This window comes from Panicum hallii, chromosome 7, assembly GCF_002211085.1.
Source record: "Panicum hallii strain FIL2 chromosome 7, PHallii_v3.1, whole genome shotgun sequence".
In the NCBI taxonomy this organism is placed as follows: Eukaryota; Viridiplantae; Streptophyta; class Magnoliopsida; order Poales; family Poaceae; genus Panicum; species Panicum hallii.
This window is the reverse complement of record NC_038048.1, coordinates 22,585,912-22,656,974: the sequence shown is the minus strand read 5'-3', so window position 1 is coordinate 22,656,974 and position 71,063 is coordinate 22,585,912. Positions and strand designations below refer to the sequence as shown.

Sequence of the window (71,063 nt, the reverse complement as noted above, 5' to 3'; positions counted from 1 at the left end):
CGATCATCGCACCTCTAACGCGGCTGCTGCGCAACGACGCCTTCGATTGGACTCCTGAGGCAGTGGAGGCATTCATGGTGCTCAAGCGCGCCCTCTCCACCGGGCCGTTCCTTCAGTTACCGAATTTTGACCGGAAGTTTGTCGTCGACTACGACGCTTCCGGCACCAATTTCGGCGTTGTTCTCCACTAGGGGGCCGAGCCCCTAGCCTTCTTTAGCTTACCCTTCGCCGCTCGCCATCACAAGCTGGCGGTGTATGAGTGGGAGCTCATCGGTCTGGTGGAGGCTGTACGGCACTGGCGGCCATACCTCTAGGGTCGCCGCTTCCCCATCCGCACCGACCACTATGGCCTGAAGTTCCTCCTAGATCAGCAGCTGTCCACTATCCCTCAGCATCAGTGGCTCAGCAAGCTGTTTGGGTTCAACTTTGCTGTCGAATATCGCCTAGGCCGCCACAACCCATGGCAGACGCCCTCTCGCGTCGTGACTCTGACTCCGGTGCTGAAGACGCCGTGCTGCACACCCTTTCAGCCCCCTCGTTCAGCCTCCTTGACGAGATCCACACCACCACCGGGACTGATGACGCCTCCTACAGTAGCTGCGTGATGCCTCCCTTGTGGCGTCGTGGCGCACCGAGAATGGCTTCCTGCTCCACGGCAAGTGTATCTTTGTGCTAGCGAAGCGCGATCTGCACCAACAAGTGCTCACCCTCACTCACACCGCCGGCCATGAGGGGATCCAAAAGACCCTTCAGCGACTACGCGCGAACTTCTACATCACCGGCGACAGGGCACTCGTCCAGGACTACGTCCGTGCGTGTGCACGTGCTAGCGCAACAAGATGCCGACCCTGCAGCCAGCCAGACTTCTTCAACCCCTCGACGTACCCTCCTAGGTGTGGCTGACATCTCTATGGACTTCATCGAGGCGCCGCCGAAGGTTCACAGGAAGTCCACGATCCTCACTGTCATCGACCGCTTCTCCAAGTATGCGCACTTCATCACACTCAGTCACCCGTACTCGGCTGCCTCGGTCGCTCGCGCCTTCTTCGACAACATTGTTTGCCTGCACGGTTTTCCCATATCCATTATTAGTGACCATGACCCAGTCTTCTCCAGTCACATGTGGTGCGACCTCTTCAAGATGGCCGGCGTCAAGATTCGCTTGAGCACAGCATTCCATCCACAGACAGCCAGCCAGTCGTAGGTCATCAACAAGGTGATCGCCATGTACCTTCGCTGCCTCACAGGGGATCGGCCACGCGCATGGGTCGACTGGCTTCCGTGGGTGGAGTATTGTTACAATACTTCCTTCTACATGGACCTCCACGGCACACCATTCGAGGTGGTGTACAGCCGGGTACCACCGCCTCTCCTTCCTCACGCCACAGGGACAGCTCAGACAGAGGTGGTGGACATGCTGCTGCGCGATGCAACGCCTTCCTCGTGGAGTTCGTGAGCGGCTTCTCCGGTTCCAGCAGCATGCGAAGCGCTACTACGACGACCACCACCGAGAGTTGGAGTTCGCGGTGGGGGACTGGGTGTGGCTCCACCTCCTCCACCGCCCGACACGCTCGTTGGCGTCCCGGCCTACGGGGAAGCTGGGACCTCGCTACGCGGGGCCCTTCCAGGTGCTGGAGCGCATGGGGTAGGTGGCCTATCATCTTCAGCTTCTAGCCGACGCCTGTCTACATGATGTGTTCCACGTGGGCCTGCTCAAGCCATTCCGTGGGGACCCTCCGACGTCTCCACCCCGTACCACCCATCCAGGACGGCCGTCTTCTTCCAGCGCCCAAGCGTGTCCTGCGCGCCCAGCTTCGTCGGGGCGCCTGGCACGTCCTCAGTCAGTGGCATGGCCTACCCAGCGACGACGCCACATGGGAGCCGCTCCAGTCGGTCAAGGACCACTACCCTGACTTTCAGCTCGAGGACGAGCTGTTTGAAGAGGCGGGGAGAGATGTTATGACCGGCATCACATATCAACGCCGGGGTCAAGATAGTGGCTAGGCCATGCCGTCGGTCATGAGGCTGCTGCCCATATTTCTTTCCCTATATACTTTAGTTTGTTTCCATAAGAATAGGATCAGGTTTGTTAGGAGAGAGATAAATACCTCTAAATAGTTTCATAATTAATTAAGGAAGGCAAATACTTGCCTGGGGCCTTCCCTCACGCACGCATCCCTCTCTCACGCGATTCCTCTCTCGCCGCCGCCTTTCCCTGCTCGCTGCACCACGGCACCACCTCGCCGCCGGGGGTTCAAGCCCCGGCCACAAGTCTCCTACTCCTACCACCTATGCAACTGCGGTAGAACCTCTGGTTCTATCATCAAGTGTCCAGCTTACTTTTGAGAACTAGAATTTTTCATTTTCCCTCATTGACCATATTACTTCTGTGATATTATATTGAATGTTTTTGTATTAGACATACCGCAGATGCTTTCACGATCAAAGGTGACTGTGCCAGCTGCAGTGCGTACACCAGGTCTCCATTTCATGCCCCACTCAACAAAGGGATATGCCTCAGTGATGTCGTAACCACTTGTCCATGTGACAGTCATCTAAGGAGACGCAAAAAACAAAGTTTGTGTGTGGGTTGCGTTGGAGCTTTCAAGCTAGGTTTTCCAGTGTAAGGCTGTAAGCCATAGAGATAACAACAAACCTCATTCCAGGATTTTCCCTGTGCTAGGCGTGGATAAACCGGAGCTTTTGGGTTCGCAAAAGCGATGGCAATTGATACTGCGATAAGTTTTGGCTGTAAAAAAACAGGTAAAGTCAAGAGTCAGTGCTTTCCATCCAATGGTCGTATATGGATCGGATAGGATAACACTACAATGTCTTATTCCGGAACAGACATTTGAAAGTCCACCAGTGAACAATGCAAATGAAAAGTCCTGCCGCTGGTTTATCAGCTGAAACTTCAGGGTTCCTTTCCCAGACTTGCCATAATCTGATGAGTAATTTGCAAACTGATACTGAAACGAGAAAAAAAAAGAAAAAGATTTAGGCCTGTGTTCGTCATAAGAATGCGAAGGTTACTCATTGTTTCATCTGACCTTTATTGGTGCTGAGCATATGACAGGACCTGGTCCTGATCCATGAGAACCAGGGCATGTGGATGAGCTGCAGGAAAGTGGAGCAACATTTCCGGTCAGGTTATCAAATACAATCTCACGACATAAGAACGAGTATCCTGTAATCCCAAATTTAGAGTTTGGATGATGGTAAACAAGGAAGTGTACTTGAAGTTTGAAGGAGAGAATATGCCGATCCAATCATCACCACTAGGATGGGGAGCAACAAAATCTACAGACACCCAAGCAGTATCTTCACCCTGTATTGACGACGTTGTCAGACTTCTTTTCATCATACAGCAAAAGACTGAATAGTAGTATTTCATTCAGAGCTACAGCTACTAAGCAATTCTCATAAGTTCCTCAAGTTCATTTTTGAATGTTGATGTGGTAAATTCCTACTTTTATATTGTAAAATACATTTATTTTTCTTGTTCCCCCAGAAGGAAAAGAATGTTATATGCACCCTCATTTATTTTTTCTTTCTGTGATGACATTGTGAGGCACGTGCACAGACATCACTCGCATACCAACCACACTTAGACAACCACGTTTATGTAAATCGTGGACACTAAGATTTGGAACCTGGTAAGTAAGTCATATGCTCATGCCTCCACTACCATAGTAAGATGCGGTTCCCATCATTTATGTGTAACTCGTGTAAAATCTAAGATTAAAGCCTTAAATCAACGAAAAAATGCCGCTCATCATGATCATGAATAAGAGAACTCAAGTAAACAATTGTACAGGAACTGTAAAAAAGTTAATATTTAAAATATAATTATACTTACCAAGTTACCATTCATTAACCACTAGGTAATGTACAGTGTGTGAAACCAGAATGATAGTATTGACACACTACGTAGGTGAGTCCAGACATATGTTACTCCATTATCATCAGAATGGGTGGGAACACACGTCCATGTGACCATTGAACGAAGGAGTATGGACAAATAAGAATGAGCTAGGGAGGGGTGCAATAATTATGCAGCCCAATTTGGTCCACGCTATCGTCTGATTGGGATACCCATGGTCCACCCAATTTCGGCATCACGCATGGAACCTATTTTCTGAATTCTGATTCTACAGCAATCATATATTCATGTTACTCCAATTCCACCTCCCAGAAAAGACATGCCTCTGACCAAAAACACCTTGTCCTAGTGACAACTGGCTAAGCATGAGAACTAAGCAGAGCGGCTCAAATCAGAGGGTCAGCCACGTCGGAGTCGAGACTTATTGGACACCTTTCGAAGCTCGGTTCAACGGTCAGCAAGAGCTGCTGCTGAGCTGCGCACCGGGCATGGGTTCAGAATGTTGAAGATATTATCCACAATGCTATGGATCAGCCATTCCTAATCGGAGGTTTCGGTTTTATGTTTCGAAGTTACAGGATATCTAGTGTACAGTATTGAGTATGGACGCCCTTATGAACAACAGCAACAGTAGCGCACTTGGGAACATCTCCGCTTTTTTTTGTTGCAGTTGCCCAATTAATTAAGAACAAGGTAGAGGCAAAACTATAAATTTCTGGGTTTTTTTACACTTATGAACTCTTCTCGCTCCAGCATTTAAATGAAAAGTATGAACACACGGAGCATTACTTTATGCATGAGCGGCACGAATATTCGCTGAGACTTTCTGATGACGCACTGGTGGGGGTGACATGGGACAAGGAATAATTTATCCCCGGCAGCCTGCGTTTGACTCCAAATAATTTACTTGAGATGACGCGGAGAAAAAGCTTGCCTCTCACTCTCAGCTCCTCGGCGGGTCATTTGAAACTAACCGCCGCTCTAGCTTGTACTCCGTCCGAGTGCACGCCAAGGAAGGTCGCATTGCTTATTTGCTTTGTGCTCACGAAATCGAGTAACCATCTAGTAATAACCATCAAGTTTATGATCGTTCAGGGATGAGTTTTTTCTTGGATTGATTGGGTCAGGAACTAGGTATTTATTACTAGCAATAGATGGTTTCCAAGTTCCATACGATAGATTCTCCCTCTAATCGTTTAAGGGAACATTTGATTTGATCTTTCTGTTCTCTTTTGATGCAATGCAAGCAAAGCAATTGCCTTCAGAGTATAAGAATGTTAACAATGGAGCAACAGCGTATAAGAATCCAAGGATTGCAGGCGACGGGCGAGACTTCCAAGAACACATAAAGTCCAAGCACGCGGAGACGACAGGAGGAATAAAAGCATCCGGATCAAGGACGGAGGGCGTACCTTGGTGCCGAGCAGCGCCGGCGAGGCCCGCACCGCGGCGGACGCGTCCAGCGCCACGCGCGCGCGGTGGATGGCGATGCGCGACAGCGGCTGCACGCCGCCGTGCCCCGCGGCGGCGGCGGCCAGCAGGAGCACGACGGCCAGCCGCGCCGCGACTTCCGGCCCCATCATGGTGGTGTCTGCCCTTTTATTTGCTCGCTAGCTCAAAGACTGGAGCCGTGGAACGGGCAGCACCGCGCGGCCTCCCGGCTGCTGGCCTTTTTATCAGCGGCCACGCCGGCGTGGCGGCGCCGTGGCGCGCGAGACGAGACCAAACAAGGAGTTGACTCGGGCTGCACGCGGCGCCGGTGGAGATAGAGGCGTGCTTGGGTTTGTTTGGAAGGGCCTCACAATCAGAAAGATTCCCGGCCGGCTGTCTCGCGTGAAGTAAACGATGCAAGTCGAGGGAGGGGAGGGATCCATAGGAACTTTGGGTGTTGACACGCGATTTTGTGGATAGTTCACATAGGGCGATGGACTCCATACCAAGCTTTTTAAGTTTAGCCGTCTGTTCTTGTTTTCAAATAGTACGTTCACACCAACCATATTTCCATTCTCGCCGCCTTTCTTTTTTGGAAATATAAGCATGGAGGGACAGGACGTTTTCCTACTCTATTGAAAGAGGAAGAGGAATCTTGTGAGCCAAGTGCCCCCAGCACAACACTAGTGGGAGTATATACTCGTGTCCATCCAAGTCATGATGGGAGATTTGAATCTCAATTTGTCTCAAAGATATAGAGGTGAAAACTAATCCCGCCGTACCTTTTCTTTCGAAAACTCGTCTCAAGCTGAAATTTTACAGGATGTACCCGATCTCATATGCCATAAAGTAAAAGATAGAAAATAGAGAATTGTGAAACAGAAAAGACGGCCTCTGCGACTGAACTCAACAAAAGACTAGCCATTTGAGATGATGAAGAACGAAAGATCGATAATGCCCGCCGTGATCCATCAACGCTCACTGATTTCCTTGATAATGCTTGAGACCACCGCTGTCTTACCTTTGGACACACTTTCATTCTGCAGCAGCCAAATCTTCTAGACTATGAGCTTGACCAACGAACAAAAACCTTTGTGAACTGTTTTAACAACCAACCGTGATCAATATCGGTTCCTAACTCCTGTTAGCCTCGGTTTCACAACGGATACTATGAAACCGAGACTAAAAGAGTGTGAGTACTAGTACCGGATAATATCCGGTACTAATAGATCATTCGGTACCATTTGGTAATATCAACCGGTGCTAAAGGTAGTATGTTCAAAGAATGATAAAAAAAATATTGTAGATTTGCGGCAGCCTATATATTTGTACCGGTTAGTAAACCAACCGGTAATAATGTATAGCAATTAAGATCTAACTTTAGCCGGTATATATATGGTAGATGAAAGGTCATTTTTCCAGCAATTCTGCCCCAGTGCTGCCATGAGCCCATGAGTGCCTAATGTCCAGAAGACCGTAGCAGCTTAAGCCAGCATACTCTGCTCAAAGTGCAGCCTAATGTAGGTGGTCTACTATCACGGATTATTATGATCGTAGCGCAGAGTTCCCATGGTTCGTTAGCTCATTACATATCAACAGCTTTAAAGTCCAACATCTCTTATAGACCGCCAACAAAAGAAAAATTTGGACATCAAAGGGGTGCAGGACATCCAAACTGTTTCCCCCACTTGCCAGTGTTGGAGTGAAAAGTGAGAGATGCATGGAAAGGATTCGTGAAAGTGATGTATTCCATTGAGGGGGATCACTTTTTATTTATATACATGCCTAAGGGGCCAAGGGCTGAAGGGACATACCCCTTCGGGTTGGCCCTTTCGTGATTAGTAATCAACTAATGATGTCAATAATCACTAATTAACTAATTACAATAAATTGATCACTAATTCTAATTTCTTCCTAGCACTCCCCCTTGATCAATTTGTTCTTGTGGTCTTGGAAACAATGGAATAACTTCTTGAAAACCCTGTGGAAGAAATAAGGAGAAGTGTGGATATATCATAGGAAAAACTCCTTTAAAACCCTTTTGGGAAAAATAGGAGAAAATATTGATATGACATATGTGATTGCTTGACAGCATATTGCCTCAATAAAAATCTATGTATGAGAAAACCTTGATAAAAAAAACTTATTAGGAAAAGAGTGCAATTTGATAATCAGAAGATTATAAACATGTTATATCAAGAGTTTACTCCTCCTGATACATGCAAATCTTTAAGTCATCTCATACCAATTCCAAAAATATATTTCTGGTATAATGATGTACGAAGGATTTTGTGAATAAATCTGCAAGATTATCACATGACTTAATTTGCAAGATTTCTATCTCTTTATTTTTCTGTAGCTCATGAGGATAGAATAATTTAGGAGCAATGTATTTTGTGATATTGCTCTTTGTATAACCTGCATTCATTTGTGCAATGCAAGTAGAATTATCTTTATAGATAATTGTTCGTTTCGTGATTGAACCAATATCACGTGACTGTTGTATGTGATTGATCACTCTGCGAAGCCGTAAACATTCACGTGAAGCTTCGTATAATGCGATTATTTCAGAACAATTAGTGGATATGGCTACTAGAGTTTGTTTGGATTATTTCCACGATATAGCCATTCCACCAGGTAAAAATACAAAACCTGTCTGAAATCTGGCATTATGGAGATCTGGCATTGTGGGGATCAGACGGATAGCCAACATATCTATATCCGATTATAGCTTTATCTTGGTCAAACTGATAGAATAAACTAAGATCTTGTGTACCTTGGAGATATCTGAAGATATTCAAGATATTCTTAACTCCTGTCTAATGATGTTTGGTTGGAGCTGCGCTATATCTAGCTAGTACGTTTACAGCAAATGCAATATCAGACCTGGTGCAATTTGTGGCATACATTAGTGCTCCAATTGCACTTAGATATGGAACTTCAGATCCCAATAATTCTTTATTTTCATCCTTAGGTCTGAATTCATCCTTATTCATATCAAGAGATCGAACGACCATAAATTTTGGAAGAATTTTCTGGATATATGCAGACTGATGTACGAATATCCCTGATGGGAGATGTTCAAGCTGAAAGCCTAAACAAAATTTAGTTTTACCCAAATCTTTCATTTCAAATTCTGCCTTTAGATGGTTGTGTGCTTCATCTATATCTCGTGTATTTTCAATGATATTGAGATCATCCACATACACGGATATGATACGTAATCCACTTAAGGATTTCTTAATGAATACACATGGGCAATCATCATTATTGGAAAAGCCCTTCTGAAGAAGGAATTTCTTTAGTCGGTTGTACCATATTCTACCCGACTGCTTCAAGCTGTATAATGACTTTTAAAGTTTTACACAATACATGTTGCGAGAATGATTCTTGATCGGAATAACAAGCCCTTCAGAAATTATCATATAAATATCCGAATCTAGTGACCCATAAAGATATGCTATCACAACATCCATGAGATGCATGGATAGATCTTTCTGAGCTGCCAATGATATAAAGTATCGGAATATTATACCACTCATAACTGGAGAATATGTTTCATCGAAATCGATGCTGGATCTCTGCGTGAACCCTTGTGCTACAAGCCTCGCTTTATATCTCACCACCTTATTGTTTTCATTCCTTTTACGGATACGGGAAAAATATTACGAGGAGTAGGTATAACCGATGAGAATACCTCTCATTTTTTGAGTGAGTGCAATTCAGTCTCGATTGCTTTCTTCTATTTGATCCAGTCCGAGCGTATGATGCACTCTGCCATGGTCTTAGGTTTTGGATCAGGTTGAAGGTGAAGGTCACTTGCAATCTTAGAGGAGAAATTAATATCGACGATTGTAGTTTTTCTATTGAATGATTCTTCAGAACCAATATAATTGGTGGAAATTTCATTTACCCCTTGTGACTCTTCTATATTTCCCAAAGTATTAGAGTTAAGGTTTTCCCATGTCCTAGCACTTCTATTGATGTGCATATTTGTGCTAGGTATATGGTGTATCTATTGAACATCCATATTGTTTGGATTTTTAATATCCAATTGGTGTCTATCAACATGATGTTGATTTGCATTTACCATTTTGGAAGTACACTTCCTTTATTTCTGCGGATGCTGTTTTGGAGTTTTATCCTTTGTTACCATACTTCCCCCCTCTAATTTTGATTTGGGAGATTTTGAGTAGGAATCTCTACTCTTTCTGATACATTAACAACAGGATTGTGTAACTTTGTGACACTTTTGTAGTTAGTAAATACTTCTGGCAGGTTATTTGCAATGTTTTGCAAATTGATAATCTTTTGAACTTCACGTTCAGATTCTATAGTACGTGGATCATAGGACTGAATACCTGAGGCATTCCAGTTTATTTCTTGGCATTCGTTACGATACATATTGTATCCCCCTAATGCCGGGAAATTGTCCTCATCAAAGATGCAATCAGTGTGACGGGCAGTGAATAAGTCCCTTGTAAGAGGTTCAAGGTATTTTATGATTGCATTTAATAATTTTCGTTGATTTATACCCTACATATATCCCTAATTTTCTATGGGGACCCATTGATGTACGTGGCAGTGGTGAAATCGGTACGTATACAGCGCAACCGAATTTTCACAGATGGGAAATACTTGGTATGCCGTGTAAGATGGTCCCACATACTAGCTGCAACGGGGAAGCCTATGATATGCATTAGGTCTTATTTGAATCAAGTCTGCGGCGTGTAAGACTGCATAACCCCAACAAGATGTTGGTAATTTGCAATTCTGTAGTAATGGTCTTGCAATTAATTTTACTCTCTTGATAAGAGATTCGGGTAATCCATTTTGTGTATGTACATAAGGTATAGAATGTTTCACATTAATGCCTAGAGCCATACAATAGTCATAGAAGGCTTTTGAGGAAAATTCGGCGGCATCATCCATTCTGATGTATTTTATTGGATTGTCCAGATAATGTACTCTTAATTTGATAATTTGAGCAATAAACCTTGCGAAAGTATGACTTCTGGTGGATAATAAACATACATGGGACCATCTTGTTGATGCATCCATAAATACCATAAAGTACCTAAATGGCCTAATTAATGGATGATTAGGACCACAAATATCACCTTGAATGCGTTCAAAGAAATGTCAGTGGTTCAACCTTTATCTTAAGACTAGTGGAGATGTACATGCCACAGGCACGTATTTTAAAAAAATTATTTGAAAATAATTTGATTACATCAACCACTACTAAAAAATTATTAATACCGAGCAATCTACTCCACTTCAGAACTGGTACACAAATCTTTAAATATAAGAAATTTTATATACATGATGTCTTTCATTCAATCTGCTAACTTTAGAAGAAACATAACACAAACAACAATTTTATTTGGATGTCATCTACTTAAATTCTGCGCAAAAATAAGTAAGATCAATATATTAGATATAATGTGATGAGCAGAGAAAATACTTATAGTTATGGACAATAAAAATAAAAACAAACACACCTTATGGAGCAGCTCCTGAGCCCGAGTGGCTCGTTTAGCGTGTTTCCCTTACTCTGCTTCGACTCAACCTTGCTGTCATTTTTGGCATGAGGGAGCAGCGACAGGATGTCCTGCATCAGATGCCGGTACCTGCGCGAAGCATGCACGCGTCAATCGAATCATTCACCACGGGATACGAGTAAACATGGAGCACCTACCTGTACGTGATGCGGCGGGAGCAGGTGATGAGCACACCTTCTCCTTGTTCCGGAACGGCGGCGCCGCGGCCACGGAGGCGAGCTCGGCGTCGGGGGCGGGTCCTTGAAGCCGAAGAGTGTGCGCAGCGGGCGCTCCGGCGCAGAGAAGGGCTAGCACTAACGAGCATGCATGTGTGGTCCGTACGTGTAGCTAATAGGAAGAAAATAAGCTAGCCTGATTTGTTGCCAACAGATGTTGATTGGAGCCAGCCAATCACATACATGCATATATATAGGGGTGTTTAATTCCGTTAACACATACATGCATGTGTGGTTCGTACGTATAGCTGATAGAAAGGAAATAAGCTAGCCTAATTTGTTGCCAACGGATGATGTTGATTGGAGTCAATCACATACATGTAGGGATATTTCCGTTAACGTGCAGTGTGCACATATCGCAGAGGTACTACTGAGGTAGGAAAGGAATCAAAGAGAGAGGAGGAGGCTGATTTGTCGGGCAGGTGATTGGAAACACAAAGCAGGGGTTGTGGTGGGTCTGGGGTAAGTTTAGGTGAAAAAAGTTCATGACTTTTTGAGCAGATTCATTCTCTAAAGTATGGTTTTGAGATCTTCACCAAACTTTGGTATCCGCTTAGCCCTGACAAGTAGGTCGTCCGTGAGGAGTACAGTGAGCCTAATCTTGGTGAGAAAGATTTTCAATTCTTTTATCCTTTATACTATTGATAAGAGGGTCTTAAGATAAATTTCCTTGTGGCACATGCGGTGCACACAAAATCTGAAGGTTTGAAAAATTTTGAACTATTCATGTGATGACCAAGTGAATTGCTAATAATTTTTCGCATCATCCCAATTTCAGGATGACCTAGGCGATCATGCCAAGTCTTGAAGACATCAAGATTTTAAAAAAAATATCTTATATGCAACATGTTGTACGGGTTTTATGTATGTGAAATACAATTCAGTTGATAGTGAAGGAATTTTCTCAAGCAGTTGCTTTGGCATATCTGTCATTTTTAGTGATGAATATATATTCATATTTGTTGTCACTATGTGTTTTGATATCAAAACCATTACGATTGATATCTTTATAACTCAATAGGGTATGAGTTGAATCAGGATACAAGAGTGCATCCTCGATTACTAGTTGAATACCCATAGGGAGAATTATTATAGCTCTTCCTAAACCAAAAATCATGGCATTGCGCCCCGCGATAGTCATGACATTTTCTTTACTCTTTGTGAGAGTTTGAAAATATTTAATTCCCCTGAGTATAGTGTTAGTGGTAGCACTATCCACTAAACAAAATTCTTCCTCTATTTGGATTGTCCCCGTAGGATAAGATATAATGGTTGAGTCAAAATATATTAATTTTAACTCAAAAAATTATATAATACATACTTTATTGATCAAGTATCATATGTCTTTACAATATATTATTGTATGTCTAGATAATCAAGTTTTAGGGTGATAGAGACTAGTTGGTGTCTCCAAATATGTTGTTGGATTGGAATTCCACGAGCATATCATCAGTGCTGAATAAGTCGTCCATCCGCGGAGCGATCTTCTCATCATTATTTTCCATAGGAGTATCCTTGAAACAACTGGCGTCAATAGGTTGAGTAGTGAAGTGTGCGTCATACTTGTCCCCTTGAACTTGTTTGCCAACAGATTTCTAATAGAGTTCAACCAAATCCTTGCCAGTGTGGCACTTCTTAGTGATGTGGTTGCGACAACCACACCTTTAACAAACTTGAGAGTTGTCATGGTGAAAATTTCTCTTCGAAGTGCCTTTGCCTTTGTGAGAATCCTTGTATTTCTAATAATGGTGCTTATTTTTGTTGTTCCGTTTTTCCTTGAAATTCTTTTTGAATTTCTTGCCACCAAACTTCTTCGGAGTGGTCTGACTATTGTAATGAACTTCAGGCAGAGGTGAGGCCCCCACGGGGCACATTTGATGATTCTTTGTTAAGAGTTCATCATATTTTTTTTGTCTGGAGTAGGTCGTATATCAAGTCAGAATATTTGGCATAGTTTAAGCAGCGATATTGCTGTTGCAATAACCTATTTGTACGAAAAAATGTAGACATCTTTTCAATCTTTTCTGCATCATTAACCGGTTAATCATAAAAACAAAGCTTGGAACAAATCTTGTGAACGACAGAGTTATATTCTGCAACAGATTTGAAATCCATAAGATGAAGTAGAGACCACTCTCGTCTTGCTTCTATTGCCTTTTGTTGATCATAGCATTCGAGTGCAACCCAAAGTGCTCTAGGATTCTGATGAAGATGGTGTCTCAAGAAGTATAATGTGGTATATTTGGCTTCATATGAAACAGGTGCTTATGGATTTGGCTCATCAATTGTATTATTGAAGTCTTTTGCTATTAGCATGATTTTTACATCCATAGCCCAAGTCAGATAATTGCTACCATCTGCGGCAAGTTCAGCGAAATCTTTGTTGACTAAATGAGCCATTTCCCTACATGAGAGATCATGTATAAGGTTAATTTACTATGGTAAATTAAATAATATTTTGTGTGTAAATTTATGCAAAATAATGAAGTCAAGCTGATTCTTGCAACATAATTTAAGGTATATTGAATTAAATAGTGACTATTTTGTTTGTATTCCTACAGGAATTAATGACTTGATAGTCATATTTTATACAACCTTCATTGTATAGAATATTTTGGATATACACGTTGTAGGTAATCGATGTAGACCTCTTGGTAATGGGCAAGTAACTTGCTGACTAAAAGCATTATCTCAGGGCAAATAAATTCATGATGTAGAATATAAGTCTCCATCATGAATTTATTCAGATTTATATTCAGATATATATATACCTTAGTTATAATTTGCATATTACTACATGATGTAGAAAATAAGTCAAGTGCCATATTTGTAAAGATACAAATAAAAATGAATAGCAAATGAAAAGATTGTTCTAAACTAGTATTTGCATAACCAATGTGAGATCTACAAATCACATAATGTACAATTACTGCGGTAATCATAGCATCCATATTACATTGGTGCTAACATCCGAACCTGATGGTCCAGATAGCTATTTACAATATTTATGTAAATCCAGAATAGTTGGAGGACTAAAACAGAACAATCTAGGACCTCAAATATAAACATGCAGAACTTGATAGTTTAAATATGTAAACAGGTAGAATTTTTGGGGCCTAAATGCAAGATTGCATGGGAGAGAGGGGTGGGAGGGCTCGTCTCGGCTCTAGCTAAGAGCCTAGCTCGGCCGGCCTGCTAGCGGCTCGGCTTGCGCTTGTGGGCTGACTTGGCCTGTTGGCGGGCGCCGCCTCCTACCGGCCCAACTTGGGCCAGCCGGCACGGTCTGTATAAAAGGGGCAAGAGGGGAGCGATTAGGGTTGAAACTCTAACCGTCTGACCCCTTTCCAGCCGCTGCCGCCACCGCCTGGTTTGTGCGCTCCTGCTGCCACCCCCGGTGAGCGCCGCCGTATCCTCTTCCTGCGCCGCTGCCTCCCTTTCCCCTTCCCCTTCTTGTTCTAGATCTGCCAACCATGCGCCGGCCTTGTGCCGTCTGCTGACCCCCGCTGGCCATCAGTTGTCGGAGGAGAGACCCAGCATGGCTAGGCACCACGTGCCGCGCCGGATCCCCAGCCTGCGGTCCGTGCTCGCCATGCGGCCAAAGATGCGAGCAAGCGTGGGCGTCATGGACGCCGTGGCATCGGTGGCCGTGGACGGGGATGCGGGTGCCATTTTGGGCGCCTCTAACGCTGTTGATGTGGCCGCCGCTGAGGTGCTGCCGGAGTTGAAGAATGGGGGCGCACCCCCACGAGCCGCCATTTTACCAATGGTGAAGCTTGGGTGCGTCCTTGCAGTGGTGAGTCTGGTGAAGCTAGTGGCGGTGGCGGGGGGCTGCCGGTGTTCGAGGGGCCGGCCTGAGGGACGAAACCGACGTTGCCGGCTGTCGCCTCTGCGGGGGGTTGGGGATGACCCCGATGCCAAAGTTTGTGCCCCCCGGATGGTGATGTCGGAAGACCAGAGGGCGAGGAGGTTCCTCGTGCGGCATTGGCGTCGGAAGGTGAGGTGCCACTAGTGGTGATGCCATTATGGTGCGCTCGGAGGAGTCACTTGTGGTATTGTTTGAGGCCGCTGCAGCGGGTGTCGAGGGACCAGGCCACTGGCCTTGGTTCAGTGGTGGTGCCGGGGTTCCCCGTCGATAGCGAGGACTCCAATGGCGAGGCATCCAGTGACCCCGCCCACACCGGTGAAGCATCGGCCACGACCACCACGGATGCTGTGGCCACAACGACCATATCGCCATGCAGAGTTCCAGTGGCGGCGACCATGAAGCGGGAGGACGAGGAAGCCATCATCCATGGCAAAGAAACGAAGGTCAGAAGGGTCCATGCTTACCAGGGAGCGAGAGGCCTTCCAGCCTCTGTTTCTGCCTTGTCGATCAGTAGAGAACAACATGTGTGATAGGCCTTCTAGCCTCTGTTTCTGCCTTGTCGATCAGTACAAAACAACATGTATGATAACGTGTTGGAGTGAAAAATGAGAGATGGAAAGGATTGGTGAGAAGTTAACAACATGTGTGATAGCTTGTTGGAGTGAAAAGTGAGAGATGGAAAGGATTGGTGAGAAGTGATGTATTCCATTGAGGGGGACCCCTATTTATATACATGCTAAGGGGCCAAGGGCTGAGGGAACATACCCCTTCGGGTTGGCCCTTTCATCATTAGTAAGCAACTAATGATGTCATTAATCACTAATTAACTAACTAGTGATTAATTGATTACTAATTCTAGTTTCTTCGTAACAGCCAGATCGCCTATGGAATGGAACAATGGTCCTGTTTGGCATAGCTGAAACTTGTTCAGAAGCTAGCTGGTGGCTAGCTGGCCAGAGAAACAGCTTGTTAAAGAAGCAGCTGGTCACAGAAGTTAAATGTTGGGCAGACTACTTATTGAATGGGCTGAAATCCTGTCAAAAGTGAGAAATGACTGAAATATCCTTACTGTTTACTGAATACATGTATTTCTTATGTACAGATATATATTTATTTATTTTTATAATAGAATAACAATAGAATTATTAACAACACAAATATATCAAACAATTAATCATAAATTACTCTTAAATAAGATAATGATAACTTAACTATAAATTAGATAACATAATTATAAATTAGATAATAGAGTGCCATATACATCATTTTTTTGCGCAAATTACATTATCAATATCTTCCAGCCAATGCTTGCGCAATAGCATCTCGTACATCTCCCATATCTTCCTCATCACCAACATAACTAGTAGTAGTTCCCGCATCCCCATCAACATATGTCTCATCAGATGCAAGTGTATCAAAGTCATTATCACTCAAATTGCTATCTCTAATAAAGTTGTGCAACACCATGCAAGCAATTATAATCTTTGATTGCTTCTCCACTGAGTAGCTCGGCATTTTTAAAAGAATGCGCCATTTCATTTTCAGCACCCCAAATGAACGCTCAATAACATTTCTAAGCGATGAGTGAGCATGGTTGAACAACTCCTTCAACCCAATTGGTTGGCCAGCATTTGTAAATTCTGTGATGTGGTACCTTTGACCTTTATAAGGTGCTAGATAGCCCTTTCTATTTGGGTAATCTGAGTCAACAAGATAGTACTTCCCGTCGGGAGGATGCGGAAAATTATTTTTGTATTTATTGAACACAGTGTCCCTCCATATGTGAGTATCATGAGCGGACCCAGGCCATCCCACTACCACAAATGTGAACCTCATATCAAAATCACAAACAGCCATAACATTCTGACTGCAATATCCATATTGATTCATATCCACTGCCTGCTTAGATGGTGGAACGATGACTTCAATATATGTTCCATCTATTGCACCTATGCAATTTCTGAAATGAGGTCAGGATCTATGCTCTCGGATTTTTGGATGCACCATAGCAAAGGTCTCATCTATGGGTTTGATATTTTTGGCAGCCAAAAGATTCACAGCTTCTAAGACATCATTGAACCTCCTACTCACAGTTTCTAAAGAATGTGAAAAAATATGCTTTGCTTGCCGAACTGATTGAGGTGCACCACACATCCATAAGAACATACCAAGTGCTTCTATCAAGCACATCTCATCTGAGGATGTCAAACCATAATTTTTAACTAATTCCTCATGCAAGCTATAGAACACTAACCTTCCCATTCTGAACATGTTATAGCAGCTCTCTTCATTATTGAGTTGCCTCTGAACAAATTGATAACCTGATTCTTTTGGCACTTTTCTTGGCTTCTTTTCAGATGAAGATATCCCACAATCAAACATTGCATAAGCTGCTATTGCTGCTGCTTCGTACATCCAACCACTTGATTCACTTGAATTACTTGCCATTTCAGAATCATTAGACTCACTTGAAGTGAAAGCCATCTGTACAGATAACTGAAAGCCATATGTCAAAGTTCAAAATTCAAAACTGGTTCAGCATACAACACACTAAATTAAAGGTACAATACAAATGATAATTTAAAAATACAATACACTAGTAATCTCTAGCGTTTCTTCCTCTCCTCCCAAGTCCTCTTAAGCCATCCAAGCTTCCCTTCAGGGGTTTTAAGAGTGACAAACACATCTCTAGATTCCTTTTTGATGAGGAGTTGCGTGGTATAAAAATATTCATCACTTCCTTCACATGCCCCAGCTTCAATGACTAATTGCAACATTTCTGCTATCTCTTGCCTAACATGATCAGTGGGTGAAGAAGTTGCAAAGCTTGAACTAGCTTTCTCCACAAATGATTCCACAAAACGCTTGAACTACATATCTCTAAAATTTTTCTTTCCCTTCTTTGGAGATTTATAAGCAGCACCTCTTTTCACAGGTTGTTTTTCAGCAGGACTTGGATATACCTCTTGGACATCATCACTACCATTATCCTTATCATTACAATTTCCATTTCCATTACCATTACCATTACCAGCTGACCCCTCTCTTGCACCTGGAGCCACAGCATTTGTATTGGTGTAGGACGCACCACTAAACATAATTTCAACATCTTCATCGTTATCCAAAGGGGCAAATCTAAATTTTTTGCACAACGGCATGACCTGAAACACAAAAACTCTATGAGTTTATATTATCATACAACAATATAATGAGATATACAACAAAATCAAATACAAGGTTGCTTACATTAATTTTTTCTTCCCACCAATCATCACTAGCCGCAATTGTACCGGTCTTTGGGTCTATTCCCAATCCAGATGCACTAAGAAGTAGTGTCTTCCATGTGGTAAAATCAGCTTTCAATGCATCCCATCGGTTTTTCATTTGAACACGGGTGTAATTCCTACCCGTCCGTTCATTGAATTGGCTAATAAGGTTGGCGTAACCTTTGTTGTTCAAACAACCTTGTGGTTTGTTATTTGCCAAGACTTGTTCCACACATATCTCATTAAAAATTTTTGTGGCATTTGCATCCCATTGTGCATTGGGTTTCCTAGTCTTTGGCATTGGCATGTTCTCCATCTATGCATTCAACAATTGATTGAGATTAGGATTACATGGTGCGTATCCATGGTTATATAGCTTGGTTGAGTGGTTTAAGTGTTTAGAAGTTGGCCCTAGTCGTGCAAATTCAGAAGCTCCACCACTGCTAATGACCAAGAGATAAACATATTTTCTATGTCAATGACACCCAAAAAACAATTATATGGTTTGTATTTATCATTTTTATTTTTCATCTCTAAACTTTGTGATGCTTTTATACACTATTCTCCTGAAATCTGTATGCGTACTTCATGCACAAAACAGTTACAAATTGAGGAAAGTAAGCGTTGAACCTTATTCCTGCAGAGGTTGCCCTTCTATTGAAACCAATTAGAAGTATATAAACTACAATATGACAGCCAGCCAAAAGTCCGAAACAAAGAAATGCAAAGAAAACCTTGCCACTCAATAGATTTACTCGACAATGCAAATGCAAACAGTCACTCCACATTGCATGATAACCAGATATGGAGTTACCACCATTCAAGCTCACTATATACAAATTATATACAGCTCTTTGAGGTTAGAATAGCAGGAATTGAGCCCTCAAATTCCATGAATGTTCTAAAAGATTCCCATACTCCTAAACCAAACAACACAGTCTAAAGTTCACATATCTAAACTCCTATTCCTATATTTTAGTACCTCCAACCAAATACGTTGCAAGAGAATTGATTATTGGTTAGAACAGGCAGAGCAAGGTGTAGGCCTAGCTATTTGAGACACGGATTGTCTTCTAATAATTTTCCACCTCAAATAAAAATACTCAGTATTTCCAAAAAAAAAGATCGGAGATAGCATGTATGCATTCAACAGGGCCAATACCTTCACACAGATCGGTTGAGGGAGGAGCACAGGAGGCTGCAGCGTCGAAGATCGTCGCAGGGGGCGACGCGTGGCTCGGTGAAGACCGTCGCAGGGGCGGCGCGTGGCTCGGTGCAGAGCGTCACAGGCCGGCGCGGGGGGCGGCGCAGGCCGGCGCGGGGTCAGGCCGCCTGGGTTCTTCCAACTCTAGCTCGTCGCCATCTTCGGTCACGGGCACGGGAGAAATTGGATTGGGGGAAGAGAGACGGGTGGAGAGGGAGGCAGCGCTATTTGTATGATGGCAAATGCGGGTAATTTTGATAAACTTTGAGGAGAGTTAGACCGCATAAGCTGCAGAAGCTAGTCCGCTCCCACTGCTCATTCCACGCGCGTTTCCTGAAGGAGGTCCGCAAGCGACGGTGGGGAAGCGGTCAAGAAGCGGAGCGTTTGGCCAGCCCGCGGCTTAAAATTGCTTAGAAGCTGGTTCAGAAGCTGTTCCAAACAGGTACAATGTGTAGTATGTGTTACTCACCGAGTATCCATTACTTGAAGTTAGGCTCCCCCGTAAGGTGCATTTGTTCGAGACGATCCCACAGCCGTAGATTGATGTCTTCGATATATGACTATATCCACTGGTCCGACCAAAATAAACTAGAAGCTCCATCTCTAATGACCAGCGGCAACGATGCTTCGCACATCGCAACCAGCTTTGTATCATGAGCTTCCTGACTCTTTCCACGACCTATTAAGGTTCGTCCGCTTGAGCCATGCCCAACGTAGTCACGGAGCCCAGGCCATATACTTGAGATCGAGCAAACTGAGTTCCTCAAGTTCAGTTGGGCAATAAACTACATAAACTTCCGATGCTTCCAAGATTAGCAAACTGAGCGCCACATTGCGTCAAACATCATATATTTAGAAAGGGAGAGAGTATATATTATGACCTCCATAAACTTCCGATGCTTCCAAGATTAGCACTAACCAGCCCCTGAACAGTACCTCTTACATCCACAATTTTATACCGAACCACAAATACAAAACCAATAACTCAAAAGATGATAATATATTTTCAAGAATCATTTGTATGTGCACAGGGAAATTGAATCTGATATTTATTCATTGCAGTCATTTTGTTGATGAACCAAACTTATACAAGTATTGAAACAAGTAAAAGTCAATATGTGACAATGTATTTTTACTGTATGCAAATGTAACAGGTAGATGCAACTGAAAACATAAAATTGTCCATTCATGATACAAAATAATTCAACAGTTTGATAACAAAAATAATTTTTTGGCATATTGAAAGACAAGAATCAGAAAAATTAGTGAGTTGGGATTGCACACAGAAACTCTAAAACTAGTTGTACCACGTAGTAAATATTATGATGTTCATATTTTTACTCATCAATAAATCTTAGAAGTTACAGAAAACATTTTTTTAATAAAACTCGGCACTGCAATGTTGAGAGTTTACTTTTTTATATAAAACGGAAACTTCTACATGTATCATGCTAATCCTGCCCTTCCAAACAGGTGAATATGACACAAAATATCCCTCTATAACAATGGTCGCAGAAGTGAAGTTTCTTTGCACTGGACATTACAAAAGGATGAACAGAAAGCTTACCAGTCGTACACAAGTGTACACCAGAATATGAAGAAACCTTAATCTCTTGATAAGACATGCACATTTAATTCCTTCTGATGATAAATCTATCATCTTGCAATACATCAGAAGTTTCTCTTATTCCAATTCTTAAGACATCAACACACTGGTAGTATGTTACAGCCTGTGGCTTGTCCAGCCCGTGAGCAAACCTCCATGCCAAGTCACAGATAACAACAACTTGAATAGAATGTTTGGTCCTTCATTGGCCAAAACATCATGAATTTTTCAACAGAAATACCATTGATGCATTGTCAAAAAACACATATCAATGGACACCAATGTCAGAAACATAGCTCCAAGCAGGAGATTTCTCCATGTTCATTCCTATCATGGAGCTTCTGATGTCCTCCACTTCAGCCCATCTACCTCCTCCAGCATGGACATTACTGAACACCACATGATAGCCAACATTATCAGGTTCCAACTCCATAAGTTTCTGAGCTGCAAAAGATGCAAGCTTAGAGTTTGAGTGCATTCTGCATGACGCAAGGAGAGTACCCCATATCCTGCCATCTGGCTTAACTTTCATGTCAATGATCACTTGCAGAGCCTCCTCTAGATTGCCTGAGCGGCCAAGAACATCTACCATACAGGTATAGTGTCCTAGATCGGGTGCAAGTGTGAATGTTTTTGTCAAGCAATCAAACAACTCGCGAGCTTCACTTACAAGACCTGAATGACTACATGCTGACAGCAAGCTAAGGAAGGTCACTCCATTTGGCTTTATTCCTTCTTCTAGCATCTGATTAAATAATGTCAGAGCTTCCTTACCATGACCATGGATTGTGAATGCTTCGATCATTGAACTCCATGAGACTATATCTTTATGAAGGATTCTTCTAAAGCATCTTTCTGCCAGAAGAATGTCCCCACATTTAGCATAGAGTCTAACAATTGATGTCTCCAAGGCACAACTCTTAGATTCTGCAGCACAGTTATTTCTTATGATGTATCCATGGGTTGCTTTACCAAACTTTAAAGCACCAATTTCAGTGTAACAGATTACGAGTCCTCGCAGCACGTCAGCACTTGGAAAGCAGAAAGAGTCCATCATTCTCTCAAACAGATGGATTGCGTCTAAGAACATTCCATGGTGGATAAAGGCCCAAAGCATGGCTGACCATAGGCAGCTGCTTCCCCCCTTGAATTGCTCAAACAACTGAACTGATGACATCAACTCACCACATTTAGCATAGAAATCGACAAATGATCCTACCAAGACTGTGTCCATGAGGCCACTTCTAACTGCAAAGGAATGCAGCTTCTTGCCTTGCAGAAGAAACCTGTGCTTGGCGAATGCAGCAACAATGGAAGTTAAGGTCTCACAGCTTGGACACACTTCCTCTGCCCTCATCCTTTCATACATATCAGTGACTTTAGAAATGTTCCCCTCTGAAGAATACTCTGAGATTATAATGTTCCACGAAACCATGTCTCTTCTGGGAGACTGCTCAAACAACATAGCTGCATCCTCCAAGCTGGCTGTCTGGCTCAAGTGTGTCAACATCGAGTTGAGAACTAGGAAATCACCAGCCCACCCGCTTTTCACCGCGTAGCAGTGCAACTGCCTACCGCAGGTAGCGTCCCTCATGGCCGTGCATGCCCGGAGGATTACAGAAAGCGTCACTGCACTGGGCTCGCAGTCGCCGTTCGTCCTCATAGCCGTCACCAACTGGGATACCTCCAACGGGTCCCAGGCACCAGCATATGCGGACACCAGCGTGGTCCATGAAACCACGTCCCGCGCGCGCATTTCGTCGAACACCTGGCGCGCGGGCGCAACCAGCCCGTGCCGCGTGTAGGCCTCCAGCAGCGTGTTGCAGAAGTAGACGTTTCCGGCGAAGCCGGCACGGATGCCGAAGCAGTGGGCGGCGCCGACGAAGCCGGGGAGGGCCGCCGCAGCGCGGTTGAGGAGCGGAAGCGTGAAGGCGTCCGGGCGGGCCCTGGTCTGGAGCATGGCGGCGAAGGCGGAGACGGCCTCCGTGGGGTGGCCGGACTCGAGGTGTCGCCGGATGGCGGCGTTCCATCGAGCGGTGGCCGAGGAGAGTGGTGGGTTGCGGAGCAGAGCGGCCAGGGTAGAAAGTGTTCGACGAAATGCGGAATAGTAGTTATGCGTGACATGGATATGAGAAGAAGCAAAGAAGCACGCTGAAGAGTGAAGAGGAACAACTTCGAAACCTCTAATAGGTGACCAGGCTAATGTTTTGCCTTTAAAAATTAGGCTTGTATTTGGTTGCAGGCAGAAGTATGGCCTGCCCCAACTCAATTCGGCTGACTGGGCAAATATACTGAAGCTGTCTAATAGGCCATCTAATTCAATGACACTTTATAATAGATTGTCTTTTTTTATCTCACAGTAGTATCATATCCTTTAGTACGTGGAATGAAAAAAAGAATATTGTAAATACTATAATGCAAGCGGTCTCGTAGTCCTTAATTTTAGCCTATGAACCGATTATTTCGAGCTATAGCCAAAGGTAGCTGCTGGATAGCTCGTTATCCGAAGAGGTGTCTTTGGTTTGTGAACCTTCTAGCCAAGTCAAATTTTGGCAATCAAATTGGTGGCCGTGGATTTGGCCAACCTTCACCAAACGAGAAGGTTGCCATGCCAAAATATTAGTATTTCCTCACATAGTGGTCAAAATTGGTCAAAGCAGTTATTGGGATGTTCCGATTTTACTTTCAGGTTCCAGGTGTTATTAAGGGAGATGCTTCTCCTTGCCGAGCCATGACCACAGTCGGCGGGCACGCAGCTTGCACATTGCTTAGGAAGCGACGAACAGTGAGGGAGCGCATGCAAGGGGAGGATCGAGTGATGGGAAGGCTCACCGACGGGTCGCGGTGGCGGCGGCGGCGGCGAGGCGATCCACGGCAAGCGGCGCATGGCCACCTACATGGCAAGGGAGAGAGGGAGATGAGGGTCGTGCACCAGAGATGGGGTAGCAGGGTGACGCGGGACGCAAGAGAGCAGAGCAGTGCTCACCGCCGCAGCGAGATGACAGCTTGTGGCGAAGGAGCGGAGGAGGAGGCGGCGCGAATAGCATGAGAGGTTAGGGTTTCGGCCCGGGGTTTGCCGCCCGGTATTTAAATGGGGGGCGGAGTGGGGGCACCGTGAGCGCATCTGGGGTTTCTTGGCTGACTAGAAACACTTTATGTTCAATAGCCACCAGCCCACCATCCAAGATAGCTTAGGTTTTGCCTAGATTAATCTATCAAGAACAATTTTGCTATCATCGGTTTTGTTATCGCTATAATTTAGCTGGGCCAGAAGGTGGGCTGCGAGCAAGATGGGCTCAAAGGATAATCATAGTGGGCTTGCGAATCGGCCCTTGCGCAGGTGTTTCAAGGCCAGGATTGGCCATGTATCTAGATAGGTGTGTGCATTTAAATTAGTTTAGATAGAGATAGCCAGGATTCATATCGTAGTCAGTTAGGATTGGTTAGGAAAGGCAAGTCTTCGGACTATAAATATATATCTTGGACTACGAATGAAAAAAGAACAACAACCATTCACAAACAACTCTCAGCACATCGCCACCCCTGTTCTAGGGTTTCTCTCGGGTAAGTGCCGTGCAGCCCCGATCACGCTGCGCGTGATCGGGGCGGCATCATTCCTGCCTATTTTTCTTTGTGTTTCTCGTACTGAAGCGTTGTTGATAGCGAGAAGCACTAGTTATCTTAACGCTTATAGGGATGCATTGGCTTTTAAGCTATGTTCATGCGTTGCTTGTTATCTGTAAGCGTTTAGCTGTCCTCGTGCCCGATTTCAGGTGTAAGGGCAGCACGTTGCTCTGTTCACGATTAGTAGATCCAATCTGTTATTATTAGTCTTTTCTCATCAAAGATTTAGCTTAATATCCGCATGATTAGACCCTTCAAACGAGTTAAATGATCCGGCAGGATGTTTGATGCTTTATATTAACCTAAAGAGGGATTGTTCCGGAAATCAGCTTTTGGTTGGTTTTTAGGCCTCTGTTTAGGTTGTTATTTTGTTATCTTTCATGTCTGTTAGGCTTAGCTATGCGTAGGATGTTCTGGTTATGCAGTGAGAGCTTAACCGTCATAGATTGGATTAGCTTATTAATTACAGAGCAAGTTTTTATCATCATCGGATATATGCGTTTTGTTTGAATACTTAGATCCGATCTGATACTGGAAGACAATCGGCTCTTTATAGCCGATATCAGGAATCACCAGATGAGCCGATCACGGCTCGGACTAATGTTTAAACATGTCTGTGCATGCAGGAAGCTAACTGAAATCAGTTCTACACCTTCCTAATTAGGTACAAGGTCAGGTGGCACGCCTAGCAACCTAGACGCCAGGTCGTGTGCGGGATCTTGGGCCATTGACCGAGGGATCGGGGCCCACCAGCAGTCCCGGGAGCCTCTCGGCTCCTCGTGTTGCCTGTCGCTGCTCGTCGGTGAGTTTTGACCGACAACACATTCTAGCACGCCCGGTGGGACGCTCTTCATCGACTACATCAACTTCTGCCATCAGGATGACGAGGGAGGATCCAATCATGTACTAGGAGCTACCTGCTGAGCACAAGCAGAAATACGATGAGATCAAGGTTCTCTTTGAAGCCAATCTCATCGGCTCTTTCGAGAAGACCCGCCACCACGGCGTTAGGTGGAAGGGGTTCTCACCTGAAGGCGCTCTTGATGACGTGGACCTATCCACCCCTTCAGAAGATCGTACCAGAGCTCTACGCTAGGAGGTAAACTACATGGTGGCCCACTCACTGCATCGGCACTTTGAGAGCCTGGTGAACGCTTTTGAGCGTGTCGCACTGCGCGTGGTCCAAAAAATCATGAAGCATTAGTACTCTCCAACGGGACCTACACTGGGGAGTCACAAAGGAGAATTGTCGTTCCAGGCCAAGCCTCCGGTGCCTTATGCGTTCGCGGCTCCAGAATCATACGGCTCACCATCCTATGTCGTCTACAAGGTGGGAGGTGACCCTATGGATCACCAGTTCTTCAGCGAGCCGCCCAAGGAGATCCCGCACGGGTACATGTGTGCTTATATACCGGACAGCAACAATCCGGTACATTCGGTGCAGAGGGCGGCTGGAGGAGTTTCCAGAGCAGATGCCGATAAACAAGCGTGGCTAGCTGCTTACGACACCGGGCCGAGTCATGACAGTACGCACTCGGCCCCAGGAGCGCAGACGGTAGACCAGATTAGTGCCATCTTAAGAGATCAATTTGGCATTCTACCAAAGAGGCGCGCGATCGGCTATACTAAGCCGTATCCCAGTGACTATGATCTAATTCCCCTACCGCCCAAGTATCGGCTCTTTGAGTTCACCAAGTTCAGTGGAGCGGAAGGATCTAGCTCCATCAAGCATGTGAGCCGATACTTGGCGCAATTAGGAATGATCTCGGTGTTGGATCCCTTGCGAGTGAGGTTCTTCTCACAGTCTCTCACAGGGCCAGCCTTTGGATGGTACACATCATTAGGCCCTGACTCGATTCGTACCTTGAAGCAGCTGGAGGAACAGTTTCACATTCAATACCACTCGGAAGCTGCGGAGGTCGGGATTGCCGATTTGGCACAAGTCTGACAAAAGCGAGGGGAAACCGTGGCAGATTATATCCAACGCTTCAGAGAGGTCAAGAACCGATGCTACTCGACCCGTATTTCAAAAAAGGAGACAGTCGAGTTGGCATCCTTGGGACTAGTGAAGCCGAACAAGGATCTGGTCTTCCAATTGGAGTTCAATTCTTTGGCACACTTGGTGCAGAAGTTAATATCATATGAGCAGCACCACCTAGAACTGTACCAGGACATGTTGAAGCGTCAAGTAACACTAATCGACGTAGAAGATGCTGAAGATTCTAGGGATGACCAAGATGTAGCAGTTGCAGAGTGGACTCGGGGGGAAAATCCCATGTCCTATAAGTGGGTGAAATAGCAGGGACCTGCAAAAGGTTTTGCTTCAATGTGAGCAAGGTTGAACAGATATTTGATCTGTTATTGAAGAAGAAGCAGTTGAAGTTACCTGAAGGCTGCAAGCTTCCTACAGCACAAGAGCTGCAAGGGAGATCATATTGCAAGTGGCATCATTCTTTCACTCACAACACTAGCGACTGCAAAGAACTCCGTCGGCAGATCCAATCGGCTATTGAGCAAGGCTGATTGATCTTAGGTCAAACTGCCATGAAGGTCGATACCCAGCCTTTCCCAAGCGTGAATATGGTGGAGGGTTATGTCCGGTCTGCGAGGCGACAATTAGATTTTGCACTTGGCATTAATATGGTAGGGCCTGTGTTACGTCGCCACGCTAGGAATGAAGAGGCCGATCTCTGCGATCGGCCCCAAAAAGGGGAAAAGGGATATATCATGGAAGAGCAAGTAAGGCATGTCAGGAATCAGCGGCCGGCTTCTTCTGATCTCCTCAAAAAGTATGAATACCAGTACCAGCAACGTCTCCAGCGTGAGATGGAGGAGGAAGAGTATGAGCGCCACACTGGGAAAAGTTTAAAGAAGCGTGGAGATACGCGTGATCATTGGCATTGCCCGTTCTTCAAGTATTGCTGGGACTCTGGCATGAGTCGATTGCCTACTGTCGAGGATTGCCCGGAGTGCAAATCTTGGAAGTGTGATGCAGAAGGGGTCTCGGTTTTCCAATGTTTGGGACCTGTGCCGCCCCAGCATGACAAGTTTAGCCACCGTGCAAAAGGATGGACTTTGAAGAGGAGGAGGATAAGTATCACCGGCCGTGATGGTGCCCTGATGGACTTAACCGTTCCTAGAAACACAGGTTACAGCGGCTGCGCAGTCTGGAGGAAGCTGAGGCCAGATATCTTGAGACACTAGGAAAGGCGCACCCGGATCTGGCGGACAAAGTTCATTACACTCAGAAAAGGGAGTCGGGCCCTCCCAAGAAGGAGTGGCGTCCAAAGCCAACAAGAGCCGATGCAAAGACATCAGCTGACGCACATATGGTGTTTGTACTCCTCGCGGAGTTCCACGCCCAAGGCCGTGAAGAGTTACCGGTAGCCCAGCCTGACTTGGGGCCATGGCCAGTTATATTTTAGAAGCCCCGAGTGAAGAACTACAAGTATTTGAAGGCTTTATACCTCAAGGGTTACATAAACGGCCAGCCTGTCAACAAGATGTTGGTTGACACAGGAGCAGCAGTCAACATAATGCTGTACTCAGTGCTGCGTCAGTTGGGGCGGTCCACTGGAGATCTAATCCAGACCAACGTCACGCTGAGCGATTTCAACGACCAAACATCAGAGGCACAAGGCGTCCTTAGTGTGGATCTGACCGTGGGAAGCAAGACTGTCCCAAGCTCTTTCTTCATCATCAACAACAAGAGTACATACAGTGTCCTACTTGGCAGGAATTGGATCCACGCCAACTGCTGCATCCCTTCCACAATGCATCAATGCCTGATTCAATGGGATGGAGACGAAGTAGAGGTGGTTCAAGCGGATGACTGGATCGAGATTTCACATGCCACCATGAGCATCTGGGACGTGGAAGATCTAGAGCTGATCTTAGGGATCAGTTTGGAAGGCTGTGATCGCGTCGAAGCTACAAAAAACGGGGTGAGGCTGGTCTTATCCACTGGCCTTACAGAGTAGACAAAACACAAAGGGCGAGCTGTTCTGACCCACTTGGCAAGGCTGATCCCCGCGATTGGCCCCAAAATATAAAATGTAAATTTTTGATGACAAGTGTTTTACATGATTATAGCAGTTACAAGGAGGCCCGCTCTAGCAGCCGGCCATACATCAATTGTAAAGTTTCAAAGATCAATGAAGATTATAAAGCGGCCGATCTTAATGATCGGCCGAAACTCTTTTTGTCATCTTCTTTGTCCATTTGCAGTGTTGACTTAACAAATGATGGAAAGTTAGGATATGGGTTTACGTCGGCTGACGAGCTCGAAGAGGTTGACATTGGTCCTGGGGATAAGCCACAACCAACATTTATCAGCAAAAAGTTAAGCCCATGTCTACGAGAGCCGATGATAGCTCTGCTAAAGGAGTACGCAGATTGCTTCACCTAGGATTATACGGAGATGCCTAGGTTGGACAGGAGCATAGTTGAGCATTGGCTTCCTCTCAAGAAGGGATTTCGGCCATTTCAGCAGCGAGCGCGATAAATGAAGGCTGAAGTTCTGGTGGAAGTCAAGAAAGAGGTGGAGAAAATGCTAGAAGCAGGATTCATTAGGCCGTGCAGATATGCCGAGTGGATTTTAAGTGTCGTACCTGTGCAAAAGAAAGATGGCCAATGGCGAGTCTGTGTGGACTTCAAAGACCTCAACCGGGCTACTCCAAAGGACGAATACCCGATGCCTGTCGCGGAGACATTAATCAACGCAGCTGCTGGACACAAGATTTTGAGTTTCATGGACGGCAACGCCGGCTATAACTAGATCTTCATGGCTCCGGAGGATATAAACAAGACCGTGTTCAGAGTGCCTGGGGCAGTAGGACTGTTCGAGTATGTGGTCATGACCTTCGGGTTGAAGAATGCTGGCGCTACATATCAACGTGCCATGAACTATATCTTTCACGATCTGATCGGCAAGTTGGTGGAGATATATATTGACGACGTCGTGGTGAAATCTGCATCGGTTGAAGGACACTTGGGGGATCTACGGCAAGTTGTGGAACGAACCAGAAGGTTCGGGCTTAGGATGAATCCGAAGAAATGCGTTTTTGATGTATCGGCCGGTCAGTTCCTAGGTTTCTTGGTTCATGAAAGAGGAATCGAGATCGCCCTAAAGAGTCAAGAAGCTGTAAAAACAATGGTGCCACCTACTACAAAGAGGGAGCTCCAGCAGCTCATTGGTAAAATCAACTTTGTCAGAAGGTTTATTTCCAATCTCTCCGGGCGGATTGAGCCTTTTATAGAGTTGGTGAAAATTAAGGCCAATGATGAATTTTGCTAGGGGGCAGAGCAACAATGGGCATTTGAAGAAATCAAAGAATATCTGTCAAAACCACCCGTGTTAGTTCCACCCTAACAGGATAAGCCATTCTACATGTACTTATCAGTAGGTGACACCTCCATCACTTCAGTAGTGATACAAGTGCATGACAGCAAAGAAAGGGTTGTGTTCTACCTCAGCAGAAGAATGCTAGATGCGGAGACAAGATACCCTGACATTGAAAAGTTATGCCTTTGTTTATTCTTTACATGCACAAAGCTTCGTCATATCCTGCTATCAGCTGAGACGATTGTCATCTGTAAATCGGATGTTATCAAGCATATGCTATCGGCTCCTATGTTGAAAGGCCAACTCGGAAAGTGGATGTTTGCATTTTCAGAGTTCGATATCCGATACCAACCTGTGAAGGCAGTCAAAGGGCAAGCGCTGACAGATTTCATTGCAGAAAGGATCAATACTGACATAGCAGCACTCTCCGTACGCGCATGGGCCATGTACTTCGACTGTTCGGCTTGTGGAGATGGATGTGGCATAGGTATCCTGCTTGTGTCACCTCGGGGGGCAACATATTCTTTTTCAATCAGATTACCTACCGTTTGCACCAACAATCTAGTGGAATATGAAGCGGTACGTAAGGGTAATGGAGTTGCTTCTTGAAGCCGGAGCTGAAGCAGGGGAAATTTTTGGGGATTCAAAGTTAGTGATTTCTCAGCTCACAAAGGAGTACATGTGTGAGAGTGAGTTGCTCTTCCCCTTATGGGTACAATGTCAAGAGTTGATGGCCCAATTTAGGTACATATATTTCTATTGGATACCTGGGATACAAAATTCAGAGGCCAATGATCTTTCACAGATGGCTTCGGGATATAAGGCTGTGGCAGACAGAGCCGATCTTCAGGAACACCTACTGGACCAAGGAGATTGGAGAGCCGATATCTTCAATTACTTGAAGGATTCGGCTCGGGGGGCACCTAAGAGGATACGTTACAAAGCCATGAAGTACATCCTGATAGGGGATGACATGTTCTACAGGACCTTAGAAGGATTGTTGCTCAAATGCTTGGGGCCGATTGAATCCAATCGGCTCTTACACGAGGTCCACGAAGGCACTTGTGGAGCTCACCAATCGGCTCATAAGATGAAGTGGCTGATTAGGCGATCGGGATATTATTGGCCCACCATGCTTGAAGATTGCTTCAAATATTATAAAGGATGTTAGGCATGTCAGAGGTTCGGGAAGATACAGATGGTACCAGCGTCAGTAATGAACCCTATCGTCAAACCATGGCTGTTCAGAGGATGGGGTATGGACATGATCGGCAAAACTAATCCTCCATCCAGCAAAGGCCACCAGTTTATTTTGGCCATCACAAATTATTTTACCAAGTGGGTGGAGGCAGTTCCTATGAAGTCAGTAGCATCTAAGGATGTCATTTATTTTGTTAAAGAGCATATCATTCATAGGTTCAGGATTCCTCAGACCATCACAACAGATGGAGGGTTAGTCTTCATATCAGAGGAGTTCAAGAAGTTCGCTACTGACATGGGCATCAAGCTGATTAGATCATCTCCATATTATGCCCAAGCAAATGGACAAGCTGAAGCGTCCAATTAGAGCCTTATCAAGTTGATCAAGAGAAAGATCGATGAGCATCCTAGGCGTTGGCATGAGGTCTTATCAGAGGCATTATGGGCATACCGTATTTCGTGCCACGGAGCAACAAAAACTTCTCCTTATCACCTAGTGTACAGACAGGAGGCTGTATTACCATGGGAGGTTACGGCCGGCTCGAGATGCATAGGGGTTTAAAATGACCTAACAGCTGAAGAGTATGCTGCTCTGATGAACGACAATATTGAGGACCTTACAGAGCTCAGACTTTGGTCACTTGAGAAGATCAAAGAAAATAAGGCCAAAGTAGCCCGCGCGTACAATAAGAAAGTCAAGCTAAAAGAATTCTTAGTTGGAGATCTGGTTTGGGAAGCGGTGCTACCATTAGGGACTAAGGATGCAGCGTATGGCAAATAGTCTCCAAACTGGCATGGGTCTTATAGGGTTGACCAAGTCCTACCTGGGAACGCATATATGCTTGAGGAGTTAGATGGCATCAAGTTCCCAGTGGTGGTCAATGGTCAACATCTCAAGAAATACTTCCCAAGTATATGGGATGATGAGCAATAAAGCCGATGCTACGCATCAGGCTGTGAACCGGTACAATCAGTTGGCTCATACAAGAGAAAGCCGATGCTACGCATTGGGCTATGAGCCGATACGACCTGATGGTCTGTGTAGGTAAAAGCCGATGTTACGCATCAGGCTGGACACAAGGAAAGGGGGCCGACACGTGCAGTCGGCCCGCATATATAAAAAAATATATTTTATACCCAACGCATTGAGTTGGTCAAATAGCCGATGTACAACCATCGACTTTAGAATTTTAATTTGGATACATGCAGGTTTATCTTACAAGAGGTGATTACAAGTTAGTCTACTGAAGGAACTCATCAATGGTTGCGATAGCCTCAAGGCGGACGCAATCAACTTCAGCAATCACTGCTTCATCGTTCCTGTCCTCACCTGACACTACCTGCCGACTCAAAGCGCTCAGCTCTGCGAGTTCTGTCTTCAGTTGGGCAGTCAGGTCTTCTGCTTCTTGTTTGGAGCTGGCAATGAGGTTCTTCTCTTTCTGGATGCGCTGCTCGGTTGCCCGGACCTTAGCCTTGAGGTCTTCTAACTCCTTCTCCAGAAGTTGAAGCCTTTGAGAGTGTGCAGATGTGTTAGTTTTGGTGTCCAGAACCGCCTTCTTCTCATTAAGCAGTCGGCACCGCTTAGCAATGTTGGCTTTCAAGGGGGCTTGAGAGCGACAGGCTTCAATTCTTTGCCGAGCTTGTTCTACCTTTGCCGGAAAGAAAGGGAGGTGTCCGGTTGGCCAGAGCTTGATCTGAAGGACTTTCGGGAGTTGAGACTTGATCTCCTCGAGAATTTGCCTCACTGCGTCAGAGTCCCGGACCAGGGCATCAATTGGAGCTGACAGAAGGCCCTTTACACGGAGGAGTTGGCTGGCGACACTGGTCGAATCTGGCTGATGATCATCCACTTTTAGTATGGCCGAGCCGACGGATGCAGGGTTGAATGAGAGCAACTCCGAGAGGTTCAGACCCTGAAAGAAGATAGAAAATTAGTTCGGTACAGGGAAAGGAAGATGCAAACGGCTCGGTGATAAAACACACCTGTTCTGGAGGAGGAGTGATAGCTGATGAAGTGACGACCGACTCCTGCAAGTGCACCCATTTTGGAGGAGGAGTGATAGCCGATGAAGTGGCGATCGGCTCCTGCAGACGCGCCCTTTCTGGAGGAGGGCTGGAAGCTGACGAGGTGACGTTCGGCTCCTGCAAAGAAGGACCGACAACCGATGAGGTGACGATCGGCTCCTGCAGATCCTAAAGGCCGACCAAAGTATCGGCTGGCGTTGCGAGGTTCTCTGGAGTCTTCAGGATTGGATCCTGAAGGTTGACTAAGGCGTTGACCGTCGTCAAAGGATCCTCCAAAGCCTCTGGAGTTGGGTCTTCTTGGTGCACTAGCTCTTCCCCGCTGGAAATATCTACAGTATCAGCCTGCAAGCAAGGAAAGAGCAATTAAATCAAAATGTACATGTTCAAAGGGTCAATTATAAAAGGACAATCTAAACCTGGTTGACGATCGGAGCTTCTTGACCAGTGGAAGATGGTCCAGCTTCCTTCCGAATCTTCCTGACAGTCTTCTTCCTCGCCTTAGTCTGGGCTCGGGGGGCAGCAATGTTAGAGTCTCGCTTCCGCTTGGAGGCCGATTTTGCAGAATCAGGCTGGATCCGCATGATACCTTTGACGGGGGAGGTGCATTCTTGCTGAAAAGGACCACGGGGGCAACTGGTAAGAACCTGAAGGTGGAGCCATCATCATTCTTGGGCTCCGGACCATCCTCCTGCTGCAGAGAAAATAAATGGAATTAAAGAATGGGTTAAGCGGAGTCAGGAAGAAGTACTGAACTGATGGTAATACCTCTTCCTCAGAGGCTTCATACTCAGCATGGATCTGCTGCAGCATTGGCCCCAAGGCTTTCCGGAAGACGTGAGTCTTCCACATCGACCACCAGCTTTCGAAGCCAATAGCCGAAGAGGTGAATGTTAAGTCGACGGGGATTGGAAGGAGAAGATCAGAGAATAGGCCGTAGCATCTTTGGCTGGTGAGGATATCGGACAGATCAGCTCTGATTGTTGTCAAATGATGAAGGAAGAAGTGGGGAGGAACTTGCCCGAGACCAAACTGCCAGGCTGCAATGACCAGCTGGTAGAACTCATAACCAGGCTTAATGATTCGGTTGGAATTGCTCATGCCGACTGGAAGGAAGCAAGGGTGAATCATGATAGAGTATAAATGCCTAGTGCTATCATCATCGGTAAAATTAGCCAATCTAAAGGTGATTGGGTTCTCGAAAATTTCAGAATCAGTGTAGGGAAGGAAGATAGGGTTGTCCAGACCCCTATAGAATATCCTAAACCAGTTTGAAGCACTTGAGGGATTCAACTTGCTGCCAGGTAGACTGTACAGAGCCTGGCCGAAGCTGGTACACCTGATTCGCCTCCCACCCTGATCTGGAAAGGAGTTATTGGCCAAAACAGGGAAGTTTGGTATGAAGTCCTGAAAATATAAATGAGCCCATAACTGGATGAACCACCTGGGACCACCGGTCCTGAGTTTCTTTTGGGTAAGCAGGCTCAAAGACATCAAGTGGAGATATCTATAGACTTTCCCAAGGAACAACTTACCAAGGCCAACAGTACTACCTTTGACCAGTTCATATGCTAGGGGGAGATAGTTCTTGGTTGGGGCAAGGGAAGGACCGCAAAATAAGAAGTGTTCCAACCAAAGATTCAGAAAGGCCGTATGTTCCTTCTTTGTCACAGGGCCTTTGGTTTTGATGTGCTGGTTCAGATATGCACCCCAGTTTGTGCACTCTATTTTGGAGGACAATTTGAAGGGGACCTCGGACAGTCTGAAGGCAGAGGGGCAGGGTGATGAGCTATCCAAACCAGTGATCATCACTACATCCAGGAGGGTTGGAGTCATCGGCTCATGGCCAAATAAGAAGCAGTTCAAGGCATCGGACCAAAAGTAGCCGATGGTTTTTAGGAGGTTCTCGTTCTTCTCAAGAGGGGACAAAGACAAAGACAAAGCATCGGCTATCCCTATGGTTTCCCATGTGGGCTGGTAGGTTTTTGATACTCTGTTGTACCAGGTCACCCAACCCTCGGGAGGATTTGTCCAGGCACGCAGGCTATCGGCCCAGGAATCTAAGTCTATATTTTGACTCACAAATGGGATCCTATTAGCCTCATAAGAAATTAGATCTACGGGATTCTCGTAAGAACGAGGCCCGAGACAAAAAAAAATTGGGGGAAGAAGGATGCGGCAAAAGAATATCTGAAACCTGAAGAATCAATAAGAGCCAAATAACTGGAAAAGATCATTTAATGATTCAAGGGATCTAATAATTACTGCATTAAATTAGCAAAGGTCGGAGTTTTACCTTCAGACCAAGGACGCCCGCATCGGCATTCGAAGATTCCGCCATCTGAAACCCCAACGAAGATCGAAAGCCTAGAAACTGGATCTAGGGTTTGCTACGCAAGTTTCGAGTTTGTGCTCTAAGGCTTTGGTCCGGGTCTTTACGATTAAGGTTTATGAGCAAAGGTTTTGGAGAGTAACTTGGATTCAGGGAATCTTTGAAGATCTATTTCGGGAAGGTTCCAGATTTATGCAAAATATGGAATTGGGTCAGGGATTAACTTGGATCCAGATCAGCATTTTGAGGGAAAGAATCGATGCGTTGCATCGGCTCCCGAGAAATCGGCTTCTTGACAAGTCGTGGTTTAAAATAAAAGGATTTTATTTATAACCGAAATGATTACAAAATGGGAGCCGATTGCTCCTAGAGCCGATCCATCGGCTTAATCCTACGATCTACCACCAATAGGTGCCGGAGACTCTACGGCGCTTGATCGGACGGGCCATGCTAGCATCACTGTCGTCGTCGATGCCGTCGTCGTTGCCGCCATCGTCTCCGCCGCTGTCGCTGTTGAAGCCACTGTTGTCTTCAGCTTCTTCTTCATCATCATCATTGTCGTCATCATCCTTCGACGACCTGCCAAGCAAGAAGCCTCCTGCCACCGAGTCCTCCTCGGTTGAGGAGGAATCGACTTCTTCCTCCGAGGAGAAGAAGTCCCCCTCCCAGGACACGTCATCCTCGTCGTCTTCATCCAGCTCCCCGCTGAGGAGAAGTTGGAGATCTTCACCATCGGTCAGGGATTCGTCATCCTCTGACCAGGCCTCATAGGCGGCAATAGGGTCATATTCTGGAGTTGCTTCTCGAGTGGATTCAGACTCGAAGGAAATGGTGGAGGAAGCAGAGGAAGAAGAAGCCATTGCGAGAGAAGGAAGGTTGTATTAGGTGCGGTTGCTAATGGCTGAAGGAAGGGGACGAGTGAAAAGAAAACTACCGGGGGCAGGTTTATAAAGATGGAGTAGAATATGAATCGGCACCGTGACGGTTTCCAAGGAGTTAGATGCAGAGTAGTCACATCCTGTGGAAATGGAAGCGACACGCGTGTACGGATTTTGGAAGACAAAGAGGCGAGGCGATAAAAAAGAAAAAATGGTTTTGGAATACTTATTGCCGAAACCAGGGGGGCATGTGTTATCGCCATAATTTAGCTGGGCCAGAAGGTGGGCCGCGAGCAAGATGGGCTCAAAGGATAATCGTAGTGGGCTTGTGAATCGGCCCTTGCGCCAGGATTGGCCATGTATCTAGATAGGTGTGTGCGCTTAAATTAGTTTAGATAGAGACAGCCAGGATTCATGTCGTAGTTAGTTAGGATTGGTTAAGAAAGGCAAGTATTCGGACTATAAATATGTATCTTGGACTACGAATGAAAAAAGAACAACAACCATTCACAAACAACTCTCGGCGCATCGCCACCCCTGTTCTAGGGTTTCTCTCGGGTAAGTGCCGTGCAGCCCCGAGGGGCGGCATCATTCCTGCCTGTTTTTCTTTGTGTTTCTCATACTGAAGTGTTGTTGATGGCGAGAAGCACTAGTTATCTTAACGCTTATAGGGATGCATCGGCTTTTACACTATGTTCATGCGTTGCTTGTTATCTGTAAGCGTTTAGCTGTCCTCGTGCCCGATTTCGGGTGTAAGGGTAGCATCTTGCTCTGTTCATGATTAGTAGATCCAATTTGTTATGGTTAGTCTTTGCTCATCAAAGATTTAGCTTAATATCTGCATGATTAGGCCCTTCAAACGAGTTAAATGATCCGGCAGGACATTTGATGCTTTGTATTATCCTAAAGAGGGATTGTTCCGGGAATCGGCTTTCCGTTGGTTTTAAGGCCTCTGTTTAGGTTGTTATTCTGTTATCTTGTGTGTCTGTTAGGCTTAGCTACGCGTAGGATGTTCCGGTTATGCAGTGAGAGCTTAACCGTCGTAGATTGGATTAGCTTATTAATTACAGAGCAAATTTTTATCATCATCGGATATATGTGTTTTGTTTGAATACTTAGATCCGATCTGATACTGGAAGACAATCGGCTCTTTACAGCCGGTATCGGGAATCACCCGATGAGCCGATCACGGCTCGAACTAATATCTAAACGTGTCTGTGCATGGAGGAAGCTAACTGAAATCACTTCTACACCTTCCTGATCAGGTACAAGGTTAGGTGGCACGCATAGCAACCTAGACGCCAGGTCGTGTGCCGGATCCTGGGCCATTGACCGAGGGACCGGGGCCCACCAGCAGTCCCGGGAGCCTCCCGGCTCCTCGTGTTGCCTGTCCCTGCTCGCCGGTGGGTTTTGACCGACAACAGGTTTGTAATGACCCCAATTCATGAGCATAATCTTTCAATTAAAATCGTAGTTGCGTTCTTCTTCATTATTGTTTGTGTTTTTCGACTCGTAGACAAGGATTAGTCTTCGTGGTGAGATCAATCATGCAACGCATGGTTGATAACAAGAGGCACAGTGGTGCTCCGATTGCGGGCTCGGGTCTTGTCAATCAAAAGCCAGATCGCTTGTCAAGTTATACCCTCATGACGGAGATCTGCACTTACATTCACACCTGGAGGCATCAACATTTTGGATCTTGAGAGATTTAACTGGACTCTAAGAGTTTGTTGGTTGTGGTTTGCCAAAACTAAACCGGGGAGGCCATGGGCTACACTTCCTATCCCTGTCCAACAATGTTCCCAGGCCCTTTTTGATTATGCTGTCTACACATTAGTCGGCAATGGAGCAAACACAAAGTTGTGGATACATAGATGGCTACATGGATGCTCTATTGAGCTATTGGCCCCTCACATCTTTGCTTGTGTCCCAAGACGAAGAGCCAATAGGCGTATGGTTCAGGAAGCTTTGTTGGATAACTTGTGGGTTTAAGATATCCAGGGACATCACTCGAGCATAGTTCTTTTGGAATTCCTCACTATATGAGATTTGTTATAGGAGGTACTGCTTCATCCATAGGTGGAAGATGTGCCTAAATGGCGAATGGAGGCCTTAGAACAGTTCACTACTTGAACAGCTTATGCGGCCTTCTTCAACGGATCCTTCTACTTCACATGAAGAAAATTGATCTAGGATACTTGTGCTCCAAGGAAATGTAAGTTATTCCTATGGCTGGTCACTCATAACCACTACTTGACAGCAGATAGATTGGCTAGGCGTGGTCTCCCTCATCCTGAGGAATGTCCACTTTGTGAGAAGGAAGATGAGAACATTCATCATCTCCTCTTGGCTTGGATTTTTCACAACAATTTAGGCAACAACTGTTGAGCCACTTTAGGATCCATAACTTGACACCACAAATGGATTATTCTAATTTCTTTGCTTGGTGGTAACAAGCTACTGATAATTAGCACAGGGGTCAGACATGGCTTTAACATGCTGTTCGTTCTAGGTGCTTGGATCCTTTGGAGGATAAGCATTGACACAATGTTCAATGGAGCCTCACCAAGGTTTGACCGGCTTTGCTTTCTTTCTACCTTTGGAGGATAAGGATTGACACAATGTTCAATGGAGCCTTGCTAAGGCTTGACTGGCTTTGCTTTCTAGCTCAGGAAGAAGCTGATCTTGATTATTAGCTGGTGCAAAGAACTTAGTGTTCCGGTCGTTGCCGGCCCTTCTGGCTGATAGCCTTGACCAGTGTGGTTGTGGTCGCCTCTTTTATTTTTCCTGGGCTCATATGTAACCTGTTGAGACCCCTTAGGGGTTGGTGTGTGTGTGACTATTTGGCCTGTTGTAAGCTCTCTTACGTATTCGAGAAAAAAGTTCAAATTTTTATTTTTTATTGCACATTTCACATACACTTGTGATGCATTGAAACAAGAAAGATATAGATGAAAATAGAAAAATACATGAAGATGTACCCTCATATTACTAGCATAAGAACAAGAATGATAAATAAAGAACATTATGCATTGTCATTGATATTGATGAGCATCATGTAGGTTGTGATAATCTTACATGCACAGTTCAATATTTTAGTAATAATATATTTTTATTTACTTTAGTTTACAATTCACCTTAGGCAAAGTCCTTACAATATCCATTGATACTTATATCCCAAATGACATTGTTGCAACTTACAAACCAAAAGTGGCCACTTTATTATCCTCTTTTTGCAAGAAGTCGACGACGAAACTCTCCAAGAGCCCAGATTGGAAATGTGTTCCGGTAATTGGTGTAATTGAAGAAAAGTGATGAGTTGAAGTTGCCAACAATTTCCTAAAATGTAAATACATATGGAACCACTGTTCAGACTTTAGACGTAACAAGTGAAATAAAAAAAATAAGACATAATGGAGGTAGGTGTTAGTCCTAATGTCACAGATACTGCTGATTTGAACATGTACTGCACTAATATCCACCACAAATTTTCTTCAACTTGAGGTTTTCACTTTTCATCCAAACATGCTATTAATTATCAGATTCAAATTGTATAGAAGTTCACTACCTTCATTATGAAATGCAAGGTCACAATTTTTTCTTACATTTTCTTAATTAAAAATGAGGCTTCCATCTTTCTTGAATGAGCTTTTCCTCTCCTCTCTCTTCATATTTTGACTCATCTTTCCAGCAACACATCTTTTCCTTAATGTTGGTTGTTCCATGGTCACTATTTTCATTAACCATTATCTTGTTTTTACACACGTTAATCCTAGTGCCCAACAAAATAGGCATTATGGCAGTCCAATGCTCCAACCACTATGGTTTCCTTGGTATTAATTTTATTGCCACCTAGGATTTTAAGATAATTTTGAACTACTAATTTTTGCATTGGAAGTGGGTGGTGTCGTGGGGAAGTGTGGCATCCCCGCCCAGGATGCATAGAGCCTACTAGTGGTCCATGTTTAAAAGGGTATGGTATGTGTAAGAGATAATCCTATATTGCTAATTGAGAGTGACGATTCAGCAACAAACCCAAATACCAAATGCATTCCAACACTCGGGCTAATGCTTTTACGCGAAGTGAGGATGAAAGCGTAAGCGGGGCTGGTATGCATACGTATTTCACTTAACATGCAAGTAGGATTGAGCCATATTCAGGACTGGATTACAATTGGTATCAGAGCCAACACTCGTGGTTTCATGGGTGTGTGCATGCTAGGAACATGGACATATGGTGCATGGCACGTGTGGATCATGTGTGGTCACACATAATGGCATATGTGTTAGTACTAGACGCATGGATGTGTGCTAAGAGGGGAAGTTCATGATCGATTGCCCCAATGTGTGGGTATGTTGCTGAGAAGGATGTCGGGTCCTTTAGGGGGAAGCACAATAGCCCGATTCATGATGAATAGAGCCAATTAGTGGCCCATGCATAAAAGGGTATGTCATGTGTGGGAAATTATCCCACCTTGGTAGTTTAGGGTGAGGTTCACCGATATATAAACCCAAATACCAAAAGCATTCCAACACCCGGCTTGACCCTTTTACACAGTGTGAGAATGAAGGCATTAGTGGGGTTGGTGTGAGTGTGTGTTTTACTCAACATACGAGTAGAACTAAACCATATTTGGGACTAGAGCGTTACAGGAAGAAAGATGATTGGTGGGTAGGAGAGAGAGAATTGAGTGATAAATGAACTGCTTAGACCATGGATAGAAATGGTGTATTGGGAACAATAGTTTCTAAAGTGATGTCCATATGACATAGCAGCATGGAATCTACTTTGTGTTGTGTAGGTTGAGGTTGTCCCTAGCATCCCTCTACTCCCAATAAAAGTCCATTTAGCTTTGTCTTGAGTTAAACTTATGCTGACGATACAATCCGAATAGAATTACGTAGGTAATTCGGAATCTTAGTGAAATCAATTCGTGACGGGATACGACTTTCCCGCCCTCTATATTTGAAAGGCCATGGCCGATTGACGGCAACCCAATCGGAACAAAAACAAGTATATTTACCTTTTATTCTCCAAACATATCTCTTTACCAAACCCTAATTCTTGACTTTTTGCATCTCTAGGCGTTTAAGGGCATTCTGAGTGGTATGTCGACTTCAGGACAACCCTAGCCTATCTTACGGGGTCCCTCTAGGGCCAATGCTTCTAGGTTTTTGTGGCACGGCTGATAGGACCAGCCTGCATACCAGCCAGACCATTTTGCACAGGAGCTTCTTGAGGAGGTCTGTTGCGATCCGCGCATTCTAGTGCATTCAGTGTGTTGACCAGATTTCGTGTCAATAACTCGGTTTGGGGTGGGGGTATATGTTCATAATTTAATCATGGTATTTCAGTGGATTCCTTGTGATTATTAAATTGCACAATGCCCGTACTGCTGCAAAAGGAGAGTGACTAAATCCTTTGACATATATTTTACTGTGAATACTCTACATTGGTTAGCAACAGACTTAAATTCAACACTTACTTGTTGGGGAAATTCCCCGGTCTCCATCTGCATATTGATTAATTCTTTCGCAGCTCGGTATAATGGTGTTGGGTCATGTTCAATCTTCTCGGAGGATCCAACATTAGGAATAGAAGCACATGCATACAGGTGCAAATAATTTTCAAACCTCACAAGTATGTTTATATGATAGTTCAAGGGAGCAAAAAAAGTACAAAAATAGAGATGTAAATTAACCAAACCTGTCCAGCATAAAGTAAAGCTAACATTGCCATGGCAGTGTTCACTGCATGTGGACTGCCACTGTCAACATACTCCTGTTCAATTTGGGGTAGAAAATATGATTAGTGCAAACTCAAAGTACATATAGTGTTTCATGAAAAAATATGCAGGAAGAACTTAAAATATAAATACCACAAACATTAATGTCGACAAGTCCACAAGCATAGTTTAGAGTATGGGAATTCAAAAACATGCATCTATTTTCCAAAACAGGAATGTGTCGTCGTATTTATGCCCAACAATTCATGAGTTCCTTGCAAATGCGTCAGTGAACTCCTCGATCTGAACTCTAGCTCTTCTTAACATATAACCCACTTCACCTTCTCTAGCCAAATCACCAAGCTATTTCACGGCCGCTGGACCTGCTACCTAATTTGCCCTAGCAACACCTGTTTCACGCCCATATGGACCCCTCAGCCTCTCTACCAGAAGGGTGCCTTCATCGTAGAGGTAGAGATGTTTCGATGTGCAGTTGATCAGGCTCATGAGATGGTGTCAAAATGGATGTCACTGGATATTCCAAAATCCCTGACATCTCTGCCTCATCAATGCGATCCAGGGATACAGATTATATAATCTAGCTTATTTAATCTAAGATGGTCAACAAACAGCCTAGATTATAATCTAGATTATATAAACCAACCCCCAAATTGTGATAATCCAATAAGCTATAAAAATGAGCTTATTTCAGATCATCCTCCCCTCCTAATAATCTGGATTATATAATTCACCACCAATAAGCTAGATTATATAATCTAGAGCGTGGCTAACAAACAGGGCCTATGTTGGTTGGTGGTGCGACCACCCCTCAGCAGCTTTTTAATTAAGAATAGTGTTCAATACATGTTTTACACACACATGGACAAAAAAACTATTGTACTTTGACGGACAAATCAATTTGTACTGCTGAGAGCCTATGTATGCACATGCTGATTTAGTAGAGTCACGCTAACTATTTCTTCTTCTTTTTTTTTGCTAAAAGTGATTGATTGACCTGCTGAGAGCTTGTCTATCCTTGTAGATTATAAATTTGGCAGTTATAGATTGACTCGTTAACTACTCCTTTTTGAAAAGATTAACTGATATGAACCGTTACTACTTTGACTATGTGAGAGCTAGCTTCTTTAAAGTCTATGATTAGTAAAGTATAGAGACAGATAGATACAGTTCCTTCTCATCATATAGTGATTTGGGGCATCCTATTATATACAACAACTTCAAACAAATATAAGAATACCCTAAACTAGATGAAAGATAACTGAAAATACAAACTAGTTATCAAATTGCCCCAAAAGAAATAAATGACAGTCACCCTATGTATAACAATATGCTGGCAGACTGGGACTCATAGCAAGATCTAACACCCTCAAGAGTCATGGCTTTGCCATGCAGGTTGTAAGAAACATAAATGAAATTATATTCAAATTGGGCCAACCAAGCAAGGATCTGAATTTTTATTTCTGTCACTGATTTGGTCACATTTGTTGGGTCTAGAATCATTGTAATGGAGTCCATTTACTATATGTTTGCCTAAAAGCAAAACTTGTCTACTATCAATATTTGGTTGAACTCTACAACACTGCAACTTCACAGCACAATGAAGACAACAAATTCTATATAAATTAAGTTCCTATGACCCAACTGACAGAATAGTTACCTCAATTTGACAGCTGAGATAGTTCTCTCCCCATCCACCTGTAATTAGCTGCTTTGACAACAAGAAGTCGCATGCTTTCCTGATTGACAAACTGTTCTGGTATGTTCTTCCTGCAGCAACTAATCCTTTTATAGCAAAGAACGTTGCATAAGTGAAACATACAGCCCAAGAGCCATACCTGTGTAATTAATTTGTACAATATTAGCAATGGAATAATTTATGTAATCTGCGATTCTTAGTAATGCACATTTACATACCAGGACCCATCCTTTCGTTGGGTTTTCTCAATGAATGAAGCACCATTTTTTATAATCTTTTCTATCTCTTCATGACGATACATGGGGCATATCTCTCTAAACAATATTAAAGCTTGAATTAAAGACGATGTGCATTCAGGATATCTGCATATTTGGTCGCATACACTTAATTATGTAATTTAGATAGTAATTTGCTTTCAAACAAACTGTTGATACTAGAATCCCTTACGGATAGTCCACGATGATATTCCGAAAACTCTCAGAAGGATTGATGAACTGCGTCATGAACAAAAGTTAGTTTACATTTATAACATTTTGGTATAGAAAATTTATTATTGTGGTAAGTTATGGTTGTAACTGAAATAAGATACAAAATAAAAAAAACCTCATGTTTATTCCATGTAAGGGAATATATGGTAATTCATAGAAATAAACATAGTAGCAAAAGAAATACCAATGCATGAGGACAGACGATGATCACAAATATGGACATTGGTAACAAGTAAGACTACATCCAGATCACAGTTGGAATTTTCTTAAATATCTTGGTATACTTATCGATTAATGTATAGTGCACAATAGAATCACAGGATCAACTAGTTGTAGTTAGTAACTATGGCTAAAAACTATTCCTACTAGCAGTTTTCTGAAGTGGGTGTATACTTACTAGTTTATTTATACTCTGTTAGATTTCTTCAGTTTTGTCCATGTCAATTCAGTGGAGAATGTATTAGTTCATGTAACTGAAGACAAATATGTTTTTTTAACTTTGACGAAGTGAGAACCCTAGAGATTTCAGTATTATGAGATCATATGCAATGTTGAGCATAGACTTGGCCCACATTCATTTTAGCTACTGCCTGGATTCTAAAGGTTTCAACTTTTCCTTAGTCATGATATTTACTGATAATGTGGACTTAGATTATTAACATGATTACAGTAAATCTATTTCGCTTGCTTTTTTTATCTTCATCTCCAGCATGATATGCATTTTTTTCAATAAAACAAAACACTACTTCAACATATGTATTGATGATAACCTTCCACTACATGGACATTCGCATATTATAGTAACCTAAATAAAACAAACTCTTATCTTTTTTCTCTAGTGGAGACAAGCTATATATTTAGTAACTCTAATCAATTATTGATTCCGAAATTTTCTTGATTTCTATCTCTAATATATTCTCAAAAACAATATTTAAATCCCTAGTTTAGGTGGTTGCAATCTCAATTAGAAAAAGATTCCAATGCTATAAAATAAGAAGAATTAGTTTACCATTAATTGTTAATACCATGAAAAGATACTCACCTCTACCCATGAAGTTGTTCGTTTACATTCCGCTGATGACAATGTACCATCTTTGTTCTTCAATATTGTAGAACAATATTTGTGTTACTACTAATGAATTTTAATTGAAGACAATGAAAAATATATTTAAAATCACAAAATTGCAATATTTTCATGATAGACATATAGATAACAGATGGACAACTTAAAGTGAAAGTTGTTTGTTAAAAATATGAGTGAAGGGGGCAAACATAAACAAAATACCAATGTCATGTCCAATTTGTTTTGCATAGAAAAAATAAATTATTCTATGACCACTAGTATCTTTGTTAAGAAGTGAACAAAATTTTAATAAATAAAAACCAATACAAATTCCCACTTTTAATCCCCTGGAAATTCCTTGGCCTCTGTATTAGGTTTTAATAAGGCTCAATTATATTTGCTCACAAGCTGGTTCTAGTAGTGGTTTAGCAGCCATATCATCTTGTGTTTACCATTATAGCCCTCACATCACATTCCCTTCAACCCCACATCCTCAGTTTCTGTTGTCTCCCTTGCCATTCTCATACTTTAGACGTGTAGCTCCCTTCCAACTAGTGTTTTATTAGCAAAACTCCACACCAATTACGATGCACAACCATTAAATTGACAAATATAAAAATAGGTGGATAGAAAGATTATTTTAGCCCTATTAGTTTTAGTCATGCACAAATGACTCCACCACCTCATCGCTCAATTGTATGAAATATATCTTCATCCCAATAAACAATGCAAAAGAATAACCTAAGAAAGTATTGATCAGATCATAGGAGACAGGACAAGCAAGCAGCAAGCAACTCCAATAATAACAAAATTGTGTGGTGTGCAGCCTCAATTCAGAATTACGGTTTATAAAAACAAGACCATGACCCAGATAGTGCTCCAATTAACCTTGACACTGTAATCTGTGTGCTTACTTTCGTACATTTGCATACAGTGATCAAGCAGGTAGGCTTCTACATGGTAGCATGTAGCACAAGAAGAGATCTATACAGGAGGAACGTGTGAGGCATGCAGGCTAGGTGCGAAAGTGCCATGAGTCATGGGTATATTAGAGCTGTAATGATTATATATATTATTGTAACGGTACTGAAAGGACTAGCAACAACAGTACATAGATAGAACAGACAAAAAGAAATTTTATAGAAAAAACAGGGCTTTATTATTCTTATACAACTAAGTTATATATGAGGGTTTGTTAAGATAGATGAATCGAGCTAATGCACACACTCTTAATCTAACCTCAAAGACAATTTTCTAATGACTAGTACAATCTTTTCAAGTAATTTTGCGGAAGAAACACTAGCTCTAGATACAAAATTACAGAATAATGGTGGACAATTTGACTACTCATACCACGTAAGAAAGGAGGCAATCAACAGCATCATACAATCGTTCTTCTTTTATTGGATCCCCAACGAGGCCTGGATTAATCTTTGACAATAGCAGTATTGCCTACACAAAAACAACACAAGTGACTGAAGAAAATAATATTATTGTGTGGTAAAAATAATTTTAAATCCTTAAGTATGGGTTAATTTCTTTCCAGTACAATATGAGAATAAAGTATATGTATCATGCCTCCATAACAGGCCTTTGTTAACATAAAAGAAGGAAATGTGTATATTAGCCAAGGGAGCCAAGGGTGCAGTCATCTTTTTTCATTAGGCACATGGGAGCCTCTATACCCCATTGGCACTCAATATCACATTGACATTCAAGGAATTGGCCTCCATATCTCTTTATTGAAAAAGTGGTTCTAATTACTAAGTTCATTTTGAATGTATTAGTGACAATTATAACCTTAAGTGATTCAGCTGTAGTATCAGCAATGGCCCAAAAATTCTCCCCATTGGTTAGAGTCCATGAACCTTTTGTTCGTTCACGGTAGTAGCTTTTGTAATTAGGCAAATTCTGAGTAACCTACAAGAAAAATATTGATACATCAGCTTTTACAGCAATAAAATATTTTTCAATGAAAATACATCAAAATTAATAAACCTGTGCGTTTTTTAGGAACTCGTGGGCTTTTTGAAGCGTTGAACAAAATTCTTCTGTAAGGCCTGTTGCGCAAAATGACTGAACAATGAGCGCAGTTTCCCAACTGTGGCAACCAACGTATACCTAGATTTATAGACAGGCAGAGAAACTTGTCATGTTCCCACATTGTTAAAAAATTATTATCATACTACTCTCTCCGTTCCAAAATATAGGTCGTTTTGAATTTTATAGATTTATAGTGTTTGCTATGCACCTAAATGTAACGTATGTCTAAGTACATAGCAAAATCTATGAATCTAGAAAAATCAAAACGATCTACATTTTAAAATGGAGGGAGTAGAAACCAAGCAATACATTTCTTCACTTTAGGGTAGCATGATTTATTATTGAGCCTCGTAGGTTGTTTATATATAGTACATGACAGCTTGGATTGTAAGTGATCCTGAAGATAAAATTGTAATCATATTGGTAAGATTAAAATTAATCAATCTTAATTAATCCTATACTACCATAATCCAGATCCTTTGGATCCGTACTATGTACTCTAACATTCAGGGTTAGCCAAAAATGAATTAGAAGCTAACAATTTGATCATGATGATGGTAGCTATTTTGCAGCAAGGAACTAGAGCTCGGGGAATCACTGACATTCTCGTGAAAGGGTGTTTCCCAAAGCACCGAACTAGGCACACATGTGCGCAAAAATTAGTGGGATTTAGCTAATGGCCTCGTCTGCCACCGTCGGTGGCCATGTTGTTTATGGCGGCACTGTGTCTTGGAGGCTGAAATGGGGGTTCTGCTTAGTCTTGAGATGAAAAGCTTTATCTAGCTAATGGCCTCTGCTGGCAGCATCGGTGGCCATGTTATTAATGGCGGCACTGAGTCCTGGAGGCTGAAACGGGAGTTCTGCTTAGTATTGATGTGAAGGCTTCATCAGCAGCATGCCCTTCTTCCTGCATACGACTAGTCCTCTTTATCTATGTTCATGTTAACGACAAGTCTCTCTTATATGGCAGTTATAACCATAGTGGGCAACATGGCGTCCACCTTATTTTGGAAGTATATACCCGAGTCCTCTCATACCAAAGCATAGTTCTAACATGTGCATATTGTATAAAAGGCCTTATTATTAGATCACTGGTGGGTTTAATATAATCTGTGATATTTTATTGTTAGTGCTCATTTAGAATATCTGGAGTATTCAGTTTTCATGAAGAAAATTAACTTCAAATCAATACTTGTCCACATCAGAATGCAGGGCCTACTACAGCGCAGGTGCATCCACTTTGAGACATGGAATTATATATGGAACACCTGGGTGCCCAAACACTTAACATCTTCTTATGCCTGGCCACACAGAAATGGTGTTGGACATCAGATCATGTTGCCAGAAGGTGAATGACACATCCTATGAGTTGCATAATTTGTGATAATGGCTAAAGCCATTGGATACATCCCCGACTTCATGTGTTCTGGTATACTGTCACTTTTTATGGTTGGCGATAAACAACTAGTGTTCGACACCAAATTATTTGACAGGACAGGATTGCCACACCATATAGTTTTCCAAATTTGTGGGTTGACTGAATCCATTATGGATGGCAACGGGTATGAATTATCCGCATGCCAGCAGGCAAAAATCCGACAGAGCGAGGATACGGGTTCTGGTTTGTGCCCACGGGTACGGGTGTAGGTTTCTATTTGCGCCCGACGGGGTAAAACTTGATGGGTTTGAAAATTCCTACCTGTACGTACTCTGCCTGCATACCTGATCAAACTCCTAACATGTGGACCCTGCATACAAGTATATAAGGGAAGCATTTGGGATTCGAGGGTTTCTTCAATTTCTTCCCCTTCCAACCCTCCAGCCACACCAAACCAGGCGGTCGCCGCCGCCTCCCGGAGCACACACCTGCACGCGGAGCCACCCGTTGTGGCTGTGGGCCTGCCACTCGGCACCGCTCGCCCATGCCTTGCGTGGAGCCGCCCCCGTTGCGGCCGTGGGCCCACCGCCGCACTCCCATGCTGGCGCATCCCTGTGCAGCCACAAGCCCGTCACCTCCGACTGCTTGCGGCCTGGTGCCCCTGCACAACACCCCCCTATTGCGGCCACCTACCTCCCTCCCCCCACTCGCCGCCAGGAGCCTCCGTTGGCGCAAGCGGCTGAGGCCTCGCGCCCTCTCCTAGTCGCCCATCACTCCGGCCGGCTGATCACCACCTCACTAGATCTGCTCCCAGCTTATCTTGCACGCATACGGGCTTGCCCGCAGGTGTACAGCACCCACGGGTCGCGGGCGCAGGTACAATTTCTTACCTGTGGTGGGCCATGGGCATGGGTATGGGTTCGAGAATGGCTTGGCGGGTACAGATCTGAATATGCTCTATCACGAGTAATGGGCCCGTTGTCATCCCTAGAATCCATCCTATATAGACTTGTTTAGATGTATTGTTTTGCCCGTTTGGCTTCCTGATGTCACCTTACAAGATGGTGGCATGGTTTTCAGTGATTGCTTAGTAGGTGCAAGACTAAATAATTTAGGAAGAAGCAATTGAAAAATTACCCTAAAATGACTGTAGACTATCCATTTAGTCAGACCTAGATGGATAATGTTGAAAAAGGTGACTAATACATTCAAAGAGTTAATAGATGAATATACTTATAACATTTATTTGTATATCTTTTATTTCAAAAAATAGGATAAATATATAAATCAATCAGTTAGATTTATCTTGGCAGTCATGACGTGATGTATTGTGATGTATTAGATCGTCTTGACAAAAGTGATCAAATTACATTAATTTGATGTTCTTGACAAAAGTGATCAAATTACATTAATTTGATGTTCCCCAATGTGATCTAATCGGTGATGTATACATGATAAAACTTAAAAAAGGTATATGTAATTGTGACTAGTGCTCATATCTAACTTGTTCGTAACTAACTTTTTGTGATTCCAGCTTCATCCAACTGCAATAGATCTGATCTACCCAGAACAAATGTGATGTGTCATCATACACCATACGCATTGTTTAATTGTGACATGCTTTGTGATCCCTTGTAATATGCATATTCATGGTAACACGATTAACACTTGACCATCAATAAATGATACATAATTATAACATGAATATTATTAGTCATAGGCTAATTTACTAGTAATCTGATAGATCTCAAGGGGAGGCAGTTGAGAATAGTGAGCCAACAAAGAACGTTGGGGGATAGAGTAGCCGGTTTTTCATTTAATTATTTTTGTTGCATGCAAATCAAGGGCTAAGATTTATATTTAGCTCTTACCTTTTATAAGTTAAGAGAAGTTAACATGGAGTACTATACCATGATCTGTAGGAAGGGCTTCCTTGAAGCCTGGTTGATTAAGAAATACCAAAATGATTGCATGTTTAATAGACCTTCTATATATGTTCGTTCAAAGAATCCTAAGACAAGCTGGAGAGGAGGCAAAGCCTTGGTTTGATGGAGGGTGATGTCAAAGCTAATTGCAGGGCCTTTCGTGTTGTTTGTGCTTGTGCTGGTTTGTCCCTTTTTAGAGTTGTGGTGTATATGAGTCTATCCATTAATTCTAGGGAGCATATGTTTGTTTGAATAACTTGTCCACAATCCAGGCCATACTCGACGCAAAATTCTACAATATTATAAGACTACAAAGTCTTGTTGGTTCTCATGTAAAACCATTAAGATAAATATCATTCACAAAATTGAGTTTTGAGTTTATACACTCTAATGAAAGACAACCAATTTGACTTGATAGTGCATTTTTTGTTGTTTCACTAATATCACATTAAAGAATTTGTTTGTAGAAATTTAATCTAAAACTTTTTTAGAGAAAATATTTTGCACAAAAATTATATAATATGAATAGGAATACACTCCTCTGTTGTTGGATGACAAAAAGGATCGTAAGAAGTAGAAGGAAATGAGCAAAAATTACAAGGCTATCTAAGAACCTTCTACAATAAAACTAGTAAAAAATTGTCGAAGTTGTGTTTCATAGTGCAAGAGTGTTCCGCTTTCCACTAGAAAGTAAACTATATGGTTTCTTATATTTAAAAAGTAGAAACAATAGTACCTTTGCCTTCATTCCATCTTCTGCAAGCCACAAAAAATCATGAATCCTAGGAAGATGTTGCTTGAATTCTTTTGAATTTGGGTTTTCTATCCAACAACAAATCATATTTAGGGCCTAATCATAGAAAAACAAATGTTAGTAAAATAACTATTTTAAAACTACCTGATTAGTAGGAAAAAATAAGTCAAATGTTATGCCATTTCATTCCTAAAAAATGTTTTGTTGGACCTGATAAAGAAACTAGTATTAGCTATGACGAATGTCATGAATACATACTGGTGATGCTGATAGATGTACAGAGTTTGATCTAGTAAGAAAACTTCAACCATGAAGTTTATTTGATCTAGAATTTGGGAGTGAGAAATTTCTATTGATATTTAAATTCATTACCAGGTAGGGAATTGAATAATATTGTGAAAAGAAGTTGAGTAGATGCAATTGTTATCATCTGTCCATAGTGGCAAATTAATGTGTTCTAATTTAACCTATTCTATGTACTAATATTTATGCTTTTCTTTTAAGAGATACTAAATAGGATTGAATAAGAAGTTAGATAAGTTCAAATTCATATCATTTTGGTAACAACTTGGATAAGTTCAAAATAATAACCGCATTGGCAAGTGGAAATTATAAAAGGCAAAACATACTTGCCAAACTGAAAGTCTTTTGTGGTTTTGCCAGCATAAACACCAAGGTGGCCTTGGCATTTTGAAGATCATGTAGTGAAAATAAATGTGTATTAAAAAGTTCTATTCAATTGAAAAAATGAGAAAATGAGGCCTTACTACAACCTCTAACCTAGGTGGATAGAAAGCAAGAAACTAAAATGTTGTTTCTTGCTTTGCAACAAGATAGGATTGCGTTTGAATAAAAGGTGGGCGGTCTAGATAAGGTTTCTAGAAGATGTATACATATCCATGTAACAAACCTCTTCTATGTATGTTATTTGTCATAAAGAAAATAATGGAAATGCTTGTATTGCTTGATGTTTATGTAGCGGTTGAATAAATGTTACCTTATTCCTAAAATATTCATTTTAAGCTTTGTTTCCAATTATGACATGCTCATGAGACTCATTGCTGGATGATATTCTAAAATGGACCCTGGTCTCATGATTATTGTTTGGGACAACAATGGTTTTTAGAGAAGATAGGTATTGATTGATGATTGTGTTTCATGGATAGTACATATGGAGATATCAGACAAGTAATGCAAACAAAAGTTCAGAACATGGTTATGTATCCACTATCACGCTACAAAATCTTAAAATTGTTAAGGGGTAAATTGGAAAAATTGGCAAAGTTGTGAGAGTAAATTGAACACAAATAGGTTAATAGGTTAATGGGTTATCGAAACTTTGGACGTACTTGAGGGGAGTAATTTGGACTTTTTTCTAACTAAAATTTAGAACAATAGAGATAGTAATGCCTCTCATATAGAAGAACAACTGGCCTTTATTTCAGCAATCAACGGGACCTTACCTTGTTAATAGGGCACAAACCAACATAGTTGCTGTTTTCATCTTCATAGTGGATATGTTCCATGAGGTTTTTCAAAGCTCTTTCTCGTAGCAGAGTCATAGGCCACAAATTAGACATTGGTTCCACAAACTTATTCAAATAAGTCATAGCAATATTTTGCAACCATGAAGGACGATATATGAGGTCCTCCTGCAGTGACAAAAAGGAAAAAACAGCAGCACTAATTTCAAAAGTCAAAATACTTATATGATATAAATTGTGAATTAAAGATAAAGCTAGAGAATATAGCTTCATTATGCTGCTGATGTAGCAAATCTAGTGCCAAAAACTGGCCATTAAACCCTACACAAAATTACAATAGTGAATTTTACTAATAATACCAGTCAAGACATAAAGAAACTAAATAGGGCAATGGCTAGTTCATGATATAATAATAAATTTAATATCATGATTGGCCGTTGCTCATGTTATTGTTGCATCGACTTAAGTGCTAACACACCCACTTGTCTATGTAACAGCTTAGACAGTTTGCCATGGCATATTAAGTCAAATAATAGTTGGATACTAATGCCATAAAATTATTTTGAACGCCATTTGTCCTTCTAATCTTGTTACCTCGACTGAAGCAAGTATTATCAGTTTTCAAGCCAATTGGAGTATGTGAAAATCACCATTATCACAACTGGTTTGGTCAGCTTATAATCCTTGTCGCTCCAAATATAGTGTCTCCGGGTTAACCCTTTTACAAGAAGCGAGGATAAAAGTGGAAGTAGGGTGCTATGCATATGTAGGCCCATTACATGTGAGGAGCTAGGCTGTAAGAAGATTTTGAAGTTGGGTGTTAAAGATGGTATTAAGAGAATGAACCTATGTTGCACGTGTGCACATGCATGTTGATTGGCCCACGGTATGGCCATTTACCGAGAGGTGGTTCTAGGCATCTAATGCGTACGTAGTGAGCTGCCGAGGGCATCACCTAGGGGTGGTAAAGGCCTTAAAGTTTAGCCTATGTCAGACCCGAGTACACAGAACTGTACACGTGGCATACTTTTCCTAGGATAAGGGATGGAATATGGCACACGCTCTATATTTGTTGTAACTACTCGTAATCTAGTAGAACTACTCCTACAGTAGTCAAACTAGTCGGATACAGTAGGAAACTACCAGAAAAGTATTCGGGTAGGACTCTAAGGCATGTATCCGACTAGGACTTCCATGTAACCTGTCCCTCCAGACTATATAAGGGCGGACAGGACCCCCTCCAAGGGGGACAATCTAGGGGAATCACCTAGGAGATCACACAATTATGATCAAAGGCAATACAAACCACACAGGACGTAGGTTATTACGCTCTCGGCGACCCAAACCTGTCTAAACCTTGTGTTCCTTGCACCTTCGAGTTCCTGATCTTGGCGACACCATACCTACAAACTCACCACCTCGGGGGTATCCCTCGGTGAGCATGGCGGTAAAACGGCGACAGCCTAGATAATTCAAGGGTCGGACCCTAAAAAGTCGGGCTCTAATCTTACATAATTTTATGCTAAAAATATATAAGGGCCAAGTTGGATTGTGAAGAGAGTACTAGGTGCATGATCCATTACCACCCCTAGCATCACCCCTTAAGGTGGGGTGAATATAATACCCTAGTCCAATATACCATTATTGTAGTTTTTGTGTGGCCCAAGTGGTTGTAGTTGGTGGGTTTAGTACCATCTTAGAAGTTTAGGATGTGAGGACTAGCTTATGATCCTTATTGTTTCAAACATGGCACCTCTGGATTAACCCTTTTATGTAAAACAAGGATGAAAGTGTAGGATAGGTGCTATACATATGCGAGCACTCTTCACAGGATGCTGGGCTAAAGAAGTTTTGGATGGTGGAGTGTTATATTTCACTATTCACTACAAAATATAAATAGGCATTTGACTTTTCCATGATTTATCCACACAGCATAAAAAACATATCTTATAACTCCATCATTTATAAACTAATATTGGATCTAATCATTTATGTACATATATTACCAGTTTTTTACAATTCTTGTTACATCCAACTTTGAACTTTAATAGTTCTATATGATTACATTTCATAAACAGCACATTAATCTTCATTTTCAATTATTTGTTGCATATATTATTATTATATTTTTTATTATTAGGCTTATATATACTAGTCCATACACTACCGGAAAAAGAGCTTTGCCGAGTGTCAAATATTTTGCCGAGTGTTTTTTTTCGGGCACTCGGCAAAGAGCTTCTTTGCCGAGTGCCAGTCTTTGCCGAGAGCCTTTTTTAGACACTCGGCAAAGAAGCTCTTTGCCGAGTGCCTTTTTCAAGACACTCGGCAAAGAAGCTCTTTGCCGAGTGCCTTGTTTAGACACTCGGCAAAAATAATTTTCAAATCATATTTTGAAGTAGTAAATTAATTCAAATAAAAATATTTTCAACTACAAAGTTGTATAACTCATCAAGATGCACAATTTTTATTTTGGAAATTTCTTCATTTGACAAAATAAATGTACATTTGTTCACAAAATATATATATCTCTCTCGTAGTTTATGAAACTATAAGAGAGATATATAAGATTTGTGAACAATATTAGAATTATCATGTTAGATGAAGAAATGACAAAATAACCAAAATAAACTTTGTAGATTTTGAAAAGTTATAAGATTTTACAGTTGGCAACATTTTAATTTGAAGTCATCTTATCAACAAAAACTACATCTGAATATAGAAAATTTAAAATTCGAATTTTGCAAATGACCTCGAATGGAAAAACCATCAAAATTAAAGTTATAGATCTCAAAAAGTTATAAAAGTTTGTAGTTGACAACTTTTTGATTTGAAATCATTGTGTCATATTAAAATACGTTTGAAGTTTTCAAATTTGAAATTCAAATTTTGTAAACGATCTCGGATGAAGAAACTACCAAAATAAAAGTTGTAGATCTCGAAAAGTTATGCCACTTTGTAGTTAACAACTTTTTCATTTGAATTTAGTTACTATCTCAAACAAACAATTTACACTCGGTCAATTATAATATATGGAGAATAAAAACGTAATGTTGACACATGTGGTTCAATGGTGCAGTGGTAGAGGGAGTTGTTTGTGTGCAGGAGGTCGTGAGTTCGAATCCTATCATTGACAACTTATCAAAAATTGCTGAAAAAAAATATGCGACCTATTAGATGGGTCATTAGTTGGCTGTGCATGCCTCCCCTAATAAAATTTATTTTTTCCTAATTCATTTTTTGAATTTTTTCCGATTTACATTTTGCCGAGTGCTTCTGTTTGCCGAGTGTTTTTTAGCACTCGGCAAAGCCTTTGCCGAGTGCCTTTTGTGGGACTACTCCTTTTATGGGGGTCGCAATGGCTTTATTTGCGATATTCCTATCTATCATTTTAGAAATTTATAATTCTTCTGTTTTACTGGACGACAAAAGGCACTCGGCAAAGACATCTTTGCCGATAATATTTTTGCCGAGTGCTCTTTGCCGAGTGTTACACTCGGCAAAGCCTTTGCCGAGTGTAATTCGGGCTTTGCCGAGTGTCCCAGACACTCGGCAAAGCCCCTGAATCCGGTAGTGATATAATATAGGAGTATTAAGTTTTACTATGAGTGGAGCATGAAAGAATAAGTTGATCTCGAAAAGTTACAAATGAAACATTGGTTCTTGAACTAGATTTAGGCATTATGATGACTTCGTATAAAATAAGTTATCAACTATAAATTTGTAGGTCTCAAAAAGAGATAGAATTTTATAGATTTTGTGTCCATTTGAATTTATATAAAAAATTTATGAATTTTCAAAGTACAGTTGGGAATTTCATTAGTTGTTAGGCTAGAATCAACTATGGAAATAAGTGATTATAAATGTTGGTTGTTGGATACATCTAACTATGATGATGCCATTGACACAATCAGTTGTTGTATTGGACTAACAGTGAAATATATCCATTTATGCAAATCGGTTTGTAATTAGAGATTGAATTACAAATGCATCCGCAACCTTCAAGCAATAATGATACATGGTTAATAAATTATAACTATCTTTATTTTGAATCTGGCTTGTCACTTAATAAAAAATCTGCTATGCAACAATCCAACTACATAGAAATTTTTAGGCGGACTGAAAATTGCACAAGTCCAAGGATGTGTGGTGGATACCCACTACATTAAAATTGGGCTTTTTGCCATGGTAAAATAACTTTGAAATATGGTCAAAACCACGGCAATATATACAAATTGCAAAAATGTTAAATATGTTGCCATTGATTGCAATAGTAGCATCCTCTAAAGTTTTCCTCACATTTTTTATTTTCTTGCAATAGATGTTAATACCACAACAATTTTCAATAATTAAATAAAATATGGTCGTGGAAATAAAAGTATATATACCCATTGTTAATGATTCTGACAAACTATTTTAGCAACAATATATTATTGTAGTAAAAAAAATTAGAAACCAAAACTACAAAAAATTATTGCTTGTGGAATCAAACCTAGGACCTGCCTAGACAAACAATCAATTACAACTACACTAGATCTGCTTTTTTTGTATATTTTTCTAATAATTTTTTATCCTCTCTCTTCATAACGGGAATGTATACAAAATATTGCAATACTTGTAAAACATGGCAATAGTATACATATATTGCATTAGTGTTTCCCATACTTGAGAACCTAAGTACTTGATACTGAAGATTAGGGCAACTAGAATAAGATTGAGGGTTTCAATAATGCTAGACCATGCCTTTAGTGCATTTTGCTATGTGATTATCCTACTTAGATGAGTAGAAGCCCTTTGCAACAATTGTCATTATGTGCACTAACTTGGAGGCCTTGTTAGTTTGCATGACCCTCGAACCAAGCTTATATAGTGGCAATGGTACTTGCACACAAGAGGCATGTGCCATGTTTGGTGTAACCCTACAAAATAGAGGTGGTGGGGTGCAGCTTGAAGAGGCCAATTCAGAGACTTACTTAACTTTGGGGAAGAACATATAACTATCCACATAGTGACCTGACATGACTAGGAATTTGATCCTTGCAAGGGACTTCAACAATCACTAGTTGAAAGAGTGAGTTCTCTGGTACCTCGGTAAAAAAGTTGTTGTGCTAGATTTTTGCATTCTCTACCTTTATATTCCACATTTACTTATTTGCATCTTATCTTCAGCACTACTATCTTTCCTATAAATGCCTTGTTTATATTTTATTAGTAGAACCTATGTGCAAAAACTTTTAAGCCATAGATACAACAACACATATAAAAGCTATAGTGCCCATCTAGATGGATTTTATATAGGTTTTTTACATGTGGTTTTGAGTTTTAGTTTTTTAATCCTAATTCAACCCTCTCTTAAGGTGCCTTGGTCCTTATGGGCTATTTTAAAACATGATTATGATTACAAGTAGTAAAGTTTTGGTGCTGAAAAGGATTGTAACAAACCTTAGCACAAGAAGTGCGGGCCTTGCTCCAATTGATCTCATTGTATGGAACATTGTAGATTTCATTTCTTATTGCTAGAATAGTCGGAGTGATAGGCCCGACAAATTTTTTTCCATAAATGTAAGCCATTGGCATGTAAACCATCCGACAGAAGCACCAGAATCTTCCTATAAATAATTAATTTAATTAAATGCAAAGTTCTAGTAGACTTCATTGACATATTTACTTGCATTTATTCGTGTTCAAAATAATAATAGTAAATATATATACACACATATTGTGGATTTGATTTATATGAATGGTAAATTGTGTGGTGTAATCATACCTGGATGAATTGGGAGAAAATGCGGAAGCATCCATAACTCAGGAATAATTGCATGGTTTCCTGACCAATCGTATGCTCCTATCACCTTTATGTTAAAAACAACACTGGATTGCATCAGTTGTACCACAACAAATAATAGTGAGGGTATAATATCAAAGATGTGTTCAAGGTAAGAAAATTGTGTTCGATTTATTACTAGCATGTACATGCCATTGCTAATAAATGAGCAAAAATCCGAAATATGAACAACAATGGATCTATCAAGAAACCTATTAATTAATCAAATATTATCTTTCAAATTTTCTTATGATTTCCTTTGTGATGGACTAAGAAATAATTTTTTATTTTTCAAATTTTTGTCTTATACCGAGAGATATATCTTTGCCCACTGCGGTGCTGCAGTTGCACTTCCATGAGAAATAATCCAAGCACGCCCTCTGGATAATGCAACATTTTCTCCATCAAGCACCTCTCCTAGGAGCCTTAACGTGGCATAGTTTACGCATGTGCCAAACATGGAGCTTGGGCCTAGAGTATGTGTGCCCCAACCTCCATCCTCATTCTGTATTCATTAGTTGCAGTTTTATAAATATGTTGAAATAATCTTTACGTATTCAATATTTCTTGGAAATATAGTTACAAGAAAACTCTCACATACTTGAATGTTGTAGATGTAGCGACATATCTCACGTATGTGCTCCGCAGATAAAACATCATTCAGCGATTGTGTGACATGTAATGCAAATATCTAAGAAGACACACAAAAAAAAAGCAGTAGTGTGAAAGTAATGATTCAACGGATATGGATAAAAGCACTTTGTGAGGACTACAATATTATTCATAGTTAGTTAGTAGAATAAAAAAATGGTTAACATTACACTATTTATTTACTCTACCAAAAATTTATCTGGTAGTGAAATGTCATATTGGAATATCAAAAAGTTATAAAGAACAATTATCCAAAGCATCTAAGTGTTTGATACATCTCGTGCGTGCCCATACACGCCTACCTTAAGGAATGTTTATTTTCTAATTTTTTATGTTCAAATATTATTCCCAACATTTTTCAATGTTCATGCATCTGCCAAATGTAACTTACACGATCATTTGGGTACTCTAAGGCAGACCGGTTTTATATGTGCAAAAAATGAACTGAAGAATGTTTAGTAGATAGAAGTTAGTCTTTTGATTTTTCAAATATGATATGGAGAATCTTATCATTCTTTAATTTTCATAAAATTATGTTAGTCACAGCTCTAATTTATTCTTCCCCTACAAAGAAAAATTAAAGTCAAGATTTTAAATGGCACTTTGTCAAGATTCCTTTGAAATTATATTGGATCATTCATAATATTGATGTGTTTGTTTTCTCTCCAAGAAGAATGGTCTGTACTCATATTTACTGTTGAGAGTTTGCCTTGGGATGGAGATAGGATCTGACGGATTATCATACCTTGTGAAGCTGTCGAAAGAGGGGTTGGGGTGGGCATAAGCATTGATATAACATTGATCAAAACAGTGGTATCATGATTTTATATATATTAGCTACAATAACAAGTTAGTATTAAACAGCTACATTAGTTTATGAAATGACACAAGATGACAATGTTTGGACGGTTATGTCTTTGGCATGTTTCACCATGTGCCTCTACCTTTGTGTAATACCTTTAGTCTCTTTGTGTAATACCTTAGCTCATTAGTGTTTTGGTTTTGGCCCTTTAATCTAGGAAGCTTATTAGCTTTCCTATTCTAAATATAGCACATCCAGTTTAACCCTTTCCCACGAAAGGAGGATGAAAGAGAGACGGTATGCATATGCGGGCTCGTCCCACATGGGAGCTAGGCTATAAGCTGATTTGGATACATGTATTAAACTATGTTATGGCTTATGTTATTGCAAATTAAGAATCAAAGTCTATCCCATTTCCATACATACAGAAGAAAAACTGTGTGCCTACTAAATCATGGTCATAATTGCAAATGATTATGCATGATAATCACTACCGGAAAAAAGATCTTTGCCGAGTGTCTAATATTTTGCCGAGTGTTTTTTTCGGGCACTCGGCAAAGAGCTTCTTTGCCGAGTGCCGGTCTTTGCCGAGCGCCTTTTTTAGACACTCGGCAAAGAAGCTCTTTGCCGAGTGCCTTTTTCAAGACACTCGGCAAAGAAGCTCTTTGCCGAGTGCCTTGTTTAGACACTCGGCAAAGATAATTTTCAAATCATATTTTGAAGTAGTAAATTAATTCAAATAAAAATATTTTCAACTACAAAGTTGTATAACTTATCAAGATGCATAATTCTTATTTTGGACATTTCTTCATTTGACAAAATAAATGTATATTTGTTCACAAAACATATCTCTCTCTCGTAGTTTATGGAACTAGAAGAGAGATATATAAGATTTGTGAACAATATTAGAATTATCATGTCAGATGAAGAAATGACAAAACAACCAAAATAAACTTTGTAAATCTTGAGAAGTTATAAGATTTTACAGTTGGCAACATTTTAATTTGAAGTCATCTTGTCAACAAAAACTACATCTGAATATAGAAAATTTAAAATTCGAATTTTGCAAATGACATCGAATGGAAAAACCGTCAAAATTAAAGTTGTAGATCTCAAAAAGTTATGAAAGTTTGTAGTTGACAACTTTTTGATTAGAAATCATTGTGTCATATTAAAATACGTTTGAAGTTTTCAAATTTGAAATTCAAATTTTGTAAACGATCTCGGATGAAGAAGCTACCAAAATAAAAGTTGTAGATCTCGAAAAGTTATGCCACTTTGTAGTTCACAACTTTTTCATTTGAATTTATTTACTATCTCAAATAAATAATTTACACTCGGTTAATTATAATATGTGGAGAATAAAAACGTAATGTTGACACATGTGTTCCAGTGGTGCAGTGGTAGAGGGAGTTATTTGTGTGCAGGAGGTCGTGAGTTTCGAAACCTATCATCGGCAAATTATGAAAAATTGCTGAAAAAAATGTGCAACCCATTAGATGGGTGACTAGTTGGATGTGCATGCCTCCCCCAATAAATTCATTTTTTTATTTTATTTTTTTGGATTTTTTTCGATTTATATTTTGCCGAGTGCTTCTCTTTGCCGAGTGTTTTTTGGCACTCGGCAAAGCCTTTGCCGAGTGCCCGACAAAAGGCACTCGGCAAAGACATCTTTGCCGACGAAATCGCTGCCGAGTACCCTTTGCCGAGTGTTACACTCGGCAAAGCCTTTGCCGAGTGTAATCGGGGCTTTGCCGAGTGTCCCAGACACTCGGCAAAGCCCCTGATTCCGGTACTGAATATTGCCGTGTTTCATCTAGCGATAACTATTTTACATCACCATTGTGTAAGATTTCAATAGAATGGCTACGATAAACCCTTCATTATTGTGCTTTTATGTTACTGTTGCTTTGGTAATTCAAAATTAGGTGAAACTTTGTTCCCCTTAAATTGCAAAATCATACCATGAGCGGCAGAATAAACAAAATCCCACTATAACCACCAGGCCAATGTCCGTCTGGTCCTTGCAAAAGAGAATATTGACTAAGGGCACGCCTCAACACAATTAACATAGTTTCTTCTGTGACTTCTGAACGCTCATCAATCTTGACAAGTGGAAGGTTTGTATTATGGAGGTTCTGTTTTGCATACTGCAAGAGAGATACAGCCGTGAGACTTTTTAATTTTACTACGTTCATAAAACTTGTGTAGTAATTCATAGAACTGAAGGCAGTCCTATATCTAGCCAAGTATAAATTAAACTGCAAAAGGGTCTATAGCTTTTTTTTGCATGAATACTAACCTATGACTGATAACGTGTATATAATGACAACAAAATTTGTTTCCACAAAAAATGAAAGCATACAGGAGTTAACTATATTACTAGACTCTGTTTCATTATTTGGCTATGATACTCTTGTTACATCCTAGGCGGTAATAGATTAAATAAATTGGACATTTTAATTTTAAAATACAGAAACTAATTAATCAAGTTTAAAAAAATTAATGGTTATTTTTTTACCATGCATACGACCATGCAGGTGGAATCCCTAGATTGATTACACCATGTGTATGTCATTCAAAAGGAAATAAATCATATATACCTTTCAAAAAAATTGTAACATACATATGCCATTTTTTTATTTGCATACATAGCATGTCACATTTTTTATTTGCATTAAACAATATGGCGCAAAATTATACATACTATATCACACCTCACATTTCCTTTTTATTACAGTGTCATTACTATATTGCAGCGTCCAAAAAATAATCATAGATATGATTCATACATTCTAAAGAAATGGCTTAGACATCCAAACATTTCTTCATGCAATACATTTATTTGAATATATTTCACGTTCTTTTTTTTTCTAACAGATGCATGTCCATGTCATTATTTCTTTTGAAAAAATCCATGTCCATGTCACGTAAAGGTGTCACGTACTTTTCTTTTTTTAACTAGAACGGCAGAATATGTTCACGTGAGAGGGAAACAAGTTAAATGTAATACAATCATGCATGCAAGTTAGATCTACTAGAAAGATTTTTTCCCTATTTTCAGATTTAAAAATATGTATATTAAAAATTAAAACTATTATCTTTATCTCCTATGAGGTAATATATCATTAGATCTACGGTCCACAATCACTTGAGAGTACTGTAGAAAAATTATTCATTATATGTTTTGTCCAATACCATCATATGCATTTAATAGCTGATGTTCCAAATTTCTAGGACGAGAGGTGATAGTAATAATACATATGCAAGCCGAGTAAATTTTGCTAAACTAAATATAGATTGGCAAAACAATCAGCAAGCCACATTTTTTCATGTATTGTGACACACACATTTTAGTTAAATTAAAGTATAACATATTTTTTTAAAACACATCACAAATATATAGATTAAATGTGTAAGTGTATTAAAATATATATTTTAGGTGAGTGAAATATGTAGCCATTGACACACTAAATCGAATTCCACTAAATCTATAGTGTTGTGGTAGTTTTGTCAACTTATTACCTCTTGAATATATAGTCTCCTTCTCAAAAAAAAAGAAAAAGAAAAAGAAAAGAAAGTTTTGGTTGTTCATTTGAATGCCCATGAACCGTGGTAAATGTATGCCATGTAAACATGAATTAGGACAACGACGCATCTCGATGAAGGGATAGCAGATATAATAACAATATAGCATGAACTATTAAGCTAGCATTTTATATGCATGTAACATTCCTGCATGCGGAGGAGAAGGTCACCGCACTCCCGTTGCGTGAAGCGGTTGCGGGTGTACTCCTGCCGCAGCCTCTCAACCTCGGCGCGCTCCTCCAACGTGCCTCCGTCAGGGTCAAACTCCCAGACTTCCCTACCGAGGAAGCCATTTGGGGAACGGAGCAATGGGTCGGTTAGCCTCTCACCAACCTTTAGCCTCCACATGGTGCTGCCTAGGGCTTGCTCTAGAAGTAGGATGGTTGCACAGAGTGGCTCCCTATAGGTTATATAGGGAAGGATGAGGTGAGCTAGAGTATACGGTTTCAATGCGTCAATGCTATGCAGTTGGAAAAGAAATGTAGCTTTTCTGACAGCTGTATGAATTGAAAGCAGAACAGGTTCAATGAGCTGTACCTGACAGGAGTGATCAATGCAAAAATTTTCATCAAGTTCTATCCAAATTTTATTTAAAATAAAATTCGTTGACCAGTCAAACAACTGAGTCTCTGTCCGAAATTTTCGAAATTCGCCCATTTCGTTAGCATCTAAAATTTTTCAGTTTTGAATCACAGAACCCTGATATTTAGGTCTAACATCTCCTACTGAGAGACTTTTTCTAATGAGTTTGGTTTGCACGGAAAATCATACATAGATGAGCAAGCAGTCAACCTGTGCTTTTCTCTAAATAATCCAAGGATGAGGTGAGCTAGAGTACTTGGTATCAATGCGTCAATGCTATGCAGTTGGGAAAAAAAATGTAGCTACCTTGCAGCTGTATGAAAGCAGAACAAGTTCAATGAGTTGTACCTGACAGGAGTGATCAATGACCAAATTTTTTATCATGTTCTATCCAAATTTTATTTAAAAGTAAATTTGTTGACCAGTTAAATAACTGAATTCCGATCCGAAATTCGCCCATTTTGGTAGCAACCGAAATATTTTCAGTTTTGAATCCCAGAACCCTGATATTTAGGTCTAACATCTCCTTTTGAGAGTCTTTTTTCTAATAAGTTTGGTTTGCACGTAAAATCATACATAGATGAGCAAGTAGTCAACCTATGCTTTTTTTTCTCTAGATAATCCCATTTGATTTGGCAAACAGGAATGTGTACTTTCATATAAAATACCATGTTCTGCATAGGACAAATCACATTTATTAGGCAACTACTCTCCACCATGATAAGATATAAATGTTTTAATCTCCTTTTGTTCAAAACAGGAAGGTGTCCTTTTCTGGCAGCTGTATGAAAGCAAACGCGTTAAGTGAGTTGCCCATCTCATCAAATGCGTGAAGCGTCATTGTACTTTGCAGTCGTGCAGAGCCACGAAAGGTCCTCTTCGCTTGTTAGGTTCTGCGGCTCAATTACTCGATCAGGCAATCTCCATTTTTGCATGATTTTCCTGCAGGAATATGCTTTTCCATCAGGTGGCCAAAAGATACAAAACAAAGAAAATAAACAAATAATGTTAAAGCAATTCCGAAATTCGAATGTGAAAAGCAATTACATAGCAGCAGTAAAAATTGGCAAAAAATTAAAAACCATCTCAGAAATACGCAAGCAGGAGTCTTACCGATCGACGGTGTAGGTAACCAAACAAATGAAAATGAGACGATGGTGCCGATGTGGAAAGTCATGCAGGCTCTGTGTGTGTGTGTGTGGAGTCTGGCACAGTCTAAGTTCGCTCCTTCTCGCGCCCAATTGTCCTACTTGCGTTATAAATGATGATTGGTAAGTCATTAACAAGAAGTGGCTGTAGTTTAGTGGTGAGAATTCCACGTTGTGGCCGTGGAGACCTGGGCTCGAATCCCAGCAGCCACATTGGTTACTTTTTTATCCACCTATCATGAGTTGATGAAATCTGCATGCTCGGAGGACACCCAAACCTGTAGGCTGTAGATTCTCGAGGCATGGAATCGAACCTTTCTTTTTATTCAGGAATCGAACCTTTTTCTTTTACTACATTTGTTTTGATGTTGATGGACCGAAGCGTGTAGTGAAATGTTACAGCCCTGATGGTCTGATGTTTGCGGTGCTCGGATGTCGGATGTTTATCCACCTATCATGAGTTGATGAAATCTGCATGCTCGGAGGACACCCAAAGCTGTAGGCTGTAGATTCTCGAGGCATGGAATCGAACCTTTTTTATTCAGGAATCGAACCTTTTTCTTTTACTACATTTGTTTTGATGTTGATGGACCGAAGCGTGTAGTGAAATGTTACAGCCCTGATGGCCTGATGTTTGCGGTGCTCGGATGTCGGATGCCCAAAGACTGTTTTGTTCTGTTCTGAATCTCGTCTCAGTGATGAACAGTTTGCTCTTTTTAGAGAAGCAAAATTGTAGAGTTACATCACAGCGCAGTCTTGCTAGGCCGGAAGTTTTTCCTTAATAGAAAAAACATGTGGTTTTGGTGTGCTCGCCTGCAAGGGTTGCGCATAGCGACTTGTGCTGTTGTGCAGCGCTTCTCTGTGGTGATCAGCTATTAAGCTCCAAGTTTAGCTGAACCAGTCTGATTAGGTATTCCCAAAAAAACAAAATTAGGACAACCGCTTTGTTTTGGCCTGGCTTATGATTCATTGTTCCAAGTCACCCAAGGAACGTGGATCCTAGTTGAGAAATGTTGTAACATGGCAGGGGCGATGTTTGTTGTCGTGTTTCTGAAAGACGTTTGGGATTAGGGACATGCCACATTCCTCGTGACATGATTCTACCAAAGAAAAAAGTGAAATATGAATCGCCTTTCAGCATAGGGACACAAGCTTTTCCACATACAACACAAAGCAAGAATGCTTCTCCATCCATCTCGCTTGTATGCCGAATAAGATCTAACGTACTCTCTCTATTTTAGAATATTGCTACGTTTAGATTTGATCTAAGTTAAACCTTTTCGATTTTAACCAAAAATACCAATAAAAGTAATTATTTTAAATAAAAAATTGCATATTATAATAGTTGGTTTCATGATGTACTTACATCGTTTTTATATTATCAATCTTTATAATTCTTTTTTGCTATTTATAACTAAAAATTGAAATGTTTAAGTTAGTACAAATCTTAAACATAATATCTATTTTGAGAAGGAAGTATCTTGCTACATACAGGCTACCACTTCAAATGCCGCTTATGGATGGATCTAATGATTACTAAGAATCAGTGGTCGCGATGAAGCTCGCGATAATTAAGGATTAGTGAACCAGGTTGTCACAAAGTTGCTGCAGTTTAGCGGTGAGAATTCCACGTTGTGGCCGTGGAGACCTGGGCTCAAATCCCAGCAGCCACATGGTCCTTTTCATTACTTTTTCCTTTTATTTTATATCCAGTATATTCGTTGTTTCCTGTGACTTAGAAGTCATTCAAATCAAACTCTATCAAAGGTGTTATTACTTTTTCCTTCTATTTTATATCCAGTATATTCGTTGTTTCCTGTGACTTAGAAGTTATTCAAATCAAACTCTATCAAAGGTGCTGATATTCGTTGTTTCATGTGGCTTAGAAGTCAACCAATTCCACATGGTCCTTTTTATTATTTTTTCCTTCTTTTTTATATCCTGTATATTCGTTGTTTCCTGTGACTTAGAAGTCATTCAAATCAAACTGTATCAAAGGTGCTCATATTCGTTGTTTCATGTGGCTTAGAAGTCAACCAATTCCACATGGTCCTTTTTATTATTTTTTCCTTCTTTTTTATATCCTGTATATTCGTTGTTTCCTGTGACTTAGAAGTCATTCAAATCAAACTGTATCAAAGGTGCTCATATTCGTTGTTTCATGTGGCTTAGAAGTCAACCAATTCAAAACTCTTCAGAGTCCTGCCAAAGGTGCTGATCGTAAGACCTCGTACACCACTCTCTGTTGTCAAACTGCTCTGACTTTGACTAAATTCTTAGGACAAAACTAAATTTACCAGCATATCAAGTTACAAAATCCATAGATATCCAGTATATTCGTTGTTTCCTGTGATATAGAAGTCATTCAAATCAAACTCTATCAAAGGTGTTATTACTTTTTCCTTTTATTTTATATCCAGTATATTCGTTGTTTCCTGTGACTTAGAAGTCATTCAAATCAAACTCTATCAAAGGTGTTATTACTTTTTCCTTCTATTTTATATCCAGTATATTCGTTGTTTCCTGTGACTTAGAAGTCATTCAAATCAAACTCTATCAAAGGTGCTGATATTCGTTGTTTCATGTGGCTTAGAAGTCAACCAATTCCACATGGTCCTTTTTATTATTTTTTCCTTCTTTTTTATATCCTGTATATTCGTTGTTTCCTGTGACTTAAAAGTCATTCAAATCAAACTGTATCAAAGGTGCTGATATTCGTTGTTTCATGTGGCTTAGAAGTCAACCAATTCCACATGGTCCTTTTTATTATTTTTCCTTCTTTTTTATATCCTGTATATTCGTTGTTTCCTGTGACTTAGAAGTCATTCAAATCAAACTGTATCAAAGGTGCTGATATTCGTTGTTTCATGTGGCTTAGAAGTCAACCAATTCAAAACTCTTCAGAGTCCTGCTAAAGGTGCTGATCGTAAGACCTCGTACACCACTCTCTGTTGTCAAACTGCTCTGACTTTGACTAAATTCTTAGGACAAAACTAAATTTAACTACCAGCATATCAAGTTACAAAATCCATAGATACGCGGTTGAGCAAATTAGCAACATGGCACCTTGAATGGTGAGACCTCTTGTAGCCAGTGCTTTCCTTTCCCAGGCTGTTGAGCTACCGGATGGAAGCCACCTTTCTTTGTGGCCAAGTTGACCAGCGTGACCATAAGATTTCGCTCAAAAACCTTTCAAACAACTGCCTCCTCTCTTAGGCCGATCATCAGTTTTACATGTTTAAGAAACGTGATTCTCGGCAAAATTTTAAACCGTATTTGAGTCTAGGAACTGAAGTGATGTAGTTTTATCTTGCCATGACATACTCAGACTCCGTTTGGATTTTAGTCCTCAGGTTTGGATGCGAAATAGGTCTAAACGTAGGCTAAGTGTAAGCTAATTTGCACAAATAATGGCTAATTGATGGTTAGATCCCATCAGATCTAATTAGTCAACAATTAGATCATATTTAGCCCATTATCACTGTCGGAGAAAATCTCCAACCGGATGGCGGAATGCACCCGCCTAATCCTGGTCTAGGATGAGTTTGCGGGAGACCTAGGTACGCTTGATCAAAGGCTGGATGAACACGGGAAAGATACGAGGATTTAGAGTGGTTCGGGCCGTCGGAGCGTAATACCCTACGTCCACTTGTGTGTTGTATTGCTTGAGAAAGCTTGAGAAATTGTTGGGCCTTGTGAATCTTATGGACCTGTTGACTTGTGTTCTAACGAGCGCACTCTCCCTTTTATAGACTAAGGGAGGTGCGTACACTGAACGGGATCCCGACAGGTGGGTCCGGCGACTAGAGCCTGTAATATGAGAGATATGTGATCTTCTTCTCCAGCTCCTTCCTGTAGTCCTCTCGATCGAGAAGTTGATGTGCATATCTACAGCCAGGATACGGTCTTGTGCCGCCTTACCGGCACAGTGTCTACTGTCAACTCTACGCACAGTGGAGAACATGCTGTCACTGTTGGGTCAGGACCCTCTGACAGGCGAAGGAGATGCGCTGACCCGCTGCGCCGTCGCCTCCGCGCGCACTATGGCAGCGCACGCCTCAGCTCTCCTGCAGCAGACCATCATTACTCCTTACCCACGCGCGCGGCGCAGTGAGTTGATGTTATCGCCGTATTTTGACCGGGCCAGAAGTGGGCCATGGAGCAAGATGGGCTTAGAAGGCAGTCGTGACAAAGCTTGCGGATTGGGCCCCGTGTGGGAAATGGAGGCCATAAGGCCGTGTAAATTAGGAATAAGCAGTTAAGATTCGTGTCGTGTTAGGTCAGGGTTAGTTAAAGAGAACAAGTCTACGGACTATAAATATGTACCATGAATAAACAAGAAAGAGAATCAATCATCATCAACTCTCGGCGTATCGCCTCCCCTGTTTTAGGGTTTTCATCGGGTAAGTGCCATGCGACCCCGATCATGCCCTGCGTGATCGGGGTAGCGTCACCCTTGCTCGTTTGTTTATACGTTGCTCGTGCTGAAGCCTTGTAGATGGCGAGTAGCGTTAGTTATCCTGACATGCATTGAGTAATCTTTTCTCTTGGTGCTTTCATCGTGCTTTATATGTTGCTCTCGCATGTCTGATCATCGTACCCGTTTATGGGTATGATGGTTTTGTCTTGTTTCGTAGTTATCAGTAGATCCAATCTGTTATGGCTAGTTTCTATGTATTTAGAAGCTTGGTTCAATATGTGCATGATTAGGCCTTGCAAACGAGTTGAATGATCCGATAGTATGCTCTGTATCGGCTTTTTGCTTGAATAGAGGTTGTTTTAGGGATCGGCTTTCAGTTGCTCTCTTGCTCTCTGTTTAGATCGTTTTGTCGATGCTTTCGTGTATCTGTTAGGCTCAATTACGTGTAGGATGTTCCGATCGTGTAGTGAGGGCTTAGTCGTTGTGGATTGGATTAGATTGTTATTTATGAAGCAAGTTTTATTTAAATATATATATGTATCTGTCTCTATGTTGCCTGTCCCAAAGATCCGATCCGGTATTGACGCAATCGGCTCTTCATAGCCGATACTGGGGAGGAGGTAATGAGCCGATCACGGCTCGGATTAACCTTTACACATGTCTGTGTACGCAGGAGTTTGACACGTCACACCTTCCTGATCGGGTGTAGGATCAGGTGGCACGCCTAGCGACTCTCAGCCAGGGCGCGCGCCAGATCACTGGGCCGTTGACCGAGGGATCGGGGCCCACCAGCCGTCCCAGAAGCCTCTCGGCTCCTCGTGTTGCCTGTCGCTGCCCGCCGGCGGGTTTTGACCGACAACACATTCTGGCACGCCCAGTGGGACCTTCTTCATCGACTTCGTCATCATCATCGGCATCATCTTCATCGACTCCGTCGTCTTCGTCGACTCCGTCAGTGGTGGTCAACAAGATGGCAAGGGAGGATCCGATCTCTTATGAGGAGCTCTCTGCTGAACATAAGCAGAGGTACGACGAAATC

The 71,063-nt window shown here is 41.6% G+C and overlaps 5 protein-coding genes and 1 non-coding gene across 10 annotated transcripts in view; 1 reads left to right on the top strand and 5 right to left on the bottom strand.

The window, feature by feature from the left end:
- LOC112901673 (nucleotide pyrophosphatase/phosphodiesterase-like) overlaps positions 1 to 5,649 on the bottom strand; it is a 10,591-nt gene extending 4,942 nt beyond the window's left edge. Inside the window, exons 1-6 of the mRNA XM_025970630.1 lie at positions 5,296 to 5,649; positions 3,237 to 3,328; positions 3,051 to 3,117; positions 2,850 to 2,969; positions 2,657 to 2,749; positions 2,426 to 2,555 (exon numbers count right to left, since the gene is read on the bottom strand). Coding sequence (XP_025826415.1) covers positions 2,426 to 2,555; positions 2,657 to 2,749; positions 2,850 to 2,969; positions 3,051 to 3,117; positions 3,237 to 3,328; positions 5,296 to 5,466 — 673 coding nt within the window. The 5' untranslated portion in view covers positions 5,467 to 5,649. The remainder of the gene's footprint in view (positions 1 to 2,425; positions 2,556 to 2,656; positions 2,750 to 2,849; positions 2,970 to 3,050; positions 3,118 to 3,236; positions 3,329 to 5,295) is intronic.
- Positions 5,650 to 17,496: 11,847 nt separating this feature from the next.
- On the bottom strand, positions 17,497 to 19,437 carry LOC112898929 (L10-interacting MYB domain-containing protein-like). Its single transcript, XM_025967242.1, has 3 exons — positions 19,387 to 19,437; positions 18,205 to 18,540; positions 17,497 to 18,119 (listed from the first exon to the last, which is right to left on the bottom strand). Exons 2-3 carry the CDS (start codon positions 18,538 to 18,540, stop codon positions 17,829 to 17,831), a joined length of 627 nt encoding a protein of 208 aa, XP_025823027.1. The 5' UTR covers positions 19,387 to 19,437; the 3' UTR covers positions 17,497 to 17,828.
- A 1,604-nt stretch (positions 19,438 to 21,041) lies between these two features.
- LOC112898927 (pentatricopeptide repeat-containing protein At4g35130, chloroplastic-like) lies at positions 21,042 to 23,268 on the bottom strand. The gene is made up of 2 exons (XM_025967241.1): positions 21,809 to 23,268; positions 21,042 to 21,478 (listed from the first exon to the last, which is right to left on the bottom strand). Exons 1-2 carry the CDS (start codon positions 22,992 to 22,994, stop codon positions 21,303 to 21,305), a joined length of 1,362 nt encoding a protein of 453 aa, XP_025823026.1. The 5' UTR covers positions 22,995 to 23,268; the 3' UTR covers positions 21,042 to 21,302.
- Positions 23,269 to 32,402: 9,134 nt separating this feature from the next.
- On the bottom strand, positions 32,403 to 37,258 carry LOC112900357. Of its 2 annotated transcripts, none has more exons than XM_025969182.1 (5): positions 33,993 to 37,258; positions 33,814 to 33,918; positions 33,644 to 33,730; positions 33,186 to 33,569; positions 32,403 to 33,115 (listed from the first exon to the last, which is right to left on the bottom strand). In XM_025969182.1, the coding sequence occupies exons 1-4, from the start codon at positions 35,058 to 35,060 to the stop codon at positions 33,396 to 33,398; spliced, it is 1,434 nt and encodes a 477-aa protein (XP_025824967.1). In that variant the 5' UTR covers positions 35,061 to 37,258; the 3' UTR covers positions 32,403 to 33,115; positions 33,186 to 33,395. The 2 variants fall into 2 exon arrangements, with proteins under 2 accessions (XP_025824967.1, XP_025824968.1); XM_025969183.1 differs by having other exon boundaries at positions 33,814 to 33,915.
- A 2,235-nt stretch (positions 37,259 to 39,493) lies between these two features.
- Positions 39,494 to 64,250, bottom strand: LOC112899190 (achilleol B synthase-like). Of its 4 annotated transcripts, none has more exons than XM_025967553.1 (18): positions 64,022 to 64,250; positions 62,251 to 62,436; positions 59,435 to 59,524; positions 59,144 to 59,338; positions 58,777 to 58,861; positions 58,452 to 58,618; positions 52,992 to 53,180; positions 51,511 to 51,624; positions 47,427 to 47,549; positions 47,229 to 47,348; positions 46,782 to 46,880; positions 45,408 to 45,464; positions 44,325 to 44,371; positions 44,096 to 44,239; positions 43,839 to 44,016; positions 42,142 to 42,216; positions 41,921 to 42,004; positions 39,494 to 39,773 (listed from the first exon to the last, which is right to left on the bottom strand). In XM_025967553.1, the coding sequence occupies exons 1-18, from the start codon at positions 64,220 to 64,222 to the stop codon at positions 39,657 to 39,659; spliced, it is 2,271 nt and encodes a 756-aa protein (XP_025823338.1). In that variant the 5' UTR covers positions 64,223 to 64,250; the 3' UTR covers positions 39,494 to 39,656. The 4 variants fall into 4 exon arrangements, with proteins under 4 accessions (XP_025823338.1, XP_025823339.1, XP_025823340.1 ...); XM_025967554.1 differs by having other exon boundaries at positions 44,096 to 44,191; XM_025967555.1 differs by lacking the exon at positions 47,427 to 47,549.
- A 1,495-nt stretch (positions 64,251 to 65,745) lies between these two features.
- TRNAH-GUG lies at positions 65,746 to 65,817 on the top strand. The gene has a single exon. It is a non-coding gene; the product is annotated as a tRNA-His (tRNA).
- The last annotated feature ends 5,246 nt before the right edge of the window (positions 65,818 to 71,063 follow it).

Excerpts from the sequence above, each read along its gene's own strand:
- LOC112898929 (XM_025967242.1), bottom strand. The coding sequence starts at position 18,540 with ATGGAGAACATGCCAATGCCAAAGACTAGGAAACCCAATGCACAATGG. Across the intron at positions 18,120-18,204 it reads GGTGGGAAGAAAAAATTAAT|GTCATGCCGTTGTGCAAAAA; the intron begins GTAAGCAACCTT and ends TTTGTGTTTCAG.
- LOC112898927 (XM_025967241.1), bottom strand. The coding sequence starts at position 22,994 with ATGCTCCAGACCAGGGCCCGCCCGGACGCCTTCACGCTTCCGCTCCTC. Across the intron at positions 21,479-21,808 it reads ATTCACAATCCATGGTCATG|CTCAGAAACTTATGGAGTTG; the intron begins GTAAGGAAGCTC and ends CATCTTTTGCAG.
- LOC112900357 (XM_025969182.1), bottom strand. The coding sequence starts at position 35,060 with ATGACTCCAACCCTCCTGGATGTAGTGATGATCACTGGTTTGGATAGC. Across the intron at positions 33,919-33,992 it reads ATGAAGCCTCTGAGGAAGAG|CAGGAGGATGGTCCGGAGCC; the intron begins GTATTACCATCA and ends TTTTCTCTGCAG. Across the intron at positions 33,731-33,813 it reads ATGCACCTCCCCCGTCAAAG|ACTAAGGCGAGGAAGAAGAC; the intron begins GTATCATGCGGA and ends CCCCGAGCCCAG.
- LOC112899190 (XM_025967553.1), bottom strand. The coding sequence starts at position 64,222 with ATGTGGAGGCTAAAGGTTGGTGAGAGGCTAACCGACCCATTGCTCCGT. Across the intron at positions 59,525-62,250 it reads TGTTTATTCTGCCGCTCATG|ATATTTGCATTACATGTCAC; the intron begins GTATGATTTTGC and ends GTGTCTTCTTAG. Across the intron at positions 47,349-47,426 it reads AGTTCCTAAAAAACGCACAG|GTTACTCAGAATTTGCCTAA; the intron begins GTTTATTAATTT and ends TTTTTCTTGTAG.